General features: G+C 41.8%; 1 protein-coding gene across 1 annotated transcript; it reads right to left on the bottom strand.

Moving 5' to 3' along the window:
- Nucleotides 1–21,194: 21,194 nt before the first annotated feature.
- On the bottom strand, nt 21,195–42,610 carry MXRA5 (matrix remodeling associated 5). Its single transcript, XM_054974091.1, has 6 exons — nt 42,405–42,610; nt 38,713–38,842; nt 37,727–38,117; nt 30,612–35,372; nt 29,092–29,992; nt 21,195–24,565 (listed from the first exon to the last, which is right to left on the bottom strand). Exons 1-6 carry the CDS (start codon nt 42,608–42,610, stop codon nt 22,657–22,659), a joined length of 8,298 nt encoding a protein of 2,765 aa, XP_054830066.1. The 3' UTR covers nt 21,195–22,656.
- Nucleotides 42,611–72,089: the final 29,479 nt, after the last annotated feature.

The following is a 72,089-nucleotide window of genomic DNA, read 5'->3' on the forward strand; positions in this document are numbered from 1 at the left end:
TTAACGTTGGAAGGATATAACAAGCTTTTTGGATGGCATGCATATTTGTGGTACGATGAACATAAAATGGACGCAATGTTCCAGCACAACTATTTGAGAAGGAATTTATTTCTAACCTGGCTAAAATATAAAAAGTTCATTGATCAAGAGAAACCTCTATGGATTGTTCCATCTGAAGTAATCAACCCGAACTTAGAATATAAGGGGAAAGAATAGCTTACCTTTAAAGAGCTTATAGAAATAGAAAATAATGAGTTGAAACTTAGGTCAAATGAGGAATTACCATTCAAATATGGCTGGCTACAATACTGACAGATCAAAGATTTGAGTCAGATCAAAGGAGGACAGGTTTTAGAATTAAAAATTCAGAGTTAGAAGAACTTTTGCTGGGGGATAATAACAAAGCAATTTCTAAAATGTATACATTGTTATTAAAATGGTATACAGAAGATGAGACAGTGTAAGTTCAAATGGTAAAGTGGGCGATAAACTGTAATAATGAAATTATGATGGAAGCTTGGGAGCAATTGTGGAAAAATACATTAAAAATTTCAACTTGTACCAGCATTAAAGAAAATGGCTATAAAATGATATATAGATGGTATTTAACACTGAAGAAGTTAGCCATTGCGAACAAACAGCTATCTAACAAGTGTTGGAAATGTAAGGAGCATGAAGGTTCTTTATTTCATATGTGGTGGACTTGTGGCAAGGCTAGAGACTTTTGGTCTAAAATATGTGCTGAGATGTCTTCAATACTCCAATATAATGTTGTTAAGAATCCAGAAATGTTGTTATTATTCTTGCATTTAGAGGACGTTAATAGAAAAGACAGAGTACTATTGTATTACATGATAACAGCAACAAGAACGTTATATGCCCAATACTGGAAGAGAGAAGAAATACCAGAAATTGAACAATGGACACAAAATTGTTGTACATGGCAGAAATGGACAAATTAACAAGGAAACTGAGGGATCAAAATCCAAAGGGATACTTTGAGGATTGGGGGAAATTGAGAAAATATTTAGAGAAAAAATGGGATGTTAAAGGACAATGATGATCTTTTGAAAGTTATTAAATAAGATAAGCTATAGTTTAGATCTTTACCAGTAATAAAAAAAGTGACAACTAGGATTTAGAAATAAGATTAGAAGGGGGGTTGGAGTGCTGTTGGAAGTCAACACAGAAAAGGGGGAGGGGAGGGGGTGGGAAGCATATAACCATGGGAAACAAAGGAAAATGTAACTGTTATAATCTTAATTGTATGTTAACCCATCCAATAAAAACTATATTAAAAAAAAAGGAATACGTATTTAAATTGTTCTCAACATAAACCTATCTTCCATGTAGGAAGTTAACATATTATGGAAAAAGGCTTTGGCCTTTTCATGCTGTGCTAGTTGTCTACTAACTGTGTTTTTACAAATGCAAGCATTTTAAAAGGCTTTCTATCTGAGTCTGAACTGGTAAAGGTTATTTTACCAACTAATTCTCTAGTATGCATAAACCCAGTTAAAGCTTTTGAGACCATCTTTGCATAGTTATTACCAGGGCTTTTTTTCAGGGGGAACGCGGGGGAATGGAGTTCTGGAATCTCTTGAAAATGGTCACATGGCTGGTGGCCCTGCCCCCTGATCTCCAGACAGAGGGGAGTTGAGATTGCCCTCCGTGCCGCTGAGCTGGAGATCAGGGGAGATCAGGGGGCAGGGCCACCAGCCATGTGACCATTTTCTCTGAGGGCAACCCACTGAGTTCCACCACCTCTTTTCCCAGAAAAAAAGCCCTGGTTATTACAGTGTCAAGAGTCACCAACATTCCACTGGCAGAAGTGAATATTTCCCCTCCTTCTCTTTCCTCTAGTAGCCATTAGTGATAGTGACCTTTGAAAAAGCTTGCAGCAGGTAAGGACCCTAAGACACCTTCAGGATTGGTGAGCTGCAGAAAGGAAGATGATCAGACAAGATCCTCCCCTCTTTTTTGTCAGTGGAACATTTGTTCCACTCATTAAAAGCACAAAATGTATAGGAAATCTGGTCAATATAGAAGCAAAAAGAGTTACATAGTCTAGCATCTATTAAAGCATCCATTAAGATAATTAAAGATTAAATTGTTGCCATTGACAAAGAAGTGAATCTGGCTGAATAGGAACAGATGGCTTTATTATGGATAGCTTACAAAAAAACGAGTGGACAGGAAACCTTATGTTACCCAGTCCTCTGCGTGGCCCTTTATGAAAAAAAACTACTTGTTGAAGAGTTGAAAAAGTGCAGGAAACTGCTAGAAATAAACATGCTTTTTGTCAGTAATACAAATGCTCTTTTTTTCTTGATACAACAACAGTTCAGCCACTTGTTTAGTTACATGTGTACAACTGCCTGTGCAGCTAGAAGTTTTATCATGAAAGCCTGTTCTCAAGTTATAGTTAATCCATTAAAGCACTAACTTAAGTGATCCTTACAATATAATGTACATCAAATTATGATTTGAATCTGGATTTTGGTCTAAACCAAATCCTAGAGAAAAGTAATACATAGAAATAAAACAAATTAACGCAAGACATTCCATTCATATGAAGTCAGAGTTTTCCTTTATGGGATTTACTGGAAATGATTATGTCATTTAGCCACTGAAATGCACACAGTACTTCATCCACTACTGATTGGTAGTGATCTAATTTGAGAATTATGTTTTTAATCCAGATGTTTCCTCTGATTTAGCCAAAATATTTAGCACAAATCTGCAGAAGGAAGGTGCCCTAGCTTTCTTCCCACCAGAGGTATTCCACTTAATTATGTTGCCTTCGGAGACATCCTGGGTCAGTGTGAGCCCATACATTTAATAAGCAATGACCCAGGTCATTTGGAACCAGACCATAAGGGCACATTTTAGTAGATAGTGATTTTCCTCCCAGCTTGATCACCTTTTGCTGATGGTGAAATGATTGTGTGTAAAAGACTTTCACTGTAGGCTTCTGCCATGTGTGGGCAATACCATTGCACACCTGTGTAGAGTGGTTCAACAAATCAAACAGGTCACATTTTCATCCAACCGACTTCTTTTTGAAGGTTTGCAAATATCTGACAAAGGGGGCTCTGACTCTAGAAAGCTCATATCCTGGAAATCTAATCGGTCTTTAAGGTGCTACTGAACCCAAATCTTCCTCTTATGGGACTATACACTTGGAGTTGGACACTGAGGACCTTTTCTAGTAATAGTGGCATCTACTTCTACTTTAAAGAGCCTTCTATTGGTACAAGGTCCCTTGCACTGTAAGAAATCATGGCCATTCGTGGAGAAGTTCTGTTGGATTCAGTCCTTACTTTTCCAATTACTCTCTTATGTTAATGTTATGATGATGAGCCAGAAATCATCACTGATGATAAGAGCATAGCTTAATTTCTAAAGTGAGAGGGAAGTGGAAGTCTGCATGCATGTCCCTTAAGCTTCTGAGAGCCAAGCTACAAGTGACTTTTTTCATGTGTAGAACACTTGATTGTTCTCACAAGTTTTCCTGGGAACTGAAGTCCCAGTGTCCTTCCCCTCTCTGTTAGAATCGCTGCCTGAAGAGCCAGAGAAAGCTGGCTGCAAATCGTTCCTCCAGTCACAAGCCTGCTCTCAACGATCATTTGGGGGCAGGCAGCTGCTACTTTCTCCCTGGGCGTCCTGCTCCCAGGGAGCTGCTCTGGAGAAAGCCGCCCTTCCCTTGCTCCTGAGCTCCTGGAGAAAAACTGGAATGAGGGCATGTTAGAGCAGCAGCAGATTCTTCCGCTGTCGCTGTGGCTGGAGCTTCACTGACACGGTGGCTTTCTCCAGAGCAGCTCCCCGAGAGCAGGATGCCCAGGGAGAAAGTAGTGGCTGCCCGCCCCCAAACGATCATTGAGAGCAGGCTTGTGGCTGGAGGAACGATTTGCAAAAGCTGCTGCTGCAGCCAGCTTTCTCTGGCTCTTCAGGCAGTGATTCTAACTGAGAGGGGAAGGACACTGGGACTTCAGTTCCCAGGAAAACTTGCAAAAACGATTAAGTGCTGTCCACATGAAAAAAGTCGCTTGTAGCTTGGTTCTGATTTACAAAGCAGACCTCATGCAGGGATGAGGAAGAGAATTTCCTGTGTGAAACAATCCTATTCATCTCAAGAATTCGCTCTCCATTCTAAGCCATATCTTTCCTCTTGGACTCTCAGCTCCTTTCCCCCTGTAGGGTTTCTAGTCATCTGGCAAAGCCTGAAGTGAAGGGCGGTAACCTTAGTAGTAACCATAGTAGTAAATCCATTTTACAAAGCTATTTCTCACACCAAATACATAAAGTATGAACAACTGACATTAATATGCATGCCTTACTATATGTCCATTACCTACTGTGGTCCATCCAGTTTCCTGAATGCATGCACATGGGTGTATTAAGAGTCATATCTTCCATACTTCCTGATGGACCAACCTATTTAATACTAGTGTGGCTATAGCAAACATATTTGTCAACCACAATTTTAGAGTTTGCTCACAGCCTTTTACTGTTCTATTAAGGGTACAATGTGAAACATCTTTACTAATAGATGATTATCATATAGGATGAAGACAATATGGGTAATCCAAAAACAGTATAAAGGCACAGGGCCCCATAATTAATTGTGGAAAAAACAAAGCTTCATGCTCAGGTGGTGTATGTGTGTGTTTGTGTACAGGATGTGTGAGTGTGCTCAGAGTGGCCCTTTTGATTTTGACAGTGATGTACAGCTATTTAAAGTGTCAAAATGTTAAGTCTATCTGTTTAATGATTTCCTAAGTCTATTAACTTTGCCTGTGCACTCTCTTTAATCAGAAAGGTCTGTTGGTCTTCAGGTAAATTATTTCCTTCGTATTTGAGAGGCTAAAATCCATTTCATTAAAGAATATTGCACTGTGTTGTATATCAGTGTTTTATTCAGCAATGCATCTGAAGTGGCATTTATTCTTGTGCTTCATATATGCAAATAACACTACTTGGCATGCTCAGAATCCAACAGATTTAGACCTTGAAAACAACAATACAGCCCTCGTCCAGCTGGCAGCCAAAGGCTTGAGGCCAGGGGCCACATTTGCCACTGCGGAGGATGAGCGACAGCGTTCCCTCAGCCTTGCAGGGTCACGTGCTGGGGGCGGGGCTAGGTGCCTTAAGAAGCTGCCCAGCCCCCAGTAACAGCACTTGCCACCACGTGCTCGACCCACCTGCCTGCCCAGTGGCAGTGCAGGTTCAGACCGGTTGCCTTTTTGGGGACCAGGTAGGAATTTTTCCTTTTTTTCCTGATTGGCCTTGGAGAAGGAAGTTTTTCACCTACTTTGTACTGCTTGTTGGAGTGGTAGCTATTGGCTACGGTGGTGCTGTATAGGCCATCGCTGGCAGGATTTAGTTGGGGGGATGTTAGCGGGACGGTGAGTACCCTTGGCACATCCCCATTGGTGGGGATATTAGGGGCCTGTCAGGATTGGCTGGCATGCTTTACAGAGGCCAGTTGAAAGGGCAGGCTGCCTGGTGGGCTCCCCTGGACAAGTCCTTTCCTCATGCTCCGCGGCAGGGGTGCTTGGAGCTTTAGGGGGAAACCATCTGTCAGGCCGGCTGGATGGCTCGCACCGAGGGCAGCGGGTGTTGCCCAGACAGGTCAAGGCAGGGTCCAGGGGAGTGACTCCAGGGCTTGACCTGTACTGCTGGTTAGGCCCTCACCAGGGTTTTATTTGTTGCAGTTCATGTTGTTGCTATAAAATAAAAGTGGCCTTTTATTACCCAAGCCTTGTGTCTGCCTCTTTAGTCCGACTGGGGGGGGGGGCAAAGGGAAAAATGTATTACGAAGAGACAAAAATGAAAACTCAGAAAATCCCCTCTTAAAGTTCTGGTCTAAGCCTCTAAGATTCAACTTCTTTTTGTAAGAAGTCACGGGACCTTTCATGAAAGGGGGAAAAAAAAGAGAGGTATAGATCTTAGCTTTGTAGAGGCTTGCTTATGTTCTAATGGCAGGAAGTCCTAACAGTACCCTAGCGAGTTCAATCACACTTAAAGCTTTATTTGCTTAGCCCCCAAAGGGCTGCATATACATCACCACATGTGTACATCGCAGGGACAGCACAAATATTTATCTTTTCAAATTCACATGAGAAGCTCCTACTAGATTGTCTAATAGCTGACTCTATTCTACTGTATTTTTCTATTTATGACCAAAAGAAATTCACCCTTCAAAATCTAACTGAAGCTTCAAAAAGGCAACCAATGGCTTTCTATGACCTTTGGAAGCAAGCCCTACATTTAACACATGCACATCCACAATCTGATATATATCTTAGCAAATCCTACAAATCACAGCCAATATTCAGAGAGAGAGAGAGAGAGAGAGAGAGAGAGAGATCTTTCAGCATCCCAAACCATGGTTTGAATTTTCCTTTGATTTCCTGGATCTTCTGGAACAGATCTCTTCTTCTTCTTTTTGTTGTTCTCTTCTATTTCTTTGCTCTGGTTATTATTCAAAAGTACACTAGATTTTTTTTCTTTTGTGACATTATATGCAAGGGAATACAAGATATGAAAGCATAGAAAATGGATGTTTGAGGTCTGCCTCTTACAGATATATGTAAGGTTTTTTTAAAAAGAAAACAAAAGGAGCAACTCTGACCAAAAGTTCATTTGTGATTCCACAATTTTATACTTAAACAGTGTGAAGTTTCACCATCTCATTCAGAAGTACATTCAGTTGTACTAGGACTCACTTTCTAATAAGCGTAGGCAAGACGGCTTTGAGTCTTGGTCTCTTAGCATATATGCTCATGTTGAGGGCATGCTATGAGGGGTTCACCATGGGAGCCAAGCAGAACCGTCCCTTCCACAGCCCCTTCATTCTTCCCCTGAGACAGATGAGATGCTGCCTGTGCCACCATCATAGCCAGATGTATTTGGGGTATGTGTCTAATTTCAACTAAGCAGCATTTTACAAAGGATGCAGCCAGGACAAAGTTTTAAGATTATTCACTTAAGAATACCCCCTCTCTATTTTTGCAATATCCAGCTTGATTAAGAGTTGTGAAGAACTCAAAAATGTGAATACCATTCTGCGTCAGTTTGGTTGATGGTAATAAAAGGTACTATATGGCTTTTTAAAAAACTGATTATACAGGGTATAAAAGCATAGACATCTTCATTATGCAATAGGACTGTGAGCATTAACTATGGAGTACACTTCTAAATAATATTTTTCATGCTTTTTCTTTGTGAAAGACTTTTTTGATAAATAAACTTGACACTGCTAAAAGAAGATAAAAATGCCGCAACGACATCCATGTCCAAAACTATTTCCTTATCAAAATGAACAACAAAGCTTTTTCAAAGATGCCTGTTTATGACTTCCACACTTCAATATTAGCAAGGAATAAGTAGACAAGAGTTCTCGGTTGCACAAGCGTATCTTCATATTTTGTACATTTCATGGCCATTACACTGCATCAACAAAATGATGAAGGCAGCATTACACAATGGCATATACTTACTAGTTTTTAGCATCAAAAATAGTGCGACATTATTTAGACAGTGACAGCCAAAATCAGTAAACTGTTCCTGTATCATACATTTTCAGTCTCATGAATATTTTTAATAGTGTCTGCATTTACTATTTGCAGCAGGAAGGGTAGAACCTTTCCCAGGCAGGCAGGCAGATAACATCTGTGTTTGAAAATATATCAAAGGCTATTAGTTGATGGTGTTTTAAAAGAAAATATGTTTTATATGTCTGCTGTGATGAAATAACTTGCGACCCTGTGATAATTTTTTTATCACTGGATTAATGAGATGGGTGTAGTTTTCCAAAGAGTTGGTTCTGGTTGGGGTACCATGGGAAATTTTTAAGTGGATACTGGACAGTCAACAGGATTCAGGAGGGATGGCAGGAGGAAGACTCAGAGAATGTTAGCAACAGATCAGTCGTTAGAGAATAACCCTTCTGAGCCTGCAAGCACCTTATAAATTTTGAAACAGATTGGGCACCAATACAAAAGGGTTGTAAGCTCATTGTTAGGGGCAGTGAATCCTCCATTCCCAGTTGGCATTTCCTGCCACAAAGCAGCAGCAGGAGAAAAATATATTTTTTTAAAAGTCTCTCATCTGACAGAGTGACATTACTTCCAGAAAAACCTTTAAATGACATTATACCTCTATAGGTATTGGTCAAAAATCTATGGTAAAACCATAGAGTTTTGGCAATTCCTAGAGGAGACTGCCATCACTTGTGGATTTTCCCTGAGAGTGACATCAGTCATCTCAAGGAATCCCTGAAAATTTTATAGTTTTACCATATACTTTCAGCCATTTCCTAGAAAGGATTTCCCCAAAAGTGATGTAATGGTTTCAGCCAACAGCCCTCCTCCCTATGTCCCTGCTCCCTGGTCTCCTGCTGGTTCCCAGGCCAGACAAGAAGAGGAGGGAATGCTCCACTGTGCTGGTGCTTTCTAGCCCCATTTGCCTCGCAGCTGATCCATGGGTGTCCATGGATGAATCCTGAATCCTTCTCCAGTGAGTGGTGGGGAGGATCCAAGTGAAGAGCCCTTTTATTTGCATGTATTCAGCCAATCACTGGTTCTGTTTTCACGCAGCCCAATAAAAAGAAACCTAAAAGCTATACACGGCTCATCCCATGGCTTTTCTGGCCTATGATTGTCTCACCATTTTCCCAAAATGAAAAGAAGGCCTTCTGGAGGAATTTATGACAACAAGTAAAATATTACTACTCTTTCAGTATTTCAAAATGCCAATGAAATGGAATTGAATGATAAATAATTATTTTAAAAATATGGCATTTCATTTACATATTTTAATATCCTGGTGTTTACAAATACTTCTGTGCACCATTCTCCATCTTTGACATATTGCTAAATTAAATATTCATTTTGGATTATGCTTTTGTGCATATTGATATTTTTAAAACAATAGTTTCCGTTCAAGTAAGCTGTTTCTCATTTATCCATCTTAAACAAATCTTAAAATAAAACACATGCTTAAGGATTACTAATATTTAATAAAGTGAACCCCACACATATTTTTCCTTTTTTTTGTGTGAAATATTTCAGGCTTCTCTTTGGTTTGTACATGAGAACAGAAAGACACTTGACTTTTCTCATAAATTTGCAAAGTGGGAGATTATTGCAAGCACAAGGAAGGATGGCTTTAAAGTAGATAATCATTTCACAGTGGACCAAATATTACTGATACTGAAACAGCAAAAAGTTTCAAGGCAACAGAATTTAGATGTTTATTAGATGACTTCATGAGCAATTGCACAGGAACACAACTATAACATTTTATAGATAGAACTGGGATCCAAAAGAACTGATGACACCAATAATGGAAGGATATTTAGTTGCACTCAGTATTAATTAAAAGGAGGCTTTGGAGGAACTGTCAGAATATGACAGACCCTCAGTTTTATAGACCATCTCAAGTACCTGGAATTCTGATATGCACTCTAGGATTGTAGATATAAAGACTATGAGTTGTACCCTAGCTATAGTTGTCTTCTGGCTATAAGACAGAAGTCTTGTATCATCAAAGAAATATCAAAAGGCTCCTTGATATAAAATTCTGCAAGTTGTTAGACATGTTAAAACCAAGGCAATTCTGAAATGATTATAACATTGGCCACTGAATGTGATACTGGTTTCAGGGAAAAACTGTAGGAGAAAGCCAAACACAGTTCAAAGAAAAGCTCTGATGAAGCTTTCAGCTGAAAATAAATAGATGATGAGCACAAAAGACTTCATAGGGAGTAAAATAACAACTACTTCAAAATTGCTGACAGCAGGGTTGTTCTTTTGGGATTATGAGTACACAGGAAGCTATGCAATACAAACTTAAAAATGCTTTAAATATCCTAGGGAGAGCTCAGCTTGAGTATATCACATTTCATTTCAATCTCTCTCTGCTCAGCCTAGAAGGTAACAGATGGAAAATACGTTGGCAACTGATCATGAAGCCCCCTGAAAATTCATTGGATATTAGAATCTACATCAGAAGATGCCCAGCAGAGAGCTGGGATGGGGACTTGTACTAGAGATCATTGGCAATTTGACACCCATGTCTATTTGACTAGTGTTCAGGTTAAAGAGTTAGCAGGGAAAGATCAAGCAATGATTCAGCGATAAACATAAAACACAGATCTACTAATGACCAGGATCATGTTTCTGAAGGGAAACTGAAAACCACTTTGCAAAGGAATTGCCTATCGTTAAATGCCCCCCACTTCCCCAGTGAGAGGTTCCAGGTGTACAACTTGCCCCAGCTGGTTCCCTTAGAAGGAGAGAATACTTGAGATTTATGGTGCTTTTACAGTGTTTGCTTTATTTACAAATGTACAAACAGAACACAGATGGGGGAAAAGAGGCACTCCAGCAGGGCAGCTTCAGAACACAGAGAGAGGGAGAGAGAAAGAGAGATCCAGACCCCCTCCTTCAGCCAACTCACAGCAGTGTCTGTCTGCCTCTGTCTCTTTTAGAATCTCAACTGGAATCCCTTTTTGATGGACACACTCTTATGCCCTCCCTTCAGAAGTAAGGGGTGATCACTCACTGATGGGTGCTTGGGCAGAGCACATAGCCACTAAGGGCTACTTATAGTCATTAAGAGACATTATTATTCCTTTTCTCATGGACTCTGGTTTCTTGCAGGCATACCAGTTTAGGTCAGCCCATAGGACTGAATCATTCACTGCAAATTCACAACAATATAAATATGTTGGTATGGAGTATGGGGTGCTGTTGACAACAGGTGGGGTTAGTCTACCAATTTAGCTTTAGAAACAAACCCATCAAAATAATGCTTACGTCAATATTTGCATTTTCTGCACCTAAAAACTATATTGGTTTGAATGTACATTTGATTATTTAAAAAAATTACTCTTCCACTTTGTATATTATATCATCACCATCCATAAATGACACTAAAATGATTTTAGAGACACTTTTGAAAATGCCCAGAGAGTATGGATTTGGTTTGTTTCTGGAGGATTTTTGTTGTGGTTCTGACAATTGTAGTGTTGATATATAGTCATTACTTATATAAAGCTCTGCCAGAAGCTACAGTAGTACAATTCAGAGAACAGTGCCAAATGCAATGAATATTTCATATGTTTCCTATTTGCTCTAGCTGTGAGCTGGACTATTGCTCTGGCATTAAAAGCGTTGTAATTTAAAAAAGACTTGTTCAGTGCCTACCTTGATATTGTATAAGTGTTCTGTGATTTTTAAAGGTTACATGTAGTTTATTGGGAAGTTAAGAATTGTTTGATTGAGTGAATAATTTGGATCACATGCATACCTGTGTAAGCATGCCTCATCAGCAGAGGTGGGCACGGACCAGGAAATGGCCACAGACCGCCGGTTTGCAGTCTGCCGATTTCAAGGACCATGGACCACGAACTTTTACCAGACTGGCCCCGGTTTGCGAACTGGTTTGCGAACCGTGTCTTGCTCCTTCCCGTGGCCCCTACTCCACCCCCTTCATACCCAGGCAGCCCAAACTTGCACAGATTCTTCAGCAGCCTCTCCTCCAGCCACCATCCAAGTTGGGTTAAGATTGTATTCCGATGTCCAAGTTACAGGCTCCCACAGTGGCCACCCCAAGGAAACTTACAGTATGGGCCATTGCCCTGGCAGAAATGGGTTCCTGCATCAGTGGGCCTGTGACACCTCCCCTGCGACTGGGGTGCTGGGAGACTTCCTTTTCAAAACACTTTTAATTTAACACATTTTATTTAACACTTTTCCAAAGACTTCTATTTTTCAACTCTTTTCATTCAACACTTTTCAGTAGACTTTTTCCAAAGCTTTTCATGTAACACTGTTCAATTATCACTTTTCCAGACTTAGACAAACAACAACTTCCCCTCCCCTATTCTGACTGACCCTTACCTGCCCTTGGTGGAAGGAGGGAGACTTGTGCTCCACCTGTCGAGGAGAGGTGGCTGCCAACAAAACCCACCTACCAGATGTGGCTGCATCAGCAACGGATGCCCTCCCTTGTCTGGGAGACCAACTTCCCATGATGGAGAATGACTGGATGTGCTCGAGTGAAAGAAAACTCAGTGACAGAAGACCATGTAGCGATTCAAAGCCCCCTTGCAGGAATAGAAGTTACGGGAGGGATGGAAGGGATGCCTTACACACCTTGAGGAAAGGAAACTTATGGTTCCTATTCGGAGGGAACCTATTTGGGTGGTAGCCAACGAGTCCCACCTCGGTGACGTGGTGTGCCTGCTTGCTTGGGTTGGAGCAGGGCTCTGACTTTAGCTGCTGTCCTACTTGTCACTGGACCTTGGGGATTGAAGATCTAGTTTCCCTCCACTACAAGTTGTTACTCTAGAGATCTCCTTGTCCCTGGTACTGCTGGTACTGGACACCGATGGGCAACCAGGACAACCTTGGCAATTCTTCCCCCGATGACCACTCTTATCCCACATTCCAACCTTCATGGTGCTATGATGAAAAAAGCTCTCTACAATGAAATAAGGATTTGAAATCAAGCACAGAGCCCCAAAAGCTTGGTGCAGGGTAGGGCAGAGCCCAGTGCCACCCACCTGGACTCCAGAAGAGAGGAAAGAATGCACCCCAAAAGGCACTCAAGAAAGGCTTTGAAGGAACTCAAGCAAAGAGCCCCAAAAGCATACTGCAGGCTGTCTGAGAGTGGGTGTTTCACAGAGCCCAATAGCACCCCCCTGGCACCTCAAAAGCAAGGAAGGAAACACCCCAAAAGGCACTCACTGATTAGCGAAAGAAAGGCTTTTAAAGAACTCAAGCAAAGAGCCCCTAAAGTGTGCTGCTGGTCATCAGAGAGTGGGTGTTTCACAGAGCCCAATAGCAGCCCCCTTGCACCTCAAAAGCCAGGAAAGAAAGCACCCCAAAAAGCACTCACTGTTTGGGGAAAGGCTTTGAAAGAACTCATAAGCTGCCTTGCCCCCACTGCAGGTCTGCGAGTGGGTGGGGTTAGAGCACAATAGAACCCACTGGGAACCCAGAAGCAAGTAAGAGTTTGAAAAAAGAAATCGAGCCGAAGAACCCAAGGATTTGAAAAGGGAAAGAAATCAGAGTAACCCGATAGCACGGTAAAAGGATTTTTTAAAAAAGGTGTTTTTACTAAGCAAGCAAGAATTGAAAGGTGAAAAAAATTAAACAGGAATAGAGGGAAGAGTTAGCCCTCTTGCAACCAAAGCCCCAAAGCCCCTTGCTAAGGCACAAGCCACTCTTGCAACGTGCAGTGCAAAAGAAAACCTTTTGCAGCAAGCAGTTGCGCTAACTTGCGCTCCTGCCTGCAAAGTGAAGCTGCACTTCGTGCGCTTTCTGTCGGAGACCCGCTGCAGTGGGGCGCTCTGCCTGCAGATGATTCCTCCTCCTCTGAGGAGGGGCTGGAAGAGCCAGCGCGAGACGCACGCCCAGCCCCTGAAGCTCCAGACGGCAACCAGCAACCCGGCCCCTCAGCGCAGGATAGTGGAGGTGAGGGGGCGCACGGAGAGGAGGCGGAATTAGCACCTCGGAAGACCAAGCCCGGCAAGCCAGCAGCGAGGCAGAAGGCTTGTGCATGCGAGGTGGTGTGGGAATGGAGGAGGAGTGCATGGCTGCAGGCACAGTGGCGGGTGGGGCTGACTGCTGAAGACGAGGCAGAGCAATCAGGCGAAGGTGCGACACCTGGCCCTCTTATGCCGCCCTGACCTTATAAGCAGAACGCTGGGCAGAGCCCAGCATGGGAGCAACTTTGTTCACACTCCTTGCGCCCGGCGGCTCGCCTCATATCCTGCCTTGCTCTGAAGGATTTCCTGCGACCTGACCTCGGCTCCATCCCCAACCACCCCTTGCCTGTCTCCATTTGTAACTGACTCTCCGGTTCTCAGACCTCGGTACAGCTCCTTGACTCCTCTGTAGCAAAAGCTTCTGTGTATTCTGACACAACCCCTTCCTTACCACAAATAACACTTTAACTTTGATGTCATGTTCCTTATGCTGAACTGCCAAGAAATATTCAATCAGGGGGGCCTCCAGCACGTTATTCCGGATTCTTGATTGGTGCTCCAAAATCTGAGTGCAAAGGGACTTGATTGTACTCCTGACATATAATTTTTGACAAGGGCATATGATAAGGTAAACAACCCCAGTGGTTTGGCATGTGGAAAAATGATTGAATTGCAAACGTTTGACAGGAGATTTTAAATTAATATGGTCACCCTAAATGATAAATGGGCAGATACTACAATGCCCACACTTATAATTCCCCTTAGGGGAAGATCTGGATTCCGTATCAAGGTGCATATTGGAATGAACCAATACGTCCTTAATGCTCCTAGTTCTCCTATACCCAATAGTCGGAGGATTCTCACAGCCCTTAACGTCTGTAAGTAATGACCAATAACATAAGACAACCTTCTTAATAGAGTTGGATAAAGGGGTATACTCCATTGAGCACCTAACCCTATCTACCTTAGACACTCGGCTAGGACCAAACAAACTACCCCTAGAGATGGCCTCAGCTTTTTCCTTGGCTAAATTCAAAACCCTCTCGGGGTATCCCCTCTGTCTGAACCCATTCACCATTTCACTACTCTCCCTACGGAAGTCAATTAGGTCTGAGGAATTCCTTTTAATTCAAAGCAACTGCCCATATGGTATATTGTATCGTAAGTGCTTTGGATGGAACAATCTAAAGTCTAAGTATGAGTTACGGTCAGTGTTTTTTTTTATAAGGACGAATTTGTAAGGTGTTAGAATGACTCCTGTAAACTACCACATCCAAAAAATTAATTTGGTTTAAATCAAAACTCCACATGTACTGGATGTTTTCGTCTGTTGTATTGAGCCATTTACAGAATTCTATAACCAGCTCAGGACCTTGAAATAAAAAAACAAATCATCTATGTATCGCCTGAAAAAAATGTTACTAAAAAAGGGATTATCTGATTGCAGATATATTGTTGCTCCCACCGTGCCATGAATAGGTTGGCAATGCTAGGAGCAGCTGTGCAACCCATTGCTACACCTCTTACTTGAAAGAAAAAAGAATCTCTGAACCTAAAATAATTTTTCTCCAAAATCAAATCAAGTAACTACAACAAAAATTTTGTGGATGGGTAATGTTCCTCATGTTTCAACAATGTTAATTGGACCACTTCCTGAGCCACGTCATGCGGAATAGAAGTGTACAGAGAAATGATATCCATTGTCAAGAGGACCTGATCTGTGGCTATTGGTAAGATTTCAACTAATCTAATAAACTCTCTAGTGTCCTTTATATAATGGCTGTAAGAACGAGTCGGGGTAAATGGCCAGTGGTTCCAGAATGGAATCACAACCCAAAACAATTGGCCTACCCGGTGGGAGATACCAACTTTTTAAATGTAGGTTTTGTTCATTTGTTCCATTTTGCACACTCCAATGGTAATCTTTGCTCACGAATACATTCCATAAACATAGAAAACTCTATGTGGTAAGTGCAATATTCGAAAAAAGCCTGAAAACATTAGAAGGAGGGGTAGAAGCAGGGTTGCCAGCTCAAGGCTGGTGACCAGTGGGAAACTTACCAGCACGGGGTGGGGGAGGGCTCTCCAGCAACTGTCTGACATCGCCAGTGACACTATGACATCATTTCTGGTTTAATTATAGAGTTTTGAATGAATGCTAGAACATCACTGTCTGGAGGGTCAGTGCCTGGGAAGGCTTGTTTCCACCCTTCCCTTCGCCAGGACAACAGAGCACCAGACAGTAAACCGTAGCTGGGTCCACCTACCTTGCAAAAATGGAAGACCTCCCAGGGGATTCCAGCAACTGTATTGGAGGCCAGCATTTCAGCCTGGATGACAAAGGTGGCGCCTGGCTTGCCATAGCTGAGAGGTGAGTGACACCGTGACAGGAGGTGGTGTCATCAGCCAGCACCCAGAGAAAGCAAGTGGTGAGAGTCTTCAGGAAGGCTGTCTGCTACTAGCCAGCATAGAGGCCCTAGCCAAATGGCCAGTCAGGCTCCCAACAGCTCCGAGCTGCACCAAGGAGCCAAGCTGCATGGTGGCAAGAGGAACGTTTGCTGCATCCAGGTGGAGCTGCATTATGGGACGAGGACATGAGTGGGCCGCAGGGGGCAGGTCCAGCCCAGACCCGGCCAGTAAGGGCTCCAGCTGGGGTCACTGGAGGAAAGGACTGGCAGAGTGTAGGTGATTGTGGTGGCCCATGGCTCAGTCACTGGAGCAAGCGCTGGGGGCAGAGATTTGGGGTGGGGCTAGGAATCAGAGAGGGGAATAAAGGAGAGCTCCACAATCCAGGCTATGGAGGAGATGATGGGAGGAGTTGGCCCTACTGCTCAAGGTCAACACTCCCAGAGCAGGAAGAGGACCAGCCAGGTTGTGTAACCAGGCCCCAATTCTGCAAATGATGCCAGGGGGAGGCCCTGGCGGATGGACCAAGAGCATGGTAGAGGGCTGGCAGGTAGCCTTGGGGCAGGAAAAGCATGATGATCACATGATGATATTACTTCTGGGTCAGAGCAGAAATTACAATACCACATCGGTATTACTGGCAATTTCCTTTTATTTCCTCCCTGCCAACTAATGGGGTAGAGGACTACCTGCAGGACGTCTTCTACCATTCCAAGAGATCTAGCAGCTTTCAGTGGAAGCAACTGCGTACTGCTGAATTGTTCTTTTTGGTTTTTTTAAAAGGTACCAGTACTCATGTATATATAGTTGCTCTGATTTCCACAAATTTCCCCATCAGAATTTGGGAGAACCTCCCAAAAAGATTCCAGTGCTCAATACCAGTGAGTACCACCACAAAAGAAAAGAAAAAAAGCTCCAGCTTCATCATGCCTGGATTGAATTTGGTGATGCAGAGAATTCTTATTCATTATTAGCTTTTATATTTTGTTTTATTTTATTTATTTACTTCACTTTTGCTCCACCTTTCCCCCCTGATGGGGACCCAAAGCGGCTTACATAGTTTTCGTCTTCTTCATTGTATCAGAACAAGCCTGTGAGGTAGGTTAGGCTGACAGTGTGTGACTGGGCCAGGGTCACCCAATGAACTTCCGTGGCAGAGGTGGGAATTTGAACCTGGGTCTCCCAGATCAGAGACCAGCAGCACTCTAACCACCACACCATGCTAGATCTGTGATGATGGTTTAATTACCTTTAAAAAAAGAAAACAACTTTGAGAACAGTTGTCTAGAAAGACTATATCAATACTGCAAATAAATAGCCTCATCAATCAAATCAAAGACATAATATTTTTGATGTTATTAATTGGTTGATCTGTGAAATAGAATTTATGTTAATATTTTCAATAAGAATATGGAAGGAGATATCTAAAGTACATAGTAAGCGTAGAATGATAACATTAGAAACACAATTGGCAGAAGTCCTGTAGCTTTGACTGGATGCATTTCACGAATTAAAGAGATGAGATTACAGTAAGGCTGTACTAATGGCATGTTTACATAAACTAGTAATCAAATGTGATTATCTGAACACTCGCTTCCCTCTTGCCTGTCCTCAGTTGATATATTCTAACTTTACATCAGTGAGGCATATCCTTATTTTCGATACTGTTCTTTTCTAAGGTGTGGCATTCTGTTTGTCAGCTTCACCTCAGATAATACCTATGGGCATATCATGCACTGATTATGTCTGATTAATTTTATTGAACAGAGGACTTGGCCAGTCATATGAGTATACCATTAAGCAGTCTTACAGCACTCATAATTCTTTGGATGGCTTCAAAGGATTGTGCACGTCGTGTCTTGTTGTCTTGGTTGTTTGTTCACATTCCCAGTCTGCTACTTGGATTAGTTTAAAAACAGAAGAAAAGGATGAAGTTAAATATTCCAAGTCAGCAAGGCCTGCATTAGTTTGACAATCAGTGGCTTATTCTGACTGGACTAGTTGTCCCTTTAAAAGGATTATATGTTCCTAAAAGGCATTAAGGAACCAGTGGAAGGTAACACCAATGAACAGAAGAAATAGTTCCGAACTGGTTATGTTAATTTATTAACATAAACTATTATAACATAATATGTATCGCTGCCATACCCTGCAAGGATAAGTAGTCTGGGACTTTTTAGTTTAGAACTCAAGGGCACCCAATGACATTGACACACAGTAGATCCAGGGAAGATATCTGGTCATCTGTTCTTGATTTTAATTTATTACGCAGTTCTTCATCTTCTGTTTTTCTTCAAAGTCAGTGTATGAAGAATTCCTCCCTAGCTGTATTGTTGGAATAACAACAACACTAACTTTGTTCACTGCTCTGAATGGGGCACTAATCTGTCTAGAAGAGTGCTGTATAAGCAGTTATTAATGCTGCTATTGTTATTATTGTATCACTTGTATAACTTTAAATTCTCCATGAGACTACTTATGTTCTCTGAATTCACACAGTTTCATTGTGGCTGATTTGTGGGTGGTGCATACATATGCAAATATGCAAGCCAAGAAAAATATAAGGCATCCTCACCTCTCTGTTCAACCTTTTATTATGCCCAGGCTCTCAGCACAGTGAGAACTACTTTATGTGAAGTAAAATAAAATGATTAATGCAACAGTAGGACGTCCAGCATAAGTTCACAAGGCCAAGTGATCCTTTGTTATATGAGTGCTCTTTCTAGAACTTCCCAGGCATTTAAGACATTTTGTAATGAGGGGAGAAGGAATTTGATTGAGCCACTGGCTGTTTCTATTTCTCAGCTCTATGGTGGTTGTTAGATGTAACTGCATGTTCAGCCTATTGAGATGACCTGAGTTTGGATTAATATTTTGTCTTGGAAGTTTATGAGAATTGACTGAGATACAATATGGTTGAGGTCAAACTATTCAAAGAGAAGATTAATACTGACATACCTTCCTTTTTCCTTGCAAAGCTGAGGAAAATCCACTTCATACTTCCCACTTAGAACCTACAGGACATCTAGTTAATCCCATGGATGAATAAAAGTATGAAAGCTATGTTACAACTGTCAAACGAATCTTCTGCAAATGAAATGCTAGTGGATTAAAATAGCATTTTTATAAGAATACTGTACAAGAGGGATTTGTATATGAAAATTATGTGCATTTCAAATCTTCACAAATTCTTTTTATACAAAAAACAGGCCATTCACATCAAATGAATTTTTTTTTAAAAAAAGATAGAGGCTTGGATACTACCCTTCTACATAGGCAGAAGGAATTTTCTTCCTTTTCCTTCACCCAGCAGTCTCGTTTCCCCAAAAGGTCCCTTTAGGATCAGGAAACCTGTGTGGCTGCAGTGAAGAGAGAAATCAGGTAAAGTGCTTCCTCCCTACTGCAGCATCAGAAAACTGTCAAGAACAAGCCCATATTTTTTTTTATCATGCTACATTATTCAATACCATGGGGAACCAGCTTTTGTCTATATTGTAAGGATTTTTCCATTTTACTTGTCTTAAACACTGTAATTTTTGGCAGAAGTAAGATGATCTATTTTCTTAACAATAGACAGGCACTGATCATTACTGCTAATTATTAGCAGAAATTGCTCAGAGAAGCTAGAGGATCTATATCTGTAAGGAATTACATAATTGCATTTGCGTGGTTTGTGCTAAACTGTTATATTTGACATCATCATTATAACAAGTCTTGACAAACACAATTGTTTCCAGTGCCCACTTTGTTCTCTAGGATTCAGTGTTCCTGGCACTCAATATTGTAAATTACTATGGTGGCAGAAAGTGCCATCAAGTCATAGCCAATTTATAGTCATAGCCAGGTGACCTTGGCTGCGGTTTTCAAGGCAAAAGACTAACAGAAGTGGTTTGCCATTCCCTGGCGCTGCATTTTGACCTGGTCTTCATTGGAGATTTCCCATCCAATTACTAACCAAGGCCAATCCTGCTCAGCTTCTAAGAGCTGATGAGATCAGGCTAGGCTGGGTATCCAGGTCAGTGCTGTAAATTACTATACTGTATATGAAATTTGCAGATGATATAACTGCCACAGAGAGAGAGAGAGGGAGAGAGAGAATGCTTTTCAGGATTTTTTAATATAGTGCCTGCAAATACCCCCCCCCACACACACACACACACCCGCTCTCTTAATAACTACTAATGGCTCATCTGGCTTATTTTTATTTTAAAAATCCATGTGGAAGATGCTTAAAGCTACACCTACCAATAAAGTGGATGATCACTTTGTGGGGGGATTGAAAGGTGATTTAGGATTAGCAGTTTCTGCATGATGTGCCTTTTTGTTTCCCACATGGTAGTGATGGAGAGTGCCCTCAAGTCATAGCTGATTTATGGAGACCCCTGGCGGGGTTTTCATGGCAAAGAACTAACAGAGGTGGTTTGCCATTGTCTGCCTCTGCAGCCCTGCTCTTCACTCGAGGTCTCTCATCCCATTACTAACCAAGGCCGTCCCTGCTTAGCTTCTGAGATGTGACAAGATCAGGCTTACCTGGGCTATCCAGGTCAGAGCTGTTAGATGTAACAAAGTGCCTAAAGTCTCCAATACTGTCTCCTCTCAGGGAATCACACCTTCTAAAGCTGTTCTAGAACTTTTTGCTGCTTGGATAAATAGGGACTTCCATGTCCTACCATGAAAGTAAGACTATTTCAAGTGGGTAGTCATGTTGGTGTACAGTAGAAGAGCAAGATTTAAGTAGAGTCTTAAAGATTTACAAGATTTCTAGTATATAAGCTTCCAAGAGTCAAAGCTCCATTTATCTGATGCCTTTGTCAGAAGGTAAGACTGTAACGCTAAACTGAAGCAAACTTCAAGGTATAAAATTTTCTCCCCTCCCCCTCTGCACTTATCAAGTGAAGTAAGTTATTGATACCCCTGAGTAGAGTTGCCCTAGAGTAAAAAATATCCTGTGCCTTTAATGGGATGTTATTTATCAAGAAGAAGACTGGGCTGCCTGTCCCTTATCAAAGGATCTCTTTGAGCTATTTCTTATTTCTATAGCATGAATTTTGCACAATACAGCAAATTTGGAGGCAGTGTACTGGCAAACTATTGTAGTTCTATAAATATGGGAAGCCTCTTGGGCGGTTGACTAGCTTCATTAATAAAAACAGACCCATCTGTACTGGAATTGCCTATTTTATGTTCAGCTCCTATGTCATCACATGGTTTCAAGTATTGTATATTGCTCTGTGGAACAATTTCATGTTCACAAAGAACCACCATGGCAAAGTTGTGTGGAAAATATTTTTTATTATAAAACATACAGTATACTAATCTTAATATTATATAAAACACTGTCGAAATATCGGAGTCTTGTAAAGACCAATAATTTATACACTGAGACACAGGTCATTGTTATTCTTCCAGTCTCATGGTCTGATTGGAAAAACAAATAATATACAGAATGACTGAAATCTGCTAGGGATTACCTAGCTGTGAGGCATTTGCATTGTTGCAGTATTTATTGGTAGGTTGTCCAGGAATTAAATCAAAGGGTTTTTAAAAAATTGCTAATTGAAGTATTGATCCTGGAGAATGAACACAGAATGAATAAAAGAATGAACACAGAGCAGTTAGAAATTATGTCCTGTAAAGGTTCGGCTACATCACAGCAGTGCAGGGGATTAAAGAAATGGGATGTGTCGAACAATATCATCATCATCATCAACAAAGAGTTTTTTAAAATTGGCTCTTTTGTTACATTTTAATACTATTTTGGTATGTTTTAAGGTGCTTTTTGCATCAAGGAATCAATTTTCACAAGGAATCACTATTTTCACTATTAACGGACAGTGCATTTTAGCTATAGACTGAAGCAAAATGAACTAGGACAAGAATTTCAATTTGCTTACAAAGAATGCAAATTTATATTAACTTTTTCCAGCATTCCTAATCAAGGATGCCATTGGATCCAATTTTTTAGGAATTACAAGATGTAAAACAATTAATTTAGCAAGTTGGTACTAAATGTACTTTACTTCAATCAGATTTAGGCCAGATATATTTCAGTTTGTAATTGAACACTGCATTACCATATTGAATTTTCTTCCTCTGCCCTGTAAGGAACTCTTAATCTCACATCGTAGGAACACACTGAGAATCTCTCCATCCAGGGGCAACCAATGATGTGGGATGGGGAAATTCATACTGTAATGACATCATGTCATTTGATGAGTGGTCACACATGTTATGTAAGAGATTAATAACTGGATACATATAATGGTGTTATAATATAATGTGTAGATCCAGCCTTAAGGACACAGAGAGCAATTCAAACATGTTCAGTTTCCATGGATTCTAATGCTCAAACCCACTCACTGAAATTAAGGTGGTCTAAAAATTCTTAACGTTAACTGGATCTTGCTCTTAATTTTTTTTCATACAGCTATCACTCAATTTTTTTTTTTTGAAATTCACAAACTTGTTCTGAAACACTGACAGACTCTGAATTTTCTTCCAGATCTAGTTACAGGTTCTAAGGTGAAAAACCCAGATGCATCACTGAAATAGTCTGGAGGTCTTCTAACACCAGATTAGTACTTTGGTATTGCACAAAAGGTAAAGTTGTGATATGCCATTTATAGTGCAACCCTATTTTTCAACGCTTAATACAACTGGTTCCATTTAGCAATTATATTTTCCTAGCTGTGCTCACTTGGCAGGGTCTTTGGATATTTGTGTATTCAAAGGCATTTGTTTGAACTTTAGAATATGTGTATGTAGGTTGCTTTTGAATCGCTGCCAAGTATATTTTTAGCAGTGCATTTGTAGAAGCCTGCATCCCTTTGCATAGCTTGTTGGATGATTAATGAGCCCTGAGGGTGAAGGAATTTGTTTCCATACAGACGGGACTGAGCTCCTGTTGTCAGATGTGATTTGTCTGGGAGTTCCCATGTTATTTCTGCTTTAGGAATCCCAATGGCCATACAGTTCAGCTTCACTGTATTGCCAGGCCTTGCGTAGATGACAGGCGCTGGTTCGCTTGTGATACGGGGTGGGTAGGCTATCACAATCACTGGAACATTCATAAGGGAAGAACCATACTCAGTTGCTGCCTTGCACAGGTAAGTACCTCTGTCAAACACAGATGCTTCACGAATGGTAAGAGAGCCATTCTCCAGCAGGGAGAATCGACCCATGGTCTGAGAACCATCTAATACCATCCCATTGGGCAGAGTCCAGGTTATGCGAGCCCGCTGACTGGGCTGCGTTATGCAGTGGAGCTGCAGGGTCTCTCCATTTATGATGCTCACCAGGTTGTTATACTGGTTGCTGATTTCTGGCTTAAGGCCCACTTTGAGGAAGACCACTCGCTCTGCAGAACCACCTGAGTTCCTGGCTGTGCAGCGATAAGTGCCAGCATCCGTTCCAGAGAGGGCACTGATGTGAAGTATTCCATCTCTCTTATGATAAAACCTGTGCAAATGACTGGCTTTTTGCAGTTCGGTGCCATTTGGAAGGATCCAGGCTGTAGTCGGCTGGGGATTTCCATGAACTGAGCAGTTCAGATTGATGCTGTGGCCTGCAGTAGCAGTGATGTTTTCAGTGACTGGATCCTTGAAAGTGGGCTTTTCCACATGGTCCATCACTTGCAGCTGCACAATGAGCCTGGCTTCCCCACCTTCATTCCTGCCAATGCACACTAGTTGCACTGAGTCGGTCTGTCTTACACCACGAATATCTAATGTGCCATTACGGTGCACAGTGATTCTATTCCCATAATAGGGAGCAGGTAAGATCACTCCTTCTGGGAAGGCCCACATGACCCGTGGAGATGGGATCCCTTCTGCTTTGCAGTCAACCAGTTTACGACTGTCTTTCATAGCCATTTCTCTCACTGAAGTGATGATGCTGGGATGCCCATTGATTTTGGGAGGCTGGACATCGATGAGGATCAAGACAATTTTTCGGTCTTCCCCAGCATTGTTCCGTGCGATACACGTATAATTGCCACTGTCGGATCTTTGCATTTTCTGAATAAGAAGTGTCCCATCTCTGTACACCTGGTATTTATCTGATAGAAGTGGGATGGGTCTGTTGCTTGGAGACAACCAGGTAACTTTAGGTGTGGGCTCACCTTTGGCATCACATCCTACAGATACCACATCCCCATATGGAACACTGATAGTTGTAAAAGTTTTGTTTCTAATACTGGCAGGCTCAGCCACTACTTTGACTCGGACTTTCATCTCATCCTTGCCAATTTGATTCTCAGCATAACAGGTGTAGTCCCCCTCTTCTCTCAGTCCTACCTCATTGAAATACAGTGTTCCATTGTTGAATACCACGTATCTCTTTGCTCGGCTGCCGCTGTCATCAGATTGCATGAAAGTGTTGACCATGCTGCCATCTGGAAGACTCCAGGAGATTTCAGGGTTTGGCAGACCTGTGGCTACACAATCTACTTTCAGATCCCCGCCATATATCACCTTGTGGTTATTCTCATTCTTGTGTTCTATTTTTGCAGGTTTCATCATCACATTCACTTTGAGGACCACGTAGTCATCTCCAACCTTATTGCGGGCAACACAAAGATAGTCCCCTGCATCCTTGTCAGTGACAGAATGGATGACCAAAGTTCCGTTGCCAAATACCTTGATTCTGCTGTCCAAACTAATTTAGGAAGACAGAAAACAAAACACATGTTGTAAGTTTATGATCGTAATTTGAGCCAGAAAACAAATCATAATTATCTTCATTTTCAAGCAAACAATTCCATCCTGAAACGGACTCTCCTCTAATGGAAAGATGCCTTTATTTACGTTATGCTCTTTCTGAAGATCTAGTTTTGATTTATGCTGCATTTAAAAAATGGAAATGTAAAAAAACTTGTTTATAAACAACATGTCTAAATTCAAAGCAAACTTATTTGGGTAGATACACATGTTTACAAAATGAACAGGATATTGACAATAAACTCCATATGACTAGATATATGTGTTCATTAAATGAAGACATGTTACTCAAAGAAGAGCCACATTGCTATGGTTTTAAGTGCTTAAAATGAGTTATCTATTACAAATCTCAAAACATTTATATACATATAAGTGCCTACATTAAGTTAAAGTAGATGTCTGTGAAAACGGTTCTATATCCACGTATATAACACAAAATATTAAGTTTATATTGCCAAACTATTAAATGTATAATCCTTGCTGAAGGAATAGAGCCAGTTTGGTGTAGTGGTTAAGAGCACAGGACTCTAATCTGCAGAACTGGGTTTGATTCCCCACTCCTCCGCTTGAAACCAGCTGGGTGACCTTGTGTCAGTCACAGCTTCTAGGAGCTCTCTCAGCCCCACCCACCTCACAGGGCGTTTGTTATGGGGATAATAACAACATACTTTGTAAACCGCTCTGAGTAAGCATTAAGTTGTCCTGAAGGGTGGAATATAAATTGAATGTTATTATTAGAATGTATTATCAATCTATTTTAAATTTGTTACAAACAGCTAATAATATGATGTACAGTTATGATGGTTATATAGCAAATGAGACGTTTGCCTTGGAGTCACTGAGCATCTAGCCCCTTCAGTGTTACTCTTCCATCCATCCCCCATCCCCCCTTATACTTCTAGAAGAATAGCCACACTGTGGCTGCCTTTCTCTTAGACGATAATGAGTTGTTTTATACCAACTGAGATTACTGATCCCTTTACCCTAGGAGTATCTACTCAGGTGTTACTGAAGAAGGGCCACAGCCCAATGTTCAGTCTCTTTTGTATACATCTGATGGCGCTTAGTGAAGCACTCAAAGAGGAACTTGCATACACCATTTCTACACTCATAGCCTGAGTCCCCTTCAAGTATCACAAGAAACACAGCAAACTGAATGCACAAGTGACTGTGCAATCCATTCAGAGTCACTTTAATTAGAGATGCTTATCAAAGTCAGGCAGGGGTCTTTCTTTACCTCACTCCTTGAAATCCTTTTAACTGGACCTGTCAGGAACTAAGCCTGGGATCTTATGCATACAAACCACGGGCTCCATCAAAGTGCAGTGGCCCATTTCTCCACCATCAACAACAAGCTCTAGTTCTTGGAAAATGTATATGAGGAGTAGAGCAGTGAACCCACTGCAGTTGAACAATGATGCTAAGGTGTCAAAGATAATTAGTTCTGTCTTGCCTATCATGAAACCTCTCTCACCACCCTAGGAAGGACAGAGCAATGGCCCTAGCATTGATTCTTCAGCTGTGCTTGCCTAGAGAGGGAATGTGAGTGCTGCTGCTCTGAACCAGTTTTTGCACAGGGCTTAGGTTAGGTCCAGGTTCCAGCATGAAGACATTATTCTGATTTGCACCAGAGCTGATACCTTAAGATATAATCCTATGAACTACCACCTCAGTACATTGCCTCAGAGAATCAAGCCTGTTAACTAACCTTTTAAAAATCTAAAAGGTTGAACGAGATGCTATAGAGTTGCTGTAGAAAAGAGTATATTTGCATCATATTCCTCCCTCCAAAGTCTAATGAAATTCTAATGAAATTCATGCTATCATCATGTGGTGAGTTCATCTCCCAGTGGCAGCCCATGACTAGGGGTGTGCATAATGGAAAAAACAAGCCAAAATTACGCACAAAAATCGCTGGTTCGACTTGATAAAGCAGCTTCTGGAACGCTGAACCAAAACTGGGAAACTAAATTGAAACGAATCTCTTCCTCCAAAAAGGTTGCATTTTTGTTTTAGTTCATACCTTGCAATAGCAGGCAGGCACTGGGTTTGCTTTGCATGGCAGCATCTTGTTTTTCCTGCCAATTAAGTCTTCACAAGGGGAGACCTTTCAATCTTAGGCTGTAATTTGAAAGACAATTGTGTGGGACTACGCACTATTGACTAACATGGGACTCACATCTGAGTAGACCTGCTGAGGTGTATCTTGCTTTGTTTTGCAGCACTACCCAGGTACTGTTCCCTTTCCCTCGCACCCTTCAGGTCTCTGGAAAATTGCTGTGAGGAAGGATGGGGTGGGGGAGGGGGTTGATGGTCTATTGAATCAATTGAACTTGACACAAGCCCTGGAAGACTTCAGTCATAGGCTGCAATTCAAAAGACACTTTCCTGGGAACAAATACTGTTGAATAACATGGGGCTTACATTTGAGTAAACCTGCTGGGATAGAGATTTGATTATGACTGAAGAGATCTGTGTTCAAGTCTTTGCTCAGCCATAGAGCTTACTGGATAACCTTGGGCCAGTCATTTTCTGCGTAGCCTCTCTGTGTAGCTGTTGTGTAGGTTGTGGTGGTGGAGAGTGCTGTCAAGTCATAGCTGATACATGGTAACCCCTAACCCCTAGTGGAGTTTCCATGGCAAGAGATTAACAGACGTGGTTTATCATTGCCTGCCTCTGCAACCCTGGGCTTTGTTGGAGGTCTTTCATCCAATTACTAACCAAAGCCAACTCTGCTTAGCTTCTAAGATCTGATGAGATCAGGCTTGCCTGAGCTATCCAGGTCAGGGCGTTGTGAAGGTTAAAAGGGGGAAATATACTATGTGTACTGTTCTGAGCTCTACTACTGCTACTGCTACTACTACTACTGACAGACTTCTAATTAGTGAAGAATACCTTGCTATAAAATAACCTTGTCCATGTGTATGTGTCATCAAGTCACAACTGGCTTATGGCAACCCCAGCAAAGGGCTTTCAAGGTAAGTGAGAAGCAGAGGTGGTTTGCCATTGCATTCCACTGCAGAGTCTTCCTTGGTGGTCTCCCATCCAAGTACTTATCCTGCTTAGCTTCTGAGATCTGATGAGACTGGACTATATCACGCAGCCTTCCCACCCCAAAATAACCTAAGTGAAGTGAAAATCAAGACTTGTCAAGCTTGCACTTAGTAGCAAGCATAATATTGTATGTATATTTTTGATAAAAATAAAGAATTTTTACTAAATGTATATAAACATAACATATAAACGTAAAGTACATCTTCTACTATAGCATATACAGCCACAATCCAGCTCAAATTAGATAAATGGAGAATCTAGCATACAATCTTCTTTGAAATTAATGGCCCTAAACAATACTTAATTCAAGATGGAACACATCCCATTTTATTTTCACATGGAAAATGCTAAATGTACTTTACAGGCTAAAGCTATTCAGGCAGACCATTAATTCGTCTTCTTTCTTCATTAGAACTATTTCAAGAAATTCAAACCCAATCTTATCACTCCCTTCAATCAGAGGATTTCTTTGGGACAGTCACATGACAGTCTTTCTATAAGCCACTGTTTTTTAAACTTTCTGCCTAATGGGACCTTTCCCCACACTGACATGTGCAGAATCCTACCATGTGCATCGCAGGGCATTCTAAGGCACATACTGAGGTGCACAGTCAGTTCACATGGAATGCTAGTCAGGCTTTTGGGCCCTCATGGTTGTCCTGCATGAACCACGAGTACCCAATACAACACAACCAGACATTTTCTTGTGGTTGTTCTTGGCAGGGAAAGACAGAGTGGATGTAAACTTCTTTTCAGGGAAGATCTTCTACTGTTATAGTCCTTCTTGTGAAGAAATTGTTAACACATTGCTGAGGAATCTCAAGATTCCACAAACAACCACAACTCTAAGAAAACTTTTAAAATGCAATACTATGCAGGCTCATTAATGAGAAAGCTCCACTGAATTCAGTGGACTTATTTCTGAGTAAACATAAAAACGATCAGAGTGGTCAGAGCCAGGGTATTCTACTGGTTAAGGGTGGCTGAGATCTTCCAGTTTCAAACCTCCACTTTGCTTAAGCGGTAACTTTAGGCCAGTCACATTCTCTAACCACCTCACAAAGTTGCAGTGAGGATGAAGGGGAGCAGAAAACCAGGTGGGCTGCTGAACTCCTTGTACAGACATGTATATAGGATCAGGCTCTTAAGTTCAGACATGCTCATGGAATGCTGTATGAAGGAAATGGAAGTGTCACATTAAGGATTAAACAGTTGCTGGATGGAGTTTGTTTCCATTAAAAAATGATACATAATATATAAGTGAAGAGGCAGTATTGTGAACAGGTAATTATTTCTAACCAGAGAGCATAACACTGGAATGAAACAGGATTCGGTAACTTGCAAAGTGTCCTATCATCAAAAACCAACAAAGTATGATTGGCATGCCAAAATCAACCGCAGATCTTTTACCTGTGCATGGAATCCACCATTCTTTTTGAAGGCAGCCTCCAGAGAATCCGTGGCCAGGGGTCCCCTGATGCACTGCAGTCCAATCGTAGGGTGCTGCCATATGTCACATCAGTTTTCTGGGGAGAACTCCCAGTGATCTTAGCATTTGTGGACTGCTTCTTGACATGCAGCCATACCGATCTCCTGGCAGCACCTACCATGTTGGCTGCAATACATTCATAGCTCCCACTGTCTTTGGGTGAAACGTTGCGTATGTAAAGGGTTCCATTTGGAAAAACAAACAGATTCCCATGGACAAACTGGGAGGTTCGAATCTGGGTACCATCAAAAAGCACCCAACGAATGCTAGGCAAAGGAGCAGCTTTGGCACTACAGTGAATATGAACGTTCTGTCCCACACTGAGGGTAATGTTTTGCTGTTTTTCCTGCTGGATAATAGGTGGCAAGGCGGCTATGTGAAGTCTCACAGCAATGCTATCTGTCCCAGCAGCATTGCTGGCTATGCACTTGTAAACTCCCCGGTCTGAGAAGTTAGTGTCCTTGAGGGACAAAGTTCGGTTCTCATACAGAATGACTCTTGCCTCTGAAGTGCTCACAGTTTGCAATGTTTTTCTGTCAGGGAAAATCCAAGAAATGTGTGGGCTTGGAATTCCAGTGGCTTGGCAATCCATAGTCACCTTTTCTCCAAAATAAACAGTCACATCTCTGAAACGTGAACCTAATATTTTGGGCTGCTGGGCTAGGACTGTCAACAGGACAATCATTTTATCAGTACCATGCAGGTTCTGAGCCATGCAAAAATACTGTCCACGGTCCTGAAGCTGAACTTTCCGGATAATGAAAGTACCATTTTTCAAGACTTCAAAACGTTGTATCCTTGTATTAGCTGTCATTATAGCCCCTAGAAGATTCAGCAGAAAGAAAAGAACAACTCTTCATTATTCCTAAAAAGATTCTAGAAGTTGCCATTAATTTATGTTAGCAGCAGCTAACACCACTACTAATACTTTAGTAAAATAAAGGGGTATACGTATAGGAGCAATGGCCAGATAATCTCTCATGGAGACTCTGAAGGTTCTTGGACATTCAGACATGTACCAAGTGATGCCTCTAGCCTGCTCAATTGGTTTTAGATGATCATCATAACATCCATCTGGATCTGAATGGAAACTTCATCCACATTGTGAAGGCTGCTGGGGTGCCCAGACCACTCTTGCTAGATCAGTGTGATAATTATTTCAAGACAGTGGTTGTTAGTCTGTTGTCACAAAGCAAAACAGAAATCAAGTGACACCCTAATTTTTTAAAAGGTCTTAAAGGTGTCACTTGAGTTCTGTTTTATTTAGATCAGTGTGAAATACTGCACTAGAATAAATGCAGGTAAGGTCTGAGGTTAGGTACAACATTACAAAACACAGTAGTAATAATGGTAAACAAGCAAATAGGCTGAGTTAGGGATGTGGGGAGGAATGCAAGTTCTTACACTCTTTTGTGGCCGCATAAACCTTTAAAGCTCTTACCTGTGGATATTTTTGTCCAAGAAAGCAAAGGTTTTGGTTCTCCAGTGGCATCACATGGGATAACAACATCTGATTCAGCAAGGATGGATAAACTGTTAGATCCTTTTGTTAAAATCATAGGTCTTTCTCCCTGTGTGCTGAGATCTGTGGAAGGCTGAATTTTGCTGGAATTAAATGTCTTTCCTCCTAGTTTAGGCACAAACAGCACATGTGGACTGCTGTTAGGGATGCTTCGGGAGAACTGTAAGGTTGAAGCCATCTGAGGTTTAATACTTGGAGCAATGAATGCAGGAGGGATAGTTCCAGCTGGTGGTGCAGTACTTAGGGCTAGAGGAGGGACTGCAATAGCTGTGACCCTTACAGGAGTGTTCTGTGTTATAATACTAGTTGGAGAGAGAAATTTCTTCTCAGTTGTGCTTGCAGGGGCAAGCAGATTAGTCATTGGTTTTGAATTTATATCCAAGTATTGGACTACTTTGGTTCTGTTAAACAGGAAGGGTTGTCTGGGTTTGGGGAAATATGGTCTAGCTTGATTTGTTACTCTTCCATGTTTGTCTTTGGTATCAGGAAGATAATTATTGACAAAAACTCTGGATGGAATGTTGTATCTGGTCTCACCCTGATTGCCAAATCTGCTTGGAAGATTTGACTTCAGTCTGAATATTGGAGCTGCTGTTGTGGTGGCATAGGTCTCTGCAGGAAGAGAAGAGGTTCTTCTGTCTTGTGTGGTGTGAGCAGCATAGGCAGTTATTTCTGGTTTATTGGTATAATGAAGGGGAGGCTGATGAGTTCCAAAACGATGAAACAGACCTGGTACAATGAGATATGGAGGCTTCACTGTACCTCTCACAAGAGGGCGTTTTGGTAGTGGGAAAGCAGGTGGCTGATTAAAAATTGGTATGATTCCAATTGGTTGGTGAGGAGCATTTGGATTCTGAGATAAACTGTTGAGTGTTCTGCTACCTGATGGTTCTTTCAATTGTGCTTCCTTTTGTTGTGTGGTTATTCTGTTCTGGTTTGAATGGATAAAGAAAAGTTCATTCTTCCTTGAGCTAAATTTGGCTCTATTGGATCCTTTAATGTCAGGAGATATGACTTGACTTGACGTGTAATTTTCTTTAGTAGGAAAACGTTCAGAAAAATTCAGAGTGCTAGATTCTGATGGTGAAACAGTAGTAGCCAGATGTACAGATGCAATGGGCAGAACTGGAGAATAGTTTATTTCAGTTCTATGAACAGCAGTCTGATCATGATGGTTTTGTAACTGAGTGATCATTTCCTTTGTGTGACTCGAAGAAGTTCTTATTTGTGTTTTGTTATGCAAAGGGTTCATAGCTTGTTTACTTTCTGGGTTTTTTAAAAGATCATCAACTGTTGCTCTATAGTGAGATGAAGTCTCTGTTTCTCTTTGACGAGAAGATAATGTGACTGCAGTCGGCATTAGTAAGCCTGAAAAGTTCTTCAATTCACTGACATTTGAAGGAGCCGTAAAATGTACCGCTGTGCTGTTAACAGTTGTCCAATGCTGTACAACGGCTGGCCTTGATGGATGTGTTTTTGAGATGACTCTATTCTCTGGGGATGATGAGCTGACATGGTCTTCTTCAGATTCTGACATCAAGGAAACAGGTGACACCGGACTAATGAAACTTTCAACAGATACCGAAGAACTTTGTGTATGTGCATCCCTGCCTTTGTAGCTTGTTGTAAGAACATTTTCTTCAATAGATTTGATGAATTCATTGTCTGTTGATGCTGTTAATTGATGCTGTAATCTAGGATATAAAAACAGTTCTGAATCAGGAGCTGAGGTCACTACTTCAGGTAGCGATATCAGCATGTCTTTGGCAGTGTTAGAAAGTGTTGCAGGTGTTCTAGGCAGCAAAGGAGAAAGACTGAGGACAGAAACTACCTCCAGATCATGGACTCTGATGGATTTTTGTAACGCTCTAGCACTTGTAGTTAATGAAGGGCTTAATTCCAAAGGTTTATGTTCATTTGCAGTTTCTGCTTCAGCACCAGGTTTATGATGATTCCTTAAAAAGTACCCTTGCAAACTTTGGGTTGCATCTTCTATTTTAGGTTTATTTTGAACAGAAGGTCTAACTTCCATGGGAGTGGCAGTAGGAGGAATAGGTTTTGGCCTTCTGAACCTTAATCGCCTTCTCCCATGTCTTCTTCGAGAATGCTTGGGAAGCTGTGAAGCAGAGGTACTGCTTGTTCTGCCATGTTCTGGAATCATTGCCACTGTGGTCAGCTTGTTAACAGCAACAGCAGCAGCAGCAGCAGTCATTAGCCAGCCATTCTTTTTAAGTGGAGCAGCAGTACTTTCCAAAGTAGAAACAGACTCTGGTATTGGAGTATGTACGTTTTCAAGTGCTACTCCATCCGATGCCCTATTTGGGTGAGAATTTATTTCTACTTGCTGATGTTCTATGCCACTACTGTCCCCAGGACCAGAATCTTTAAATGGAGAAGCAAGAATAAAAATGGTACTCAAGACTTTTGAATTTTCAGAGGCACTATTGTCTGCAGATACATCGCCTTCAAGTGGTAGTTCTACAGAAGAGGATGTATACTGTGTGGTTCTAACCCCCTTCTGTGCTGTGATCAAAGTACTCTGAATATAAGGCACAGTGCTTATTATTTCTTCATTTGACTGCTCTTTGGTGAAAGCATTGGGTACAGTTGGGGAATAATCTGTTCTCAAAGCATGTGACTGTACAGTTGGAAAGATCCAAGCATCTTTCGAAACAGGTGTTTCCACGTGGTATATCCTTCTTGATGTGTTTGATGATCCATGTTTTATAACAGACTCTGTCTCAGCACTCACTACTGTGGGTGATTGAACCTGATTATAATCCTGTGCACTGATAATGGGAACAATGGTGACTGAGACCAGCTTTGCCTCATCCAAGTAGGACATGTCACCAGAAGACTCCTCTTCATTGACAGGAGATTCCATAGTAGTCTCTTGAGGGGGACTGACAATGGGAGGGGGAGCTCTTGTAGTTTTGTGCATAAGTGGAGTCTCTGTAGTAATCCTTAGAGAAGGGACTGGAGCCATTGTTGTTTTAGGAAGATTTCTGCCACGAACCTTGGCCAAAATGCTGGCCCACTGTTGAGGATTAATCTGTTTATTTGCCATATTTATTCTCCTCCGAGATTCAAATACTCTACGTCCCTCAGCAACATTGATCTCTGGAGTCCTATCCATTCCTTTCCATAATTTCATTTTATGTTTTCCCTTTTTATTCTTTTTCATGTGGCCATGAAAAACATAGTCCTTCTTTTGCTTAAGGGATACTTCATGGTTCTTCAAGTGGATATGTTTACTTACAGTCTCATCAGTCTCTCCAGCACCTGATCCTTCATCATCATCTATGACTTGAACCTTGGTTTTTACTGAGGTTCTTGAACCAGGATGCTTTTTTAATTTCATGCTTTTTGAGGATCTGCTAGACCCCATTTTATTTACTGTTACTCTGACAGCAAATTGATCTGATCCTTGTTGGTTTATAGCCACACACCGATAATACCCACTGTCACTGATGTGGCTGTGTGGAATTAACAGTGAGCCATTGTCTAAAATGTACCCATTGGAGGAGTTTGATAAATCATTGAGAACTTGACTGTTTGGAAGTATCCAGCTTAAGTGTGCATCTGGTATGGCCACTGCAGTGCAGGGCAAAAGTATGGATTCCCCCACATTTTTTTGAACCTTTACTATCTCAGAGTCTGCTGGCTGAAGGACTGGAGGCTGCACCAAAACTCTATATGACATTGAATCAATATCACCTCTCACTTGAGCAACACAGTAGTACACTCCTGAATCAGTATAAGTTGCAGATTTGATGATCAACTGACCACTGCTGAGTACAGAAAATCTACTGTCCTCCATTTTGAATGGAGCTTTCAGTTTAGTCCCATCTGGAAGAAGCCATTTAATGGAAGGACTTTCTGTTGCTTTCACATTGCAACTCAGCTGAGCATCTGAACCCTCTACTACACTCTGAGCTGCCTTTGTGTGCAGGTCTTGCTCTATCATAACCCAGCTGTTTCTCTGCTGTCTGTTTCCTTGAGTTTGAAGAGTTTGGGATACATGGGTAGAAAAAGACAGCACTACTTTCTGCCCAGTACTCTGGCGTCTATTTAACTGGATGTGTATCAGAGGTTGCATTACCCAGGCAGGCTCAGCAAGGATTCTGCCTTTGACCCCTGTATAATAAAGTGCATCATAATCAGAACCTTGCCTGTAATGGTAGCTCAGCTTAGGTTCATGGCTGAGCACTTGTTCTCTTTCTAATTTGACAGGGACTTCACTATAGTAAGCAATTAGTTTCCACAGTTTTTCATAGTTTTCTCGATTCATAAGGCACTCCATATCCAGGGAAATGGAGGCATTGACTTCAATTTCTTGGGGAGAGATTTGATTCCACTGGATTTTGGTAGAGTCTGATGGTTTCTTGATTTCACAGTGCAGATTCACAATGTTTCCATGCTCATCTGTCAAGTTCAGGGTAATATTCCATGGAGTCAGTTGAAATTCTTCGCTGTGAAATTCAGAGCTGTTGTCATCTTCCTCCTCTTCCTCCTCATTGTGGCTAATGTTAAGTTTTAGTGGAGACTGTATGATGGGCTTTGTGCAGGAAATGTCTTGCAAATGTTGAATATCGTGTGTCTGGAGTTGCTTAGGATAGGTGCATTTTGGGCAAAGCTGCCCATCCTCATAGATTTTGTCTTTTTTACACTTTAGGACACCTGGAAGACAAAAACAAAAACACCTAAAAAATCCACAGAACTTTCACATAGAATGTTATTGTGCAACATTTAGAGAGGCAAGGACTTCAATCTTAAAACAAGTTGAATAGAAACACACTAATTCTAGTTCTTTCAAAAGTTCTGATTTGGGGGCATAATTAGAAAGTGAATGCCAATTCTCAATAAATTATGAAGTGAAAATGTATTTATTTACCTCATTTATACCCTACTTTTCTCCCCAATACGGATCCAAATCAGCATACATTGTTCTTCCATTTTATGTTCACAATCACCCTGTAAGGTAGGTTAGGCTGAGTGTGTGTGACTGGCCCACAGTCAGCAAGCAAGCTTCCATGGCAGAGGGGGGATTTGAACCCAAGTCTCCCAGATCCTAGTCCGACCCTATAACTACTGCACTATACTGTCTCCACAAAAGATCTTTTCTTTTACACACCCCTGGACTATTAGTGTGCCTAATGGCCCCTTAGCTTCCAATTCTATAAACAAGGAAAAAGGCTATGCATTTTTAAAGTATTTTGATTTGGGTGTACCTTTTTTAAAAAAATATATATATTTCTATTGTTTCTCAGATTCCTTAAAACTACTTTATAAATTTGACAACCCTGGTTATCACCACTCAGAATTCTGTAATCATCCCTTCCAACACCTATATAGATCATACACCCATATTTTGATACTGCCTGTGCTATAGATATCTTTTTGAAATGAGAAAATGTCACAGAATGCTTTACAACATTGTATGGTATTTTTAGGATGCATTCTCAGGTTCCATGGGAACACCGTTCATCTTGCTCTGCTCAGCAGGTAACCACCCCTGCTGCCTGGGCAAGTTCTTGCTCTTTAGGAACAACTGTTGGTATGATGTCTACATGTGTTTCTAACAAGACATAGTCCTTACTCAGGGATGTCAACAGGAGTTTGTCTGTAATCACACTCATAAGAAAATGGCAGGACTTAGTCACTGACCCAAGGAGTAAATTCAGAAATTAGCCTTTTCTCTAGCATGATAAGTTTTGTAGTTTTCTGACAAATGCCTCCCCATCTTAAATTCTTTCTTGGAGTCAAATACCAAGAAAAACAGGTAAACAGTTCACGCACTGACATATAGAAACCAAATTTTAAAAAATCATATGTGGCAAATCACAGGATGAGTTCAAATGTGCCTTTTTATATTTGATGGAACTTTTTTTTGCTGTTGTATTGTTCACTGTTGTGATGGAATTCAGATCAAAGAAGGTTTCCTAAGTGCAGCACTCAGAGAGCTGGAAGTTAACAACTGCCTGGAATGAGAGATTGATTGGCCAATCAGGCTGCCCCCTCGTCTCTCTGATTGGCCAGTGAAAACCAGCCCTCAAGATGAGAATTAGTGCTGACAGGGTTTTGAGTTGAATTGAATGTGTGAGAGAGTTTGACAAGGAGGGTCAGACAGATTTCCCTTTGAAGTGAGGAAAAGGAAAACGTTTGCTCTAACTGTAACAAACTTGTCTTAAAGAAGACTTTTAGTTACGGATTCCAAATATAAAAGCCAGCACAAGATAGAACTGGTTGTGTATTTTTGGCAGAGTGGGTGGGTGGTCACTGAAGTGAGTAATTATGTCTTCTTAGGTGAAGAAGAAGAATTCCTGCCCAGTGACTACAAGTGAGTTTGGCTCTAAGGAGGATCCTGGGTCTGTTATAAAGGGAAAACAGTGTTGAACTAACATCAGGACACCTGAGTTGAAAAGGGAAATCTGTGAAGAAACATTGTTGCTTTAACCAAAGTATTAAACAAAACACCTCTAACTCTTACGGACTGTAAACATAGAAACTAAGCTGCCAGAAAACTATTTTGCCTATTACTTTTAAAGTATTCTGTTCTACCAAGAAATATTACCTCAGTAATTTCATCCCGACTGGCCATATTCCATCCCTGCCTGTTCAATAAAGTTGCTGTTTCTTTTTAGAGTTATTCAGCCTCTAGTGCCATTTCATACAAAGAAGAAGAGGGCTTCTGTTTTTCCCCTATCAAGTTTCTGGGCTAGGCTAAAAAGTAAAAAATATAACTGCTTAACAAGGATGGGACAAAAAGAACTTTACAACCATAAACAGAGATGTGCTACTTGAGGCTGCTCAGTCATAGCAAGCAAACTTGGATTTTGGTGGGAAAATCTGCCTCAGTGTGGGGGAGTGAATGGGTGTGCGTGTGTCTGTCATAACTGTTATCTGCAGTGAATCATGGAAAGGAACTCTATGAGCTTAATAATTAAATAATACCAACCTTGACTATCTAGTCCAAAGGAATACAAAATATATGTACAATTTTCTAGCTTCCTTTAAAAAAACCTCTCTCTTACCTGTAGACTTTTCATTCCATTCAAGAAGCCATTTCAACCTGCAGTCACAGGACCAGGGATTCCCATGAAGATACACGTTTTCTAGGAGTGGCATTTTTTGAAAAATGCCCACAGGGAGTGTTCTAATAGCATTTTCAGACAAGTACAGGTGCTTTATCGTTGACAGTCTGAAATAATCAAGAACCATAAATGTGGAAAATGTGTTGGGGTGAAGCTGTTGGAGTAAATTTCCTTCCAAATGGAGAAGTCGCAAGGAAGTTAAGCCATTAAATGTATTTGGATGGATGAATTCAATTTGGTTGTGGTCCACATGCAGCCTCATTAGGCTTGAAAGCCCTTGTAGGGTTTGACCAGTTAAAACTTGCAACTTGTTGTAGCTTATTTTGAATACCTAAATGATCAAGGAAAATTAGTAGATTAACACTTTCAATAGTGATATAACATTTCAGAAAAACACAGAACACACTATAGGAAAACGTATTACCTCTGACTCAGAGGAATGCTGTCATATTTAAGTCCTATTGAAATCAAAAGGATTTAAGAGGTACATAACTTGCCCCATTGATTTCAATGACACTTAAGCATGATTTAATGAATCAGGGCCAAAAATAGGATACTAAAGTACTTTATGAAATATCATAATAGAATGATTCAAAACTTCAAGAAATGAAAATGACTACACTGTTCACAATAGAAGTTTAACAATGGGTAGTATCCTACCAAAAGAGCATTCCTCCAAATCAAACGGCTCTTCCATAGGGTAATATGCTTATTTCATTACATCTATTGATGTGGATATCTAAGGGTTTGGAAATGCTGTCATTGATAGAGCTTTCTCCAGCACCAAGAGAATGGAGTAATCTTGGCTCATACCGAGTTCTGGATACATGAAGGAGCCATATAAAGTCTATGTATGCACTACAAAAAGTTTTTGGAACAGAGTAGAACACTACTATTGTTATTCAAAGGAAACACATTGACTCTACCTGTAATGATGACAGATTTTTTAAGGCCCCATTAGGTATATTTTGGATGTCATTCCCATGGATCATGAGAAGTTCTAGTTTTGTAAGTCCAGCAAATGATTTTTCAGCTATAGTCTGTATACTGTTAAACCTGGGAAGAAAATACTTTCAGTTACCTTCTGTAATGAATGACAGCTGCATGCTGTGAAAATCTGACATTTTAGGTAACTTTGGTTTGCTCTTAAGTCATCCACTTAATTTGACACGGTTAATGAAGCATTCTACTAACAAGGTCATGCATGCGTTATGTTCATTTTCATAGATGGTATCTAAAGTCAGTTTTCTGCTTCTTTGACCACTTCTAAATAAAAAAGTGTAAATTACAATTCCCGAGTCTAAATTGGAAGTGTCAATTAGAATAGGTTCCCCCCACCCTTGTATCCCAGCAATATTCGTTAATGAAAAGAAGCCAAATGATGGTGATACAGAGTCTGGCAATCCAACAGACCTGTAACAGTGCCAACAAAACATGTAACAATAAATGAATAAAGATTTGTATAGAGGACATTTAAAAACGGATGCCTGCCAAGCCATTTCTGGAAGCAGAAAACCACAGCTACTAGCTAAACTGCTACATTTGCACATATAGTATACAACTATGTATTTAACTGTTAAGATGAATCTGCAAAAATTTGGGTCTAGGTACTAAGATTGTGATCCCTTTAAAACAAAATAATTTATAAAGCATGAAACCATCTAAGGCAGAGGTGGCCAAACTTGCTTAATGTAAGAGCCACATAGAATAAGTATCAGGTGTTTGAGAGCCGCAAGACATGATGAACTGAAGTGACTTCAGAAGAGGAGGTGGGTTTGAGGGAGTGTCCTGAAAGTAACATCACAGGAAGAGGTGGGGTTTTGGTGCAGTATGCTGGAAGTGACATCATTGGAAGGGGTGGAGCTGGGGAAGAGCCATCACCTGACCTTTGACTTGGATGGGACATCACAAAAGTGACATCCCATCCTTGCTAGGCTTCACCCCTAAAGTCCCCAGATATTTTCTGAGTCAGTCCTGGCAACCCCAACATTTTAATTGAAATTATGAAAGATATGGGAAGAAAGAAGGAAGAAAGGAAGGAAAAGGGGAGAGAGGGGGAAAGGCATGGAAAGAAAGAAGGAAAGGGAGGGAGGGAAAGATGTGGAAAAAAAGGAGGAAAGGGAGGGAAAGAACTAAACTGAAATCAAATGTATGGCTGTGGCAACACTCAGAGACCTCTGGGAGCTGCACAATATGTCTAGAAGAGCCACATGTGGCTCCTGAGCCGTAGTTTGGCCACCCCTGATCTAAGGCTATGTTTAAATAGATTTGTGAATCACCGAAGCTGTGATATGGGCTACTCTCTGAGATACTGAAAGAAGCACACAATGCTCTAAAGCTGGACAGGCAGGAAATATGCATTCTTAGTAGAAGAAATATTTTAACATACTGATCTGTGCCCTATGACTTTACTGAGCAAAGTTTGAAGACTTCCTCCAGCCTAAGTTGTCTCTTTTCAAGTTAAGTGAAATAACCCTCACATCGGAGATAGTCTCCTTAGAATGGAAGAACTTTCTGTCTCAGAAGCACATTAATTCATCCACCTCTAGCTTCAGGTTTATGGGAACTACACACTGAAAGTCAGGACTCAGATCCACATCAGACCCTGAGAGATACCATGAAGATCCCAGAGAGCACACTACCACTAAGATCTGACCAAAGATAGGAACTCCCGCATAATCAGCTGGCCTGCAGAATAGCCAGTTGAATGGTAGTAGGTAAACACAGGTCATGTGGTAAGGTCAGGTTTTTGGCTTTTGTAAGGAATATTTGCTTTGATCCTAGGACCCCGACTTCTTGGCTTAATAGGAGTTGGGTCTGTATGAATCCAAACAGCAGAAGCTTCTGATCTGTTAGAATCTGCATAAGTTTTTATGTGTTGACAGGGCTGGAAGTTATTTGTTGCGTCCTGCCACCTCAGAGCTGTGAGTGTGGGAAATCCATATACAGCCTCCTGCTGCCAAAAACTAGAAGTAATTGGCTCTGACTGGATTGGTCTTTTAGTAATTTGCGTCGCGATGCATCCCAAGGCAGCTAGGCCTGGATATTGTCAGAGCAAGAATACTGGTAGACCAGATAAACCTTTGGTCTCTCTCTGTAAAGCTTATCTTTCACTACTTGATCCTAAATTATCATGTCATTATTAGAGACTCCCTTTCCAAATACTGCAAATCACCCATGCTTTCATCTTTTTGAGATGACAGTCTTTATTCTTAATTATATCAAGGTCATCAATTCCTTGTTCCCTTGAAGCCTTTTTTGTATGAATTAATGAATTAAGTTTCTTGATCTTTCAAAGCAGAGTTGTTCCATTGCTTTTGGCAAAGCTCTGCCAATTCACAATAAATGGATTTTCAATGTTGTCATGCATTCAGATTGACATTTCTTTTTCTTCTTGAAAGAAATCATATCCTACTCCAAATGTCATCTCATGAGAGTCACAAGTAGAAAAGGAATTAAGTTCTTTTTTCTCTTTGGAAAATACCAGAGATCATAAAAGTGGTTTAAATGATAGCAACTGAGTGCTGTAAATTTCTGCGGATTAAAAAAATGCCCTAGTTATTTCTGTGATGCCTTTCCTAGAATACTACATAGAAGCCACTGTTGCAGAGCCAAAAGTAGTCTTCTCTTGTGTTTGAGTTATTACACAATAAATGAGCATCAGAATTAGCATTACAGCAAAAATGTCAGTTTGCTACAGAGTCTGGTACTCAAAATGGGCTGTTGGAGCTGGGCATACATGCAGCATGTAGCCTGAGTGATTTGCAGTGCCATCCTAAGCAGAGTTACATCCTTCTAAGTTTCTTGAAGTCAATGGGCTTAGAAGAATATAACTCTGGTTAGGATGGTGCAGTTGGGAGACTAGAATGATGGAGCTACAAGAAAAGCCATGACTACTGGTAAGCAAAGACTGGAAAAAAGGTGTAGAAGAGAAAGAGCAATACCAGAAGTGATGGTAAGAAACAGATTACTTGGGAAAAAATTCAAACTTCTAGAGCAAGAAATGTAAGGATGTTAGTAGAAAGAGAGTGAGAGAGAAAGAGAGAGAAAGGTCAATGTCTAACCACAAAAGCCAATGCAGACACCGTGGAACCAATAAGTAGGAGTAACTTCATGTGAAATCTTTGAAGATTGGCAGGTTGGCACATGAGAACTGAGGAAGGAAGCTAGAAATCTCTGAAAGGAAGATGCGTAAAAGTTGTGGTATTTGTTGAAAGAGATCCTAATGTCTGTAATAATAATCTTCATTCAGAAACTGCAATAAAAAGTATGTGGACCGGAGAGAGTTTTGAGTCAAATGGAGAGGAAGTACACATGATGCACATTCCATGCTGCCCCATCCTTTTGGAAATGGACTAAAGGCAGACGTAAGAGAGATTTGAGAGCATATAACAGTCTCACAAAAATGCCAGTTAGAAGAAGAAGACAGGGATTATAAACCTAGTTTCATTGGTATTTCTCTTTATTGAAAGCTTTTGATTTGCATGGCAGAGGTATCAAATTGCAACTCTGTTCAGTAGTGATGCACAATTCTTCAACTGTATGCAACATGTGGTATGAACTCTATAGGATTATACTCCAAAAATGTAAAATGCTACAGTAAAATTGCAATACAAACCCCAAGTTGATTCGTTCCACATGTTTTGAGATTCTTGTTGGCACAGCTACTAAGGACCGAAATGTGCAATGAACTTCAGTGGGAACATAACAGGCACATGGGTGAGGACACGTAAGTGTGATTTCTGGAAGCCCCAGAGAGAGAATCAGCACCACGGATAGTGCCCCCAAATGTGGTTTCTTTAGCATCTTTTCAAATTTCTTCATTTTGCAGTATCTATTTCATTTGTAAAAGAAGGTAACATTGTTAAACAAATATACATATAGCATGGCAACTTAAGATATTACTTAATTCAACTACACTGTCACTGTAAGTGCTCCTAAACATTTCTGCTATCAAATGTGCCCCTGATATTGTGACAGGGAAGTTCCTGTTATATGCCATCCTAACCACTTTGGAGTCAGTGTCCAAGTGTTAGCTTGAAAATTTATCTGTAACCTTCTGAGACTGCAATCCTAAACATATTTACTAGGGAGTAAGGCCCATTGAACTCAGTGGGATTTACTTATACGTACAGATGATTAGGATAGCTCTGTAAATGAGCAGACAGGTACAAGTTGTGTGTGTCCATAGGCCATGACACAATGATAAAAAAACAATATAAGTGATATTCTATAAGTATTCATCTGCTGTATTGTTTTAACCATTGTGTTGTGTCCTATGGTCACACAAATAAATTGCCACCTCTCTGGTTATCTACAGTGTGATCCTATGACAAAAATACAGAAGTAACCTTCCCCAATAATCTCAAATTAAGGACTAAAATGCATTAAATCATGGACATAAAGTTTCAAGTAACAGTCCATTATACTGCAAACCTTCTTTGCCTATTGCATAGTGTCCAAATAATTTTACCACTTCTTTGCCATAGTCAAAACAATCATTGTGATATGTTTTGTATCTTATTATTATTACTCATAAGCAAAAAATACAGACAACTTTTTGTATATTTCTCTTGAACTGTGGATTAGGAATTTACTTTCAGAGATGGATCTTTCAAATATGTAGTAAACAATGCTCTCCATTTTGCTTTCCAAACAGATGCAGTGCTATAAATTAAAGAGTTGAAATAAGAACAATTTATCTGAATTGTGTGGATTCACTGGTTAGGGTACCAAATTAGTTGGATGTAGTGGCTGCAGTGTTAGAGTAGTACCGGAGACACCCAAGTTAAAATCCCTACTTAGCCACAGTCACTGGGTAACCCTGGGCCAGTCACATTTTCTCATATCATGTACCTCACACAGTTCCTATGGGGGATGGAAGAGTAAAGCATGCTGCCCTGAGCTCCTTGACGGAATCTGTAGGCTAAAAATGTATAAATGGATAAGTAGAGAGAATCTAGCACATTTAAAAACTGCTGCCAAAGGGACTGATAAAGTATCCCATAATATTTCGTGCAACAAAAAGAAAGGACAAAGATGCAAACAAACATCACATCAAATAAAGCATGACAGCATACCAAGATATCTCCCATCCAATCTGTTACTAGTGCGGTTGGTACATGTTCCTATAAAGGCCTCACAGGCTGGAAGCAGGAGGACAACTCTGGCCCTCTCCTCCTCATCAGAAATAGCTCTCAAGTCCTTCTTTGCCTTAGAATTAGAGATGGGCATGAACTGAAATACGAACCAAAGTTTGTGACAAACTGGGCCAGTTCATGGTTCACGAACCAGCGGTTCATCAGAGCCCATTTCTGACGAACCGCCACAAACTTTAGGATGGTTTGTTTGGTTCATTTTTGGTTTGTCATTGCAGACAGCCTGGTGCTAATCAATCAGTTTCCTAGGCAACAAGGGACGGACTTTTTGCAGACCTTCTGCTGACCCGGAAGTGGCCTTCTGCTGGCCCAGAAGTGAAAATTTGCTGACCTGGATGTGACAAACTGGTTCACGAACCGGGGTAGGTTCATGAAAGTTCATGGTTTGTGAAATGCGACGAACCATGAACCACATGGTTCATTTTTTTTCTGGTTCATGCCCATCTCTACTTAGGATGTAAGTATAGCTGGAAGCATGCACTGAAGTTCTCAGGCTTCAGTACTGTAGCAGTTTTGATGAATGAAAGCATGAAAAAATTGTTGATAGTGTGAGGCCCCGCCCTACCCGCCGCCGCCTCACCCTGCTCTGCCGTGCCCTTGGGCCTCGTTGGGGTGGTGGCAAAGGAGCTCCCTCGGCCTCAGACTGGGCAGGGGCAGCAGTTTAGCCACTGGCTTCTGCCTCCTACCAGCTGCCTGGAGAGCTTACGGCCATTCCCTCTCTCTCTCGCTTCCTCACTCTGGCCGTGCTCGCTCTCCCCGCCAACTTCTCCTCCTCGGCGTCCTCGGGCTCCTCCCTTTTATGCCACCACCTTAACCAGCTTCCCACCTCCCTACCAATCCGTCACCGTGCTCCCTCTTCTCCCCGCCTCATGCTCTGCTGTCTGACCCGTCACTGGTGCTTTCCCCTGTCTGTTCCCACATGCTTTCCCTCAGCCCGCCTGCCTCCTCCAGCTTCCTCCCTTTCCAGCTCTCTGCCAATCCTCTTTCCTTCCTCCAGCTCGGGCCGGCCTCGTCACACCGGGGAGCCCTCCCAACCATCTGCTCCCCAATCAGGCTCGGCGCTGCCCGGGGTTCCCACCTCCCTTCTGTTGCCTGCGTCTGCGCCTTTCCCCTTCCCAGCCCGGGCCTCGCCCGCCCATCCGTCATGTCCCTGGATGGCCGCCACCCCGGCGGGGGCCTCCCCGGGCTTTCCCCGCCCGCCGTCGCCCGCGTCGTCGGGAGCATCGGCCCCGGGCCCATCAGCGCGGGCCGCAGCGGCAGTGGCGTTCCCCAGCCCAGCTGCCTCCTCCGGCCTGCGCTGCGCCCGGGCGCCGCTCTGCCGCTGTGCCTGTCGGCGCTCCTTCGACCCCCCCCCGGGGCCTTGAGGTGAGCAGGGGGGGTCCAGCGAGCGGGGGGGGTGTCAGCGGGGCCCGGCCCGGGGCCGGGGGAGGGCCTGGTCAGGCCCAGTCCGGGGCAGGAGGGTCCTGCTCCGGACAGATAGGCTGATCAATAGCACCTAAAAAGAACTCTCTGGCTGTGCATAGAACCTTTGTGATTCTTCTGCTTCATCTGCCTCAATTCGCTCTGAATGCTGCCTGATCACTTTTTCCTTTCCCTTCCTGTTTGCCTGTAGTCACTCCCCCTGATTCTGCTATATTATCCGTGATAATGGCTGGATTATGCTGCGCAGAGGGCCAATGAGACAAACAACTGCAGCATATCATCAGCTTGGTCCTAATGCTTTGTCAAGGGGGCAAATTGCCAAATCCACCCATCTGTTCCAGACTCTATAAGTCACTATCTCTACAACTCATAGGACTGAGCCATTAGTTTTCACAAAGCTATTGCTTTGTCCATATATCTGTTCTTATATATGCAAGCAATAAGGCCGTTATCCCTTTCCTATGCAATCATATGCAAAGCATTATATCTCAGAAAAGTGGCTGGTCAGGCTGAAGGGCTTTCTCAAATGTCTGTGGTCAATTCAATAAGCAAAAAACACTCTGTGAAATGTCAAAACACAATGAGCTTAATGAGTTGTCTCTTTAACAAAAGTTGGCATATTTAAATAGTTTGCATATTTTCTTTTCTGTAGAGAACGAATAAATATCTACTTCTGGTCTCAGAACTCTTCCCAAGAGCCAAACAGAAGTTGCAACATCAAAAGAACACTTGTGATTCAAAATCCCAGGCTCAGCTTTCAAAGTGGAAATTATGCACAGTGAAGGTTTTGATCTATAGCAATGGAAAGTGCATTATGTCTTCACATTGTCTTCTACTCCTGGAGATATTTGGCACACCAACACATATACAAGCTAACTAAAAACAATGGCTTTTTAAAGGCTAGAAAGCATTTATTACTCAGAAATTGATGCATTACAAATAAGTAGGTGTAGGCAGTCCAATACTAAGAATTACTTTTTTTGAAGAAGGTTTTGCATTAATAATAATTTGGAAAAGCCTGTTCAATCTTATGTAATCCATTGTAAGTATAATGTACAAGTCTGAGTCCGCTAGCACCCTAAAGACCAACAGCATTTTCCAGGGCGTAAGTTTTCATGAATCAAAGTTCACTTCATCTAATACAAATAGGAATGGAGATCATCAGCCCTAATGTACAGGTCAGAAAGTGTTACAAAGGCCAGTTGGAGTCTAGATGCAGACATACAATACAAAAACATAATCATTTTGATTAGAACTAGGAGATATGCATAGAGGTGGGAAAATACAGAAAATTAGTATCCGAAGTAAGAAACCGATGTCTCTATTCACCACCCCCCTCCATGGGAGGGGGGTCCATTGTCCTGAACTTGTTGATGAATTTTGATTCAGCAATGTCACTCTTCCTTTGCTAAACTAGAATCCATCAATTTCAGGACAACAGACCCTTCAGGTCTGAAAAGGGACATAGGATTCTTATCTTCTCACAGTTGCTAATTTTCTGCATTTTCCATCTCTATGAATATCTTCCAACTCTAATCAAGATGATTATGATTTGTGGTGTACTTCTGCATTCTGGCTGTAACTGGCCCTTCTTTGGAACATCTTTCCCATGTTCTGACTTGGATATATGGGCTGATGGCTCTTGATTCCTATTTGTACTTGACTAAGTGTGCTTTGACTCATGAAAGCTGGAAAATGTTGTTGGTCTTTTAGGAGCTACTGGACTCAAATTGTTCTATTACTATAGACAAACAAGGCTACACACCTGAAAGCATAATGCACATATACAGGGCCAGTGCATCCACGGAGGCGGGTCTGGCAGCCGCCTCGAGCGCTGAGGCACTGGAGGGTGTGTCGGGGGAAGGGGTGCACACCGCAGAGCTGGCAGTGGCAACACTGGCAGCTGAGTGGGAGGGCTGGGAAGCCACCTGTGTGCCGCCCCAGCTGCCTGCCGTGCCTGGCTCACAGCTGCTGCGCCCAGCCGGAAGTGCGTGCTGGTGGCAGCAGCACGGGGCAGTCTGAGTGGGCAGCCTCCCAGCCCTTCTGCTCCATTACCCTGTGCTGCCATCACCACCTGGACACAGCTGTGGGCCAGGCACAGCAGGTGACCGGAGCAGCATGGGGCAACTGAGCAGGAGAGCTGGAAGGCCACCCACGCACCGTCCCTGCTGCCTGCCGCGCCAGTGGGGCCAGCTTGCAGCAGCATGCTGCGTGATGACATCACACACAGTGACATCATCATGCAGTCTGGGTGTGCGCGCGTGAGGGCGGCAGTAGCCCTGAAGCTGCCCTCAGCCTCAGGCGCCAGAAACTCTGGCACCAGCCCTGCATGTTCATGCAACAGTTTTGTGTTTGAGGATAATTGCAGCAAGAGTGCAGAAGGTTAGGCTGAGAGATCAAGGCTGGAGTGAAGTCAGCCAAAGAGCTTCATGGTCAAGTGGAGATTTGAACCTGAGTCTCCCCATCCTGGTCTGACACTCAGACCAGTACATAACATTTCTTGTCCATTAAGAAATCATACATCCTTCTGAAATCTGTGGGATTTAGTCATGCTTTATTGACAAGCTCATAGTACAATCCTAAGCAGAGTTACTCCCTTCTTAGCCTTCCATTGACTTCCATTGACTTAGAAGAGTAACTCTGTTTAGGATTGCACTGCAAGTTGTGAAGATATAAGCAACTGGAAACAGGAAGGAACACTCAGCTTCATATCTCCTGTGGAAATCTGCCGTTTAAGTGAAGGAAAGAGCAGCTTTGCTGTACAGATACATGCAGTAACACTGGTAGTGTTCTTGAATGATTTGCATTTCAACAGTAGCAGAAGTATTGGTTTGACTTGTGTTACCAAACCTGTACTTTAGTGACAGAAAAAGCACATCTGCAAAACATCTCACAGTTAATATCTAATAGATATAACTAGCTGTTAAAGAACCAGGACCCCCCTTTGGATCAGGAGTAAGTTCACAGTTCAGCAGATTTTATGATGATCAAATACAACAGAGGACAGATCTAACTTAACGCATAGGAGAAAACAGTTCAGCAGATACAGCTACTTACACCATACACTGCAAGGATGAGAAAAATGTCCCTAGCCCAAATTTCCTTCTCTATATAGCCTTTAAAAAAATACAAGAACCCTGGTTTCTATTGCAGACTTGGTCAACCTAGCAATTACTTTGAAAAGAGAAAAACATCTCAGGTGGTATGCTATGAACAGCAGGAGTTGTAAGACCCTGAGCTTAATGCACAGAAACCTGAAAGACTGAAAGTATACTGGAAAACCTAAAAGTAATAGGAATGCAGTGATGAGCACCACTCTAGTAAGATGGAAACTTTTAGTCCAGTCCTGTCACTGGTATTAACTAGCAGAAAATTCAACTAGCTTCAAAGGGTTAAGGACAACTAGATAATGAACTAACACTACAGATGCAAACCACTTGGAGCTATCATGGGGCTGTGGATGGAGTATGGACAGACTGGAGAGACGCAAGTTCAGGTTTGTTCTTGATCATGAAGCTCACTATGTGTCTTTGGGGTGCTGACATCTCTCAGTCTAACCTACTGCACAAGATTGTTCCTGAGAAAAAATCAGAAAGCTAGATGAAGGATAGAGTTTGGATTCTGTGGTAAATCTCTTCTGACAAAAGGGACTTCCATTAGCAGGGCTTCCTTGTCTCCTTCTCTTGCTGTAGCTCCAAATGACAACCAAACTGCTGTTCCTGAGGGTCAAGGGATTCTCAGGAACAGCATGAGAGGAACTGGAAGTCTGCAGTATAAGGGGAAAGTTGGCAAAAATTGTCCCATCCCCTTCTGTAAACAGAACTTCTCCACAGGATCCAAGACAGAGCCTTCTTTGTGGTGGGATCCTGGTTGTGGATCTCCTCTCTCATCATCTGGTCAATGTTACCCTCTTTTAGGTAACAGATGGACCCTATACCATTCACTCATACTTTTAATCACAAAATAAGACCGTTTCCACATGGCTTACCTTGTTCCAGAAAACAGTGAAATCTCTCACAAAATCGTGTGAGAAGATGCTGTTATAACACGAAATTGTGCGATAAGATGTGATAACAGCATCTTCTCGTGAGATTTCGCTGTCTTCCGGAACAAGGTAAGCCATGTGGAAACGGCCTAAGTCTGCCTTTTTATTCACAAACTCCTTTCTATTGTGTTTTGAATTTGCATTTTAAAAGATTTTTATTTTGGTTAGCTGCCTTGACTGTTTTATTGCTAAAGGCAGCCTATACATAGTTTAATTTTTTAAAAAGCCCATGAAGTGGAGAATGACACATAATATAAACTTTTCTCCAAAACTTTTTGCTTGTGGTGCACACTATGATCAGAATTGAGTAGGGCAGATCCATGGAGACCAGATGAGTAGAACTAGATTACCTTCAGTCTCTTCAATGCCTGTAATCCTGGATGAGCAATGATCAAGTAGCAGCAAGGTTTCTGAGCAATATATTTCAAAACTATAGAAAGAACCTATTACAATTAAAATATTTTCCATTTTGAAAAACAGTCCATGTAAAGACCAATCATGATGACGTCCAAGTCATTATCATCTGACAACTGAATGGGAAAGGTAAGGAAAGACGTCTTGCTAGCATATGCACCACATATGCTTTCTATGGCCAAAGGCCACTGTCACATTTCAAAATAACATGCAACAAAACACAATAGCTCCAAAAAGCAGTTGCAAAGCTGCTTGGGATCCATAAATATGTTAACAGAAAATAGCAGTGGTTGCTAAGCTCCATGTACAATGGCATAAAGATATACAGTGTGGATTTCTTGGTACAGATAACTTCACCTTCATTACGTGCTGTGCTGCTGCTGTTGACAGTTGTATGGTTTTAACTGCCCATCTTGATTAATATTGAATATAAATTGCGGCCAGGCTGAACTCAAAGGAATAACTGCATGGGCAGACACTTAAGAATCGCAATGAAGTTTAATTGTATCACCCGAATCAAGTTGTAGTTCACTGCCCTCTAGGGATTACATAGAGTTATTGACTATGTAGAATTATATGGGATAAAGACAGAAGGATTGCTGTGATCATATATCTGAAGTGCTCCAAGTATTCTAAAGAGCTATACAATGCCTAAATAACAACGACAATGGTATGTTACAGCAATGTCCTTACAACTCTTGCTAAGAGACTGGATGGAGTAAAAAAAAAAAAAAAGGAAGGAAATTAATCTTCGGTTCTGCCTGGAACCCTTCCCAGTGCATCTCTGCAGATTATTCCATGTGCTTGCAGCATTTGTGCGCATTCCATCTAAATAGGAGCTCTGGAATCCAGTCCAGGGATTTATCCCCAAGGTGGCCTCAGGTTTCCTTGCTAGACAGTAGAGAATGAGTAGGTGGCGAGGACGAGAAGGGCGGCTGATTATTTCACCAGCCACACTTAGAGGAGCAGAAAGATGTGCCTCATCTATGCTGTGCATGTTAGTAGGAGACACTGGGGCTGGTTACGCCTTCTACACTTACTAATTTTACAGCACATGCTTCCCATTACAGAAGAATGCCCTTAATTCACTGAGTCATTACAGTTACAGTAAAAGAAAGAACTCTCCCCTGAAACTGAACTTCCATTCAACATTTTCATTCCAACTTTTCCAACACAACAAAAGAAGCTGAGGGGGGGAACCCTCCAAAACAAAGCCGGTAAAGTTTGCAGCTCAACCTCTCCCCTATTCCAGCTAAGAAAAAATAATTTACAAATCTTTGCACTTCTGCAGTTTACCTCCTCCCCACTTGCAAATGCTACTTTTAAATTTTAAGTTCAAGAAGTCTGGGGAAAGCCTCCCTCCACTGAACTGTGTTTGGGCGAACAATAAGAGACAACGCAAACCGAGAGATAAGAAAAGATGATATTACCTACTGTTTGGCAGGGTGTCAGTCAGACACAGTGGCCCTCCGAGTCCATCCTTCCTTGGACACAGGAAGAGCAGTTAGTGCCACATACACCCAACTTACTTCTCTGTTTATCCCCCTGAAATCCGGGGTCGCTTCACTTGCGCCAGAGGGAGTTGCGAATGTTTGTATCCCACCCCAGAGGGGCTTGCCTCAAGACAGCCTTCCCATTCTTCCTCCCGGATTATTTTTGCACACCCAGTTTTTGAGATTCGTAACTCCAGAAGCAAGAGGGAAGGAGAGAGGGAGAAGGAACGATGATGGTGTGTGTGTGTGTGTGTGGGCGGGGGGGACTAAAATAAATGCTGAGCCGCAGAATCCATCCAAGTGATGCGTTTCCACACCCGTTAAGAAGTAACTCCAGGATCTCTTATTGAAAAGCCACGCGGAGCAACGCAGCGCGAGAGAGCTGGCGGGTAGCCAGGCGCTGCTTCCCGCTCAGCTTCTGCCTGCGGACTAAGCTTTGCGCTCCTTCAGGATTCCGAACTCGGCAAAGTCACGCCTCAGGGCGAGCGGCGAGACGCAAGGCGGCCTCGGTAGCCTGCGTCAAGCATGCCCGCGCTCTCAGCCCCAGCCTCTTGAGCGGCGCGTTTTGAAGAAGGCGGGAGTAGCCGCTCTCCTTTCCCGGTGGGCGGCTCGAGAGGCGAGAGGAGCGACTGGGGCGGGCGCTCCGAGAGGGGCTGGAGCCTCGCGAAAGTCGGGGCGGGCGTCTGCGCGGGCTTGACCGGTTCCGAGAAACTCGCGGACGTTGCCGTGCCAGCATTCACTGACTCGCCCGGGGGCTCGGGGGCCTGCTTTGCGCTCTTGCGATGGGTCGCCTCAGCGTGCCGGCAGGAGTCTTAGGCAGGCCCCCATTTTGAGGCCCGCGCGAGCGGCGAGAATTTACCTGTGGGGTATTGCACACGCTCAGCATCTTCCCTTCACCCGGGTTGCCTGGCTTGCATATAAAAGGTGGGTTCACGTGCCAGGAATCTGTCGTCTGGGCGTGCGATGTGCTGGCAAGCTAATGCGGTGTTTAAATCACAGGCAGGGCGTGTTTAAAGTAGCACAGCGCTGAATTTTTGTGTCATTCAGTTTTTTGGCCCGAAAGCCGCCGTCTCAGAAGCGTGTGTATGGGGGCGGGGGGAAGCTCCTGCTAAAAGACAAGCCAACTTACAGAGCGATCACGCCCCAAGGTTAAATGGGCCCTGATACATTTCAGTTCGCATTCCGCACCCAGCGTTTTGCTTGGCATTATTGTGTATACCTGCGTGCCGACCTGGTGACTCTGGACATTAATTTGACTGATGCCTGTTAATTTTGGAATTATTTCTTACCTCGTGAGGCACATGAACTCTGAGTTATCTTCACAGGCACCAAAAGACCTGTTTCCAACCGTTAATTCTTTGCTCAGAGTCAAGGCTAGAAGGATGTGGTTGTCGACCTCAAGGCCTGGAGATCTGGAATTATAGCTGTTCTCCAGACTACAGGGATCAGTTCTTCTGGAGGAAATGGCAGCTTTGCAAGGTGCCATTTGAAGGCCTTCTGCTCCCCAAACTGCTCTCAGCCCCAAATCTCCAGGAATTTCCCAACCCAGAGCTGGCAACCCTATGCCACCAAAACACTCAGATGAACTTCTTAAGTGCCTGCTGTATATATGAGGCATGAGGAAGAAGCATAGACTGGTGGTGGAAATAACCTGTGCATATATGCTTACATTTTTTTTGTAAATAAATAATTTAAACATGTCTCTTTTGGACTCGATCTTTTTAGCTCTCCTTGTGAAGTATAAGCCAATATAGTCTTTTGCACAGGATCTTTACTTCAGCTCTATGAGATACTACATCTGCAATAAATAATGTAAATAAATAAATAACAAAATATATATTCTTTCCTGTACAGTAGCGATGATAACCACTCCTTTTGGAGAACATGCAAACACCATAACGGTGTGGGTATAGTTAATTGTCTCTCGCATGATAGTCACCTAGGATGATGTTTGGATGGGAACAGTCCATGTAATTAGTCCCAGCCACCTGCTTCTGCCATTCATGCCCATATCCAAATGGCATGGGTTTCTGCTGTAAAGAAACATCCCTCTTGCAACTGCAAATGCATGAAGAACAGAATATGTAGCCTATACAGATGTTATAATGAATGCACATACAATCCACATATAGAGTACACTTGATTTTTACTTGTCTGTGCACTGAGTAATCACACTGAATGTGTGATTTAAACCTCATGTTTACCCAGTTAATGGTCCCCAGTTTTTATTTTTAAAGTGAATGCATGTTGGCTTTTTGAAACAAATACCATTATGTACGTGCAAAATGTATGTGAATTCTCTGTAACAAGTGTGCAGAGCTTGTATTTCATGGTTCAAATGTCACTTGGCTCCATAATGAGAAGTGGTAGAAAACTTTAATCCTGCAAATGATTTATTTTATCCATAAAACTTTGCTTAATGCACAATAAAAATAAGATGGAACAACCATGCATCATGCTGGGCAAATATGAACATAATGCCTTACACCATCAGAATCTGAAAAGGATTTTAAAAATTAAATCACAGACACATTGCCATTATCCTCTCTGTGTCTCTCTCTCTGTCTCTCTGGTAATTGCAAGTTATTGGCTCATGTATAAAATGATTTTATAAGATGAGCATCAGCCATCCAAGACTTAAGATTTGTTTTCATCTTTATACTCTTTTACCATGTTGAACTGCTTGGCTCTTACATTTTTGGTAACAATTTTTAATTCTTCAAAGATGTGTGTCTACTAATGTTCAGTTACTGCAAGTCTGTTTCATATTTTAATTTGAATAGTTACGGTTTAATGAAATGGCAAAGTATTACTTTATAGCTCTGTCAAACAAGAAATCGTTTTTTTACTCCCAAAATGTTTTTCTTATCCACTTACTGGAAAATGAATGTTTATTAAAATGAGAGAGAAACTAAATGAGAGTGAAGAACTCAGGGTTGCTGCTGAAAACAGCACCTCTGTGTCAAGTTCTTTCCCTCCATAATATCAAGCAAATCTTTCCCTCCACCAATACATTGGCGGTTTCCTTCCCCCTCACCACACCATTGGTTGTTTTTTTTCTGGGGGGGGGGTCTTTTAGGACACCAAGACATGTGAGGATCAATCTAGCATGCCTATTTACTTAACTGAATGAATGATTTGACAAGAGCAAGGGGAGAAAACAAGAGCAAGGGGAGATGCAAGCATGTCCTGTGTCAGAAAAGAGAGTCAACTGCTAGACATTTTCCCCAGCAGGATTTCTTCATCAGTGATAGCAGCTTCTGGGGAATTTCTTTTTTCAAAATTCACTTTTTAGGTTTAGCCATTGATTACTCTTAGTTTCTTTTTTTCTCTTTTAGAAGAAGGATTTGCCTTTCACTTCTCTTCAGCCTTTGTAATTGTTTTATGTTAACTCGCCACAGGCTGGTGCGCTACCCAGGAATATAGGAAGGTCTGAGAAGACCATGCCTGTCTCCGACCATCTGCAGAGTGAAATTCTGAAATTTTGTAGAACCCTCCTTCCTCCTTTCTTCAAATTTCTCTTTTGATCACAATGAAATTGATTAGAATCTGACTCCAAATTCATAAAAAGAAGAAAAGATACAGACCTTTGGATTTCAGAGAGGAAGTGGGTACAGAGGAATTGAGAGAATGTCTCTTAACAATGCTATTCTGGAGCCTGCTTTGTATCATAGGCTTTCTCAGGAAGCGCTGCTATAACAGACAAGTTCAAGCCTGTCAGCAGACCGGTGTTTTAGATGTCTCTCTCTGCTGATCCTCTTTCTTAGTGGTTTATTCCTTCGTGATTATACAATTCCACGTGCTTTCATAGTGGAAGACTGTAATCAACAGTTACACTCCAGCTGTCATTTCCACAACTTCATTCCACCTGCTATGCCAAACCACCAGCCCCCAAATACTGTCATAACTGGATATAATATATATTTACAATCTGAAATAGATTAGTAATTTCAAGATAGTTCAAGACCTCGGGAAGAATAGGCATGTTCTACTTATTCAATATTGTAATTCACTTTATGACTAGAAGTGAATATAAAACAGTTGAGTTTGCCAGCTTTTTCAATAAAATGATAAGATCTTAAAATAAGTTACTTATATTTCAATCTGATTTTTATGGAACTCAATGTAAGCACTATAGCATAACAACAGCAGAGACTGAAGAATGATTCTCTTGAAAAAGAGGGGCTTCCCAGTCAGAAATCTGTCAATTTTTTTTTAATTCCAGTGTGGGGGTGAATGCCACCCCAAAATGGCTGCCATAAGAGGTGGAGCCAAACACAAAATGTCTGCAGCTGGAGGCAGAGCCAAACACAATACTTCTCTTCTTGATGTATTGTCGAAGGCTTTCACGGCCGGAGAACGATGGTTGTTGTGAGTTTTCCAGGCTGTATTGCCGTGGTCTTGGCATTGTAGTTCCTGACGTTTCGCCAGCAGCTGTGGCTGGCATCTTCAGAGGTGTAGCACCAAAAGACAGAGATCTCTCAGTGTCACAGTGTGGAAAAGATGTTGGCAGGTCATTTATATCTACTCAGGAGGGGTGGGGTTGAGCTGAGTCCTCCTGTAAGAGTTTCCCAGGGTGTGGAATGCTAATGGCGGGAGGCTTCACTGTATCCTGAGGAGGTTCTTTTGCATATGGATTGGTGCTTGATGTGCTAATCTTCTCTGCAGGGCTATTATCGGGTGTAGAGTGTTTTGTTAGCCTGGTGTTTTTCAGAACTGGAAACCATGTTCTGTTCATTCTTAAGGTTTCTTCTTTCCTGTTGAAGTTTTGCTTATGCTTGTGAATTTCAATGGCTTCCCTGTGCAGTCTGACAAAGTAGTTGGAAGTGTTGTCCAGTATTTTGGTGTCCTGGAATAAGATACTGTGCCCTGTTTGAGTTAGGCTATGTTCAGCCACTGCTGATTTTTCAGGTTATCCAAGTCTGCAGTGTCTTTCATGTTCTTTTATTCTTGTCTGGATGCTACGCTTTGTGGTCCCGATGTAAACTTGTCCACAGCTGCAGGATATACGGTATACTCCTGCAAAGGTGAGGGGGTCTCTACTGTCTTTTGCTGATCGTAGCATCTGTTGTATTTTTCGGGTGGGTCTGAATACTGCTTGAAGATTATGCTTTTTCATAAGCTTTCCCATCTGATCAGTAAAATGTATTACAAAGGAAAATAGATTCTGGTGGGCAAAGAATATTTCATGAAAGCTTTTCATTGAGAATTACCTAATCAACCTCTATGGAATAGCAGAGATCTCCAAAACACAGTTTAAAAAAGTCTGATAGAAGTTATTGTGATCAGGAGAAGGCTTTCACTCACCCCTAGCCATTAGTCCCCCTTTGTTTCTTCTGTCACCACCAAACGTAGGCTTAACTCCTCACCAGCTGTTAGGATACTGGTGAACTTCTGATCATGTGCAAAGTACTAGCAAATGGCTGAGTGTTTAGGCAGATGGATGAGATCTCCTTAGCACAGTTTGTACTTAACCAAAGAAACATCTTTACTAGATTACAATAGAATATAAAATACAGGGAGCATACAATACGTAGGAGGTTATATCATACTAGGCTAGCAGCTAATGAAAAGAAAAAGGTCTAATGCCTACCACTTTGTCTAATGTGTAACTATCAACTCTTCTTACGTGAAGTACCTGGACATTCTTTCAGGATGGGCGCACATCTCTTGTTGGAGAGTCAGGGAGCAGAGTCAAGCCCTTCTCTATCTCCCCCTTTCTCGCTTGCAGATGAGCCACAGACACGCACAGATGAGCCAGGAAAACACTTCTTGGGGAGGGGGCATCTCCCTCCTTGTGAGTTAAACCAGTCTGCTAGCCTCCATGGCTTATCTAAACCTTGGCATACATGAGAGGTGCTGTTTTTTTATGACAGATAGGATGTCAGTTATAAGGAACATCCCAAGGAGAGGTGACAGTTAGAGCAAATGGCTGTTTAGACAGTTTTGTGGCCCCTTCTGCCTAGGTCTGCTTTACCAGGGCTTGGGCAGAGAGGTCATTAGAGGTGAGCTTCTGTTTTAGAATGACAGAAGTTCTTTGAAGTTCTTCTTCATGCCACAACTACTAATATTAGCCCAACATTCTGACTGGGGTCACTTTTGAATTGGTCTTTACAAACTATAGTCAAACTACAGTAACAAACTATAGCTAAGCCACTGTGATAACATGCCCTCTCTCAGTGGCAAATTTCATGTTGAAGATTCATCTTACTACAATAATTCTCAAGTGACTGAACAAATTATAAATGCATTAAGCACCATGCATTTATATGCCTGTAAGAAATTAAATACTCCTAGCGACCAGGGATTGCTAGTAACTGAAGATGAATATTAAGAGAAAAAATACTTATTCCACAAGAAATCTGGGATAAATAAATTGTGCTACAAACTGTCAAACCCCCTGACCACCCAACTGTGGAACTATTCAGGAGAGGATTAAGACCGAACCTTCAGAACAGTTCTGGAGTCTCACATAAAAAGCCAACCTTCTATTTAAGCTTCCACTTGGCAGGACTTTTCAAAAATGAAACAAGTCTTTCTCTGCACGCACTTTGCTTCTGTAAGGAACAAGAAAGACACTAAGCTGTCAACATTCTTGCAAGCTACACAGAGACAGCACAGTGGAATGCTGGATCCACCGAGCAGTATTGTTAATCTGTCCAGAGTTTGTCATATCTTTAAGACTATCCTGCTGCACCGCCATATCCACTTGCGTGATACAGGTGTACAATGGCCTGGAGCCTTGCAGTCCACAACTCAAGGAATAATTCTGCCACCAAACAGGCCAATGACAAGCCTCTCAGCACTAAAGAAAGAAAGATTTTGTATGGACTCATCTTGATGTATCCAGTACTAGATTAGACTTTTATACAGAGTGTTTCATCAGTCATGTTCAGGCCAAGATTATCAACAAAGGGGACTTCAGGATTCATAATATTATAGTGCAGACAGAGTTATACCCTTCGGAGTCAATTGAGGCAAAAGGGTGTTAACTCTGCTTAGAAATGCTGCGCAAGTTATAAAGAATGTAATGCCTTCCACAGCTTCAGAAACAAATCCAAGTAAAAAGCTGGCAAAACAGGTGCTGTGATTGTCATGAATTAGTAGGTTTACACTGATCAGACTGAAAAAAAAATCACTGGCCAACTCTACATTTTATAGGCCACTATGCTTGGGTGCTAGGGTTGCCAGGTCTTTCTGGTAACCGCTGAGAGTGTGGTGGGGAGGTACTCACCTGGACTTCCCTCTACACTATATTTGGGGCTGATTCTAAAAGAATAGGCTCCAGCCCAAAGTACGCACATGCGCTCCTATGCTGTGCATGATAACGTCATTTTAGGCCTCCCAGGGCCCCAGGGGCCAAAGCAGGGGTGCTGGGGGTGAGGGGCAGCAGCATACTTACCTACTGTGCTCCCTTGTCATGCCTGGAAATGACATCATTTTCCAGTGTGATGGAGGAGCTGTGAATCATGCTGAAGCCCATTTCAGTAAAAATTGTCCATTTGGAGGCAATTTTTACTCAACTGGGCTTCTGTGCAAGAGCTCGAACACATGCTTCTTCCCCTAAGTGCCTCCCTCCCATCAGCCAGGTGAACAGGGCTGTGGGGGGGGGGGCAGATGGGGGCAGGGATTTCTTCACTCTAGCTAGGGGGATGGCAAGCCTATGTCACTTCTGGAAATGATGTCATTGTGTGTAGGGTCAGAAGTTTGTACTCCTGTTTGCCTGGGCCGCCTCTGGTGGTGGGTGATCTTTCGGTGGCCTGCCTCCTCCTGCTGATCACCACTGAGGGGCAATCTGTTGGGAGTTTTCCGACCACTGGTGGGCACCTGACAACCCTATTGGGTCCCATTGAGGAGTACCAAAAATAACCATATTGTCTATTAAGATTCCTGCAAATGTACATAGATATACACCAGACAAATAGTTTCCTAATGAGACAAGGCCAACAGAAAAAGTTGCAAAATACTACTTTTCACTGAATCTGACAACTAAAGTGTCTCTAGCTTCTAGCCTTAGATGGTAGGTCTCTATAGTGGTCAAAATGTTCTGCTAAGATCTGGGAGCCCCAGGTTCAAATCCTCACTCTGCCATGGAAGGTAGCTTGGTGAACTTGGGCTGGTGACTTACTGTCAGTCTAAAGCACCTCACAGGGTTGTGCTGATAAAATGGAGGAAAGGAAACCAATATATGCTTCCCTGATCTCCTTGAAGAAGAAATGTAACAGGTGGTTGGATTTCAGAGTGAAACTGGATAATGAAGAATAAAGAGAATTTCTCTTAACAATGCTACCAGGCACATATGAGCACACATTAAACTGACTTAGACTGAATCAGACCATTAGACTATTAAGCTCAGTATTGTCTACTCAGATAGGCAGTGGGGGAAGAAGTCTTTCCCATCATTTTCTACTTGGTCCTTTTAACTGAAGATGCCAGGAATTCAACTTGGGACTTTGTGCGTGCCAAACAGATGCTTTGCCACTGAGCAGCAGTCTCTCCCTAGACCTGAATGCGCCAGTCAGGCCAACTGGATGAGGATGGGATATTAGATATACAAGCCATGCAAGTCTGAAATACCTCATTAATAATAATGTTGTTTGGCAGATGGGGATAAAGTTCAGCTGTGGAGAAAACTGTGAAGATGTCTGAGCAAAATGTCTTTCGATACAATTGCTGATGAACTCATTTTCAATCATTCAAGGATGTAGCCTTACATTTTTTATCAAATTGCAGTCTGTGAGCTGATTGCTCATCCCTGCTGTTCACCAGCAACACCACTCAGCTTCATACTGATACAAATCCAGGAACAACCTTCTGCGACAATCCTGGTACCAAATCTGTCTCCATAACAGCATCACTATCATGGATCATCAGCCATAGGCCGAATCCACACTACCTATTTGTTTCCACGGCTTTTTCGCAATTGGCGCGCTATTCATGCAGATACTCACACGTTTTCCCATTCCACATGTTCCCTGCCATCACTGTGCCACTATTGCGCCTTCCCTCCAAACCACGTGATATTCGCGGAAATCTGTTTTCTCCCCTTTTTTTTCACAGTGCATAAAGGTCGGTATACTGGTAAAACCAACCGTAGTGAGCAGCGGTTTGTGCGGGAAGAAACGGTCACCGGAGTCAAGATATCAGTATACCAGATAATCGACCCTTTAAAAAAAAAAAGGGAAGTGACGAGCGCCGTCAATTCTGACGGCGGAGGATGGAACCGCCCACTGTGACGCTTTACTCAGTGGCGTGTGGAGAACTGATTGCGCCATGAAGACACACCAGAAGGGTGGATGTGAGGATGCACAGCCTGGTAGTGGAATGAAGGTGATTGCCACGACAGCGCAAGATAAGCGGAAGATGAGTGAGTGTGGATTTGCCCATAGTGTCGGGGAGATCTGTACTTTTTTCATTTTGAAAAAACCACTAAGGATTGTCTGTACTATAATTAAAAGGAACATAACATTCACATACCGATCCACCTAATTTTATATTTGCATTCTTAAAAATCAGCAATAATATTAATTGATAAAAGAGATACGTGAACAAGACAAAAATCTTAATAAATCTCTGTATTATTCAATTCAGCATGCCACCTTATATGATACAGGTTTTGAAAACAATGCCCTCCTGCATTCTTCTCCTAATGTAGGACAATCTATATGAAAAGTACATTAACGAAAAATAACAACACTGCATTTAACATGGTTTCATTCATAAACAAGCTGGGAACCTTTCAGTTTCTTCATTCTGTAACCAACTTTAAAGTTGCTAAAAGCATACTCCAGCAAAAGAATTTCGAGGGAATAGGACACACCAAATTCAATTTCTGTAGCAAATTTAATGCTTATTTGGTGCCCCCAGTTCTGGGAATGGTTAGCTCATGACAGAATGTAATTGTAATGCTTTAAATGATTATTCACTAAGTTGATCTTGCTGTTCCTATTAATTGATTAATAATAGCATCACATTATGCTTGATGTGGACTTGTATTAACTTGTTTGTCCACATTCTGGGTACTCTGAACAATAATATACTACATCCACTGCCTTATTTTGTATTGTTTTATGTTTTGGGCTTACTTTGTAAAACATTTTTGTTCTGCTTTCTTCCACCTTTAGATAGATATCTTTGCCTACTTCATACATCTTATTATGTGGGCTCTGGTCCACCAACATTTATGCCACAATACATTTGTTAGTCCTAGGGTTACCAGTCCCCCACTGGGGGTGGGAGATCCCCCACTTCCACCCTCCCACCGCCACTGCTTACCTGACTGGTGGGGGAAAAGGTGGAGGAATGCGCCTCCCGTGGTATGCTCCAGGGCGATGCAGAGCACTCACGTGCTCCAAAGTGAGCTGATTTGGGCCACAAATGGGCTGAATTGGGCTCATTTGAGGCCTAAATTGGCCTCCTGTGAAGCTCAGGTGCTCTCTAGGGCCCTCTTGGCAATGCTCCTGTGCTCTGCAATGGGCTGAATTAAGCCCATTTGAGGCCCTAATAGGCCCACCGCAAAGTGCAGGAGCACTGCAGGGAGGACCCTGGAGAGCTCTTGCGCTTCACAGATGGCCAATTTAGGTCCCAAACAGGCCCGATTTGGCCCTCTGTGGTGGGCAGGTGCGCTCCTGGGGTGGCACAATGCCCTGCGCAATGACATCACTTTCCAGAAGTGACATCATTGCACAACCTAGGAACACATATGCAAGGACCACTGCAAAGGTGAGTGCCGGGTCTCCCACCTCCCACCAGGAGGGTAAGGGGACCTGCCAACCCTACTCCTTGTGGGGCCTGACAGGACATTTTTGTTATTTTTATTGCTACAGATTAACCCTTCTGGAGTGAAATTTTGATTTGAATTACAAAGTGAACTGTTGTTACCTTTATGAAAGTTAAGGAAAGATGCTGAAACTTTCATTGCAGCTTTTCATAAATATGAGGGCAATTAATATTTAACCTGAAATGCCCTGAAGATCAAACAGTGGTTTCAGACAGTTTCAATTTCAGGCTAAAATTAAATGCATATTAAAATAAATGAGGTTTTTATTATGAATCCTGTGTTACTGATTAGAAAATTCTTGCACATTTTTTTTCTAGCAAGTTGCCAATAAAGTGCTTCCTCCCTCTCTTTCTCTCTCTGTTTAGCTCTAAGACATTAAACTGGATTTTTTGAGGCCTCACTTATTTAAGTAATGGTAATTTTTATTTAAGAGTTTAAAAGGTGGCCAGTGGTGGCTTGAAGGCCTTTAAAGGAACTTGGGCAAGGGGTACATGCATAGGATTGGAATCCACTTTGCCTGCTGACTCCTGTCCCCTGTTGGCCTCATACTGCCCTTCTGCCACAGTGTAGAGCTTGACTGCAGTTTGTGCTGGACAGAGTTGCCAGCCACCAGATGGGCATCTCTTCTGCTCCTTATAGTTGCTGCCAAGGCGCTCTCACCACCTTTCTCCTCTTCCATGGCCAGCAGCCCTAGCCAGGTGCATCAGGAAGAGGTGCAAAGCTGGCTCATCTGCTGGTAACAGCTCATCTCCTTGTCCTTGATGACATCTCTGAGAAAGGAGCAGTAGCACCTCAGCAGCGGCAGCTGAAGGAAGAGGAAAGCCAGTCTGCTCCCCACCCCTCACCCTTCACCCTCCAAGCAAAAAAGAGGTAGCGGTGGCAGTGGCAGGGAAGTGGGAGTGCCTTTCATTTCTTCTCCCTCTCCCCCTATGCTGCAGCTGTCTGGTTTTTTGGAATCGCAACCAGCAGTGGCTTGAAGGACTCTTTTGGAGCCACTCTCTTACCACAGTGCAAAGCTTGCCTACAGCTGAATAATCCAGGCCATCAAAGTCTGGCTTTCTGGATCCAATCCAGGATTCTCCAATGTGATCCAGCATAGGTGGATAATATCAGATGAGCATAAATCCAGCTATTTCGCCACTTCATGAATCCCAGATCACACATCCCTATCCATCATTCTCCTCTCTTCCATTTTATCTCACAATAGTCCTGGGAATGTGTAACTGGAACCAAATTATCCAGTGAGCTTCTATGGCAGAGTAGTGATTTGAACTTGCTACACCACCCTGAATTTTATGTGGTGACTACCGTTAGTAACATCCAGGGCTGGGGTGAGCCATATAAGTCACATGGTATCAAATCATCCTGTGGTTGCTACCCTGATGAATCCTCTCTCAAAGACCAAAACAGCACTGGAAAGGGTCCTCCCCCCGCTCTCTGCTTATTACTGTCATAAACCAAGGCTTGAAGGCTGGCAATATTGTGGTGGTTCCCTATCAACCTCCACAATGGGCACTAAAGAGGTCATTTTTTTTAAGCTTTAGGTGCTGCTTGTATTATTTTGAAAATAATTGAAGTTAGATATTTTGATACAGAAATTTAATGAGATGTTTTGGATGCTAAAAATGCAATGGTTTGCTTGTTGATGTAAGAGTTCTTTCACGGCTATAATACGTAGGATCTACCATTATTTTAATGCTACCATGTATACAAGAGGTTCTGTATGCAAGCTATTGCACAAGTAGGCATGCCATCTCTCTGTTGCCCCTCAACTCTGCTTACCTGGCTGTGATGAGGAGAAGGCTCTGGAAAATGACTTCATTTTTGGTTATCACAGAGAAACCAAGGGTTACACTGGGGGGCATGTAAGGAGCAGGCCATGTTCCACCAAATACAGAGTAAAACTTTGGTTCAGGCTTTATCCCTTGTAAAAAATCTTACTAGGCCTGTTTACTTGGAAAGGCACAGTCTCTGGTAATTAGCTGTACCTGTGGTGCTTTCTTTCCTGAGAGAGTGGCCTTGGGAAGGCCAGTGACTGGTGCTGATCTCAGCTCTAGCCATACTCCCTAAACTTTCACATTGAGGTAATGTCCAATTAAGAAACAAGCTCTGATTGGTTCTTTTCAGTGGGCTGATGCCCCTCCAGATTTGAAGAAGCCTCTCTCTGTTTCTAGGCAGTTTATCCTTCTATACCATTCCAGACCAGTCTTGACCAGCTATGCTACTTTGTAGCCACTACCAGCTATGCAAGAAGAGATCTTTTAGCTCCATGCCATCTCCACGGTGCCTAGAGTGAGCTGGCATGGATGAAATTTGGTAAGAACAACCAGCTTTGGAACCAACTCAGAGAATGTTTAGTTAGTTAGCCAGCAGGTAGTATTTTAGCCAGTTAGAACATAGTTAGACCAGCAAGCTGTTATTTGTTTTCTGCTTTGCCTAAATGCTTTCATGAGTGGTTTCTGCTCTGCATACACTCTTATGTTCTTACTTTAATAAACTCCTATATTTTATCACCCTGTGTCCAGTGTCACTTGCTAAGGAAGTACACGAACTCCAGGAAGCAGGGGTGCTTCAAACAAATGACCAGAGCTCTTGGAGGCCCCTAGGAGACTTGAGTGGCTAGGGAAGCCATCGGGGACAGGGGATGAGAGCCTCTGGGTCGAGTTTTTGCTAAAACTCACCCCCAAACAATAAATTTTGGGGGCAATTGTTAGCAAATCTCCCCACCGCCTGGCATGATCTGTAGCCTCTTGATTTTAATTGGTTTGACTGAGTTTTAATATTTTGAGTGCAATCTTAAGCACAGTCCTTGGGAGTAAGGCCCATTGGAAGACTTGAGTAGGATTCTGGTTAGATCTGCTTAGAATTGCTCTCATAGTGTTTTGAACAATTTTTATAATTGTGTTAAAAGCTGGTACTGATTACTGGTCCTTTAGGAACAGGAAACCTCAAAAGCTATGTAAGTAAATAAAATAAATTTGAACCTTCATTTAACATAATTTATAGAAGTGAAAAGAAATGTGTGGGGGGCAGTTTGGGTGGAGAAGTTGTTCAAAAGATCCTAATTTGAGTTGGTTTGTAAACTTTCAAATGTATATGCTCTACTATTAGCTATTTCTATAGAATTCTTAATTCATGGATGTTTTTGGTTTCTGGAATTTTGGGGTGAGAAAAAAGATATAAAGTAGTGAATTTAGCAAGCTGATTATGATCTCATGGCCCTAAAATCCATTAATGCTCCGTTTTGTTTTCACAAGTATTTTTTGAAGCCAAATTTGACTTCAGTAGAAGTGATTGGCACATGGACCATCTAAATAACATCCATGCACATAAAGGGTTTCCACAGACACATGATGCTTCTAAATCTCATGCACACTGCCAAACTGATAGACAGAAAGGGATTTCCTGGGATCTTGTAATGGTCACCTCCATCACATAATCTCCACCTTCTGGACAGTAACAGAGATGTACTCATTTGTATATATGCTGTCCCTTACTGAGCATGAGGATCACAGCTTTGTTGTATCAAACAGAAAATATAAGAGGCTTCCATATTGCCTGTAATTATTGTTATTTTGTATTGTCGAAGGCTTTCACGGCCGGAGAACGATGGTTGTTGGGGGTTTTCCGGGCTGTATTGCCGTGGTCTTGGCATTGTAGTTCCTGACGTTTCGCCAGCAGCTGTGGCTGGCATCTTCAGAGGTGTAGCACCAAGAGACAGAGATCTCTCAGTGTCACAGTGTGGAAAAGATGTAGGTCATTTGTATCTACTCAGGAGGGGTGGGGTTGAGCTGAGTCATTCTGTAAGAGTTTCCCAGGGTGTGGAATGCTAATGGCGGGAGGCTTCATTGTATCCTGAGGAGGTTCTTTTGCATATGGATTGGTGCTTGATGTGCTAATCTTCTCTGCAGGGCTATTGTCGGGTGTGGAGTGTTTTGTTGGCCTGGTGTTTTTCAGAACTGGAGCCCATGCTCTGTTCATTCTTAAGGTTTCTTCTTTCCTGTTGAAGTTTTGCTTATGCTTGTGAATTTCAATGGCTTCCCTGTGCAGTCTGACAAAGTAGTTGGAAGTGTTGTCCAGTATTTTGGTGTCCTGGAATAAGATACTGTGCCCTGTTTGAGTTAGGCTATGTTCAGCCACTGCTGATTTTTCAGGCTGTCCAAGTCTGCAGTGTCTTTCATGTTCTTTTATTCTTGTCTGGATGCTACGCTTTGTGGTCCCGATGTAAACTTGTCCACAGCTGCAGGGTATACGGTATACTCCTGCAGAGGTGAGGGGGTCTCTGCTGTCTTTTGCTGATCGTAGCATCTGTTGTATTTTTCGGGTGGGTCTGAATACTGCTTGAAGGTTATGCTTTTTCATAAGCTTTCCCATCTGATCAGTAATTCCTTTGATATATGGCAAAAACACTTTTCCTGTAGGTGACTGTTTTTCCTTGGTTGTTTGATTCATCCTTCTACATGGAACATTTTGAAAAAACAGCTCTAGAATCAGCACCCCACAAACCCAGTGTATGGTTCCGGTTTGTGGATGATACATTCATCATTTGGAGCCATGGGGAGGAAGAATTGATGGAGTTTTTGAATCATCTCAACAACATCCACCTGAACATACAATTCACAATGGAGAAAGAAAGTGAGGGAAAACTCTCATTCCTGGATACCTTAGTCATCCGCAAAGCAAACTTTCAGTTAGGTCACAAGGTCTACAGGAAACCAACTCACACTGATCGGTACTTACACAAAAACTCCAATCACCACCCCCGACAGAAAAGAGGCATAATGAAAACATTAGTGGATCGTGCAAGACGGATATGTGAGCCGCGCTTTCTCAATGAGGAAATTAATCATCTAAACCACGCACTTCAGGCAAATGGCTACTCCAGAAATGAAATTCGAAGAGCAATCAAACCCAGGATGAATCAAACAACCAAGGAAAAACAGTCACCTACAGGAAAAGTGTTTTTGCCATATATCAAAGGAATTACTGATCAGATGGGAAAGCTTATGAAAAAGCATAACCTTCAAGCAGTATTCAGACCCACCCGAAAAATACAACAGATGCTACGATCAGCAAAAGACAGCAGAGACCCCCTCACCTCTGCAGGAGTATACCGTATACCCTGCAGCTGTGGACAAGTTTACATCGGGACCACAAAGCGTAGCATCCAGACAAGAATAAAAGAACATGAAAGACACTGCAGACTTGGACAGCCTGAAAAATCAGCAGTGGCTGAACATAGCCTAACTCAAACAGGGCACAGTATCTTATTCCAGGACACCAAAATACTGGACAACACTTCCAACTACTTTGTCAGACTGCACAGGGAAGCCATTGAAATTCACAAGCATAAGCAAAACTTCAACAGGAAAGAAGAAACCTTAAGAATGAACAGAGCATGGGCTCCAGTTCTGAAAAACACCAGGCCAACAAAACACTCCACACCCGACAATAGCCCTGCAGAGAAGATTAGCACATCAAGCACCAATCCATATGCAAAAGAACCTCCTCAGGATACAATGAAGCCTCCCGCCATTAGCATTCCACACCCTGGGAAACTCTTACAGAATGACTCAGCTCAACCCCACCCCTCCTGAGTAGATACAAATGACCTACATCTTTTCCACACTGTGACACTGAGAGATCTCTGTCTCTTGGTGCTACACCTCTGAAGATGCCAGCCACAGCTGCTGGCGAAACGTCAGGAACTACAATGCCAAGACCACGGCAATACAGCCCGGAAAACCCCCAACAACTATTGTTATTTTATCTCTTTTCTGCCTTAGTAACTTCCTTTCAAGCTGTTCAATGTTTGCCTGTTGCAGTTAGCAAGATGTTGCCTCTGTTATTTCATAGGTCACCATTTTCTTAATACTGTCAAGGACCGCTAAGAAACAACTTGTACTTGCTTTTATATTCTGTCTATAGAAAGAGATGTTGCAGTTAAAATCTGTCACTCCATCAATCAAGAGGAATATAGATGACTATATATATATATATATATATATATATATATATGGTTCAGAACTTGGACATGTGCTTCCAGGAATTTTCAAACAGCTGTTACTACTTTTACCACTCTTCTCTTTTACCATTGATGTGAACTCAGCTTCTCTTTCTAAGTGCATTCCACGAATGATTCATTCATAAGCACAGATCCAGTTTGTTCTTAAAATTTCCAATTTGCCATGGATACTGGACTGTGACATTCCTAGCACCCTTTGGAAAGTCCTTACCTCTTACACTGGCAGGGAATGATTTGGTAAACTGAATTAGATGGACGTCTAATTGTTCTAGTTAAACAAACCCTTATTAGAGTTAAATAACAGTTGGACATACATACAGACTTAGAGATATGTAATTTCTTTGATAAATTTTGTTCCTGTCCCCAGTGCAGTAGGAGATGAGGTGGCAGCAGATTTCCCCTTCTCAGGGCCAAACTGGATGTGTGGGTCTAAGTTTTAGCAGCCACATAGCAACTGCAGGGAATGGCTATGAAAAATAACGGAGAGCCCTTTTGGCATTGGCATGGGAGTAGGAAGGGCTCCTGCCTCCCTCTCAAACTGTTTTCCTGTACCAAACTAGCAGTGGAGGAGGGAGTTATTCCCCTGTTTTAAAGCAATAATTCATTCTCAGTGTGGTGATCTCTTTAAATCACAGGTTTTTTTCTCTGCTGAATTTTCCACCAGAATTTAGGGTTCAGAAGTACTGAGACATTTTCTCAGGGATGCTCTGCTTTTATCCACAATTCTTCCAGGCTTCTATTTCTGGAATTTGCTCTAAAATAATGATAAATGGATTCAAGCAAGAAGGAAGGAAGAGAAGAAGGAAGGAATGAACTAAACTAAGTTCCGGAGTTGGGCAGAAAGGAAAAACCACACACACACACCCCTTCTGTGAAAGTGTTTTATACATTAGGGCATGAAGCAAAATTTTTAAAAATCACGAAGATGGATTTTTTTTTAAAAAAAATTGTTTTTAATTGTACATTTTTCTGCAACACAGGTGCATAAAGGCTATAGCTATATCACAGGAGATTTACATGCATTAGGTTTGTAATTTCCATGCCGAGGTTGGGATAAAAAGGTACTGTACAGAATTCTTTAGAAAGCTACATGGGCAAAGATTTAGGTACTGTCATCTACATTACTGTGTGTAACTCATGTGGCCTGTTGCTGTAAGTAGGATCCTTCTATGTGATTTTTGCATTGTTGAATACGTCATGTTAATACTTTGCTTCATTTCAGATTTCAGGTTGGTTCCAGATTTCTACAATACAGATTTTAATGCATTGTTTAATGGATGTCTCATCCTATTGACTATGTTGATTTGCACTGTGTAATCTGGCCTTGAGTATAAATAACATGAATAAATATGCAAAATCCATTATTAACATTCCAATATTTTCTTTCTTTGCCAGCAACTAATTGAAGATTAATTGAATCCAAAGTGTGGTGGAACCCGTGATCTAGAGTACTGATGAGGGGATAGGCTTGTTCCTTCTTTTCAGTGCAGGTAAACGGGTGCCCTTTCCATATGACACCGTGGCTAAAAATCCTTTTTGATGGTTTGTGAAAGCTGGTTGGATTTATGAAGTTAGCTGCCTCCACATAGAGGTATTTAAGACAGCAACAAATGCTAAAAATCCTTTTTGATGGTTTGTGAAAGCTGGTTGGATTTATGAAGTTAGCTGCCTCCACATAGAGGTATTTAAGACAGCAACAAATGCACTGTTAGCTTATGAGAATCAAGGTTTGGATACAGGACTGATGCTAGACATAATTTATGGAGCTAGTAAACCCAGGAAGTGTGTAGCTATCATAAGATAACAAGACTCCAAGGAATTATCAATTCTAGGGAACAGGCGAGGAATAGGCAGGAGATGTATACTAAATCCAGCACAGTATTTAGCAATTGCCTACTTTTCTTTGCCAGAAATGATCTCATTTACTAGAGAGCTGTAACTAATTCGTGCAAGCAGAAGATCATATTTCAAAAGTATATGTCCTCCTTGTAATCATCCAGCTCTTCAATAAATGTACTGTATCAGTTCATAAGTGAAGATAAAACATAGGACATATGTAATTTGTTTAGCATTATGAATGAAAATTTTTACTGGTAAAAAAGAAAAGATTACATATAAAGGGTGGTGTCTAATTCTGATCTAATTAAAAAGATAAATTTTGCCAAGAGATGATTAAAAAATTTCTAGTGACAATTAAAAATTCAGAGTTTGGAGCTGCAATTTGATCTGGAAATCAACATTCTGCAACAGAAATTTCACTCAAAAATTTAAAATATTTGGGGGTAGCCTGTGATTAAAGGAACATAAGAAAAAAGTATCCTTAACCAAAAAGAGAAAGAAAATTGAGTGTTCCAAAATTCAGTTATCAATTACCACTGAAAACAAATACAAAATATTTGTTAACAAGTCAGATATGCAGAGGATATTCAAAGACATTTGGCCCTTAGCCTTCAAAGAATATTCACCAATAAATGTATATATAAGAAATTAGAGGAAGATTTGGGGAAGCAAATTAATGTCAGCTCTATTGCAGGCTTGCAGGGTTAAACAAAGAAAAAAGCCTTTTCTCCCATACTGTTGCTCCTCCCCTCCTCTCCCCTCCAGAGTTCAATTTCCCAACTACAATAGGATGCTTTTTAGCTCTAGATAGGTCTGACCCTTGCAGCTTAAAGGATCATAAGGAGAAGTGATAACAAGAGGCTAAATCACACATAATTTCTGAGTATCTGTGATTGTATCTCCAGATACATTAATAATAATAATAGAGCTGCATGGGGGCTACGTGGATGGGAGCTGTGCTGCTGGGAAGAGGTCTTTCATTTCTCCCCAGGCCATTTCACTGACAGTGAATTCTCTTACTCCTCACTCACCAGGCTGCTTTATGCCCCAAGTGTGGAAATTAGGGTTACCAGGTTCCTATACCCTCTAAAGTGCACAGTGCAACTTACAAAACCATTCACAATTCCAACAATTCATGTACAATCATAATATCAATGACATGTACAATCTCACTTGGAAGTCCAATGATTAGTAAAGTCCCAATGAAGATGCTAAACACACCACATACTCTTCTTTTATATTTCGTGTCTGAGGCTGGGAGCACTCAATCTTTGTGTAATGACTTTTAATTCTTTCCCAGTTGAATTCCCACAGCTGATACTTTAAAGGGACCTGCCACTTGCAAGTGGCAGGAAAAGTTTAAATGGCCATTTCCCCCGGGGAAATGGCCATTTAATCTGGCCCTTTAATATGAACCAAATGAACCAGTAGTCCAGTTCGCGGAAGTTCATGGAAACGAGCTTCCATGAACCCTGTTTCGCGAATCGGGCTGGTTCATGGGGTTTTTTGGTCTGTATTTAGGTTCGTGCTCATCTCTACTCTTTATCATACTAGAAGGCTGTTTCTCACCTCTTGCTTGCCAAGAAGACAGTTATAATGAATTTCCTAAAGAAGCCAATTTAGTAGTCAAATTACAGATGACGGATTTACAGAAGCACTGTAATATTCTGTAAGAGTCTACTTGTTCTTTGCTAATTTATTCTTGGCTAGTGATGACATGTCAGCAACAACAATAGTAAATATTAATTTTGTTGCTTAAATTGTCCATATTGTCTTCATTAAATTTTGCAGCAAAAATAAACGATTCTATTGCTTAAACTTTTTGCACAATACTGATTTGAATGCCCTGAAACTAGATGTACTCCGAATCATATGGGTCACATCAGTGAGCAAATAAGAGTTTTATATGTGTATATTATTTTAAGATCCAGAGTAATACAGAGTTTTAATTAGCAATGTAGGTTATTTCAGTAAATTAAACCTGTATGTGTGTGTTTGTGTATCCAAACTGCTGTCAAGTCGGAGCTGACTTATGGCAACCCCTGCTAGGGTTTTCAAGGCAGGAGAATAACAAAAGTGGTTAGCCATTGCCTGCTTCTGCATAGCTACCCTGGTCTGTCTTGGTTG

This window comes from Eublepharis macularius, chromosome 3 (assembly GCF_028583425.1).
Source record: "Eublepharis macularius isolate TG4126 chromosome 3, MPM_Emac_v1.0, whole genome shotgun sequence".
NCBI lineage: Eukaryota > Metazoa > Chordata > Lepidosauria > Squamata > Eublepharidae > Eublepharis > Eublepharis macularius.

Coding starts and splice junctions, on each gene's coding strand:
- MXRA5 (XM_054974091.1), bottom strand. CDS start 42,610: ATGAAGAAATTTGAAAAGATGCTAAAGAAACCACATTTGGGGGCACTA. Junction 38,118..38,712: donor AAAATCTGTCATCATTACAG/GTAGAGTCAATG, acceptor TTGATCATTTAG/GTATTCAAAATAAGCTACAA. Junction 24,566..29,091: donor ATGGTGGATTCCATGCACAG/GTAAAAGATCTG, acceptor TTCCTAAATTAG/TTTGGACAGCAGAATCAAGG.